General features: G+C 38.2%; 1 protein-coding gene across 2 annotated transcripts; it reads left to right on the top strand.

Annotated features, from left to right (window-relative positions):
• Nucleotides 1-39081: 39081 nt before the first annotated feature.
• On the top strand, nucleotides 39082-70742 carry LOC104117165 (MADS-box protein SOC1-like). Of its 2 annotated transcripts, none has more exons than XM_070191788.1 (7): nucleotides 39082-39808; nucleotides 61795-61876; nucleotides 68220-68281; nucleotides 68429-68528; nucleotides 68694-68735; nucleotides 68852-68917; nucleotides 70323-70742. In XM_070191788.1, the coding sequence occupies exons 1-7, from the start codon at nucleotides 39627-39629 to the stop codon at nucleotides 70443-70445; spliced, it is 657 nt and encodes a 218-aa protein (XP_070047889.1). In that variant the 5' UTR covers nucleotides 39082-39626; the 3' UTR covers nucleotides 70446-70742. The 2 variants fall into 2 exon arrangements, with proteins under 2 accessions (XP_070047889.1, XP_070047890.1); XM_070191789.1 differs by having other exon boundaries at nucleotides 39086-39808; nucleotides 68876-68917.
• The last annotated feature ends 1347 nt before the right edge of the window (nucleotides 70743-72089 follow it).

The following is a 72089-nucleotide window of genomic DNA, read 5'->3' as shown; positions in this document are numbered from 1 at the left end:
ATGTCACAACGTTCTATGATCCACAATATTAACCCTTCCAGCTCCTATAAATCAACCAGATGCCAAGATCCGTTGCACCCCCACATGATTCACTAGGTGATCTCTCAATATGTCTGTATCTTCAGTCGGAACCATACGTTGAGGCAATGCTTTAGTATCTCTAGCTCCCTCGTAGTCCATCTATGATATCACTAACCATCGACACACAACTGATACCAAATACGCAATGTCATACACGTGTGGATGCAAAGGAATATGAGATATACATTTCAAGCTAAATCAATGTCGCACTATAAGGATTGAAAGAAGTGTACATTTTCCTAACAGTTCCATAGCCTCCCGAAGATAAGTACAGACGTATCCGTACCGATCCACAAAACTCTAATAAACCGGCTTGTGACTCACGACACTTATGAACCTAGAGCTCTTATACCAACTTGTCACGACCCAATTTCCCCTCCGTATGACGTCGTGATAGCACCTGGTCTCTACGACTAGGTAAGCCTAATATTTGCAGAATAATGAAATGAAAACATAAATTTAACACTAACTGTAGAAATAGCAACATAATTGGGTACCATGCCGCTTGGCATGTACAATAACCAACTATTCAAAAATACACAGAAAATCCCAAAACCCAGAACATCGTGAATCACAAACTCCAGAAGGAAAAAATCTAGTGTCTCTACACATTAGAGTCTAACAAAAGAAAAATACAGAAGATAATAGACATGGGAAAGAGTAGAAGGGGACTACGAGGTTTGCGGATGCGGAAGATATACCTTGAAGTCTCCAAAGCTGTCCCGGCTCACTGATAGTACGGCTGATAAGGAGCACCTGGATCTGCACACAAAAACATGTGCAGAAGAGTAGCATGAGTACACCACAATCGGTACCAGTAAGTGCCAAGCCTAACCTCGGTCGAGTAGTGACGAGGTTAGGTCAGGACCCTACTGGTAGAAATAATAATAAAGCAAGGCAAGAATGAAATATGGCAGTAAAATAAAGACTGAAATTTAACAAGAAAGAATTCATAGAAGGTAACAGCTCAGTACATAGAAATACAACACGGGATCTCCCGAGATACCGTCTCGTAGTCCCAAACATAAATGTGCAGGGAGATCTCCCGGAATATCGTTCCGTAGTCCCAAAGTAAATATGAAAGACAGGGGGGATCTCCCGGAATACTAGTACCAAAGTAAATATGCAAGACAAGGGGATCTCCCGGAATACCGTTACATAGTCCCAAAGTAAATATGCAAGACAGGGGAATCTCCTGGAATACCATTCCGTAGTCCTAAAGTAAATATGCAAGACAGGGGGATCTCCCGGAATACCGTTCCGTAGTCCCAAAGTAAATATGCAAGGCAGGGAGGATCTCCCGGAATGTCGTTCCATAGTCCCAAAGTAAATATGCAAGACATGGGGATCTCTTCGAATACCGTTCCGTAGTCCCAAAGTAAATATGCAACTCAAACAATAGAACTCGACAACTACAACATGAAATCTTACAAATTAGACCAAGTACAAGTCAAGGAAAAACAGGAAAATCTACTAAACATGCTGCACGGAATTCAGAAAAATAATTAAGGCAAGTAGGCATGTTATTTTAGTCTAGCAGGATACTACACATGTTGATAAGACTCAATTAAGAAGGAAAAACAGGTTATTACTTAGTAGAAATCTGGTTTCTACAAAAATTAGCCAATGTACGTACTCGTCACCTCACGTACACGGCGCTCACATATCAAACAGTACCAAATCCTAAGGGGATTCCCCCCCCCTCCCACAAAGATAGGCAAGCCACTTACCTCGAACAAAATTCAAATCAATCTATAACAATGCTTTTTCCACGAATATCCGACTCTGAATGGCCCAAATCTTGCCAAAATCAATTACATATCATAAATATAACTACAAGAAATTAATCTAATTAATGAAATCAAAGCTAAGGCAAGAAATTAGAAAATCGCCCCAAAAAGTCTCCCCGGGCCCATATCTCGGAATCGGGTAAAAGTCAAAAAATATGAACACCCATTCACTCACGAGTCCAACCATACCAAAATTAGCCAATTCCGATCACAACCGGACCTTTAAATCCTCAATTTGTAGTTTATGAAGTTTCTACAAATTTTACCAAATTTCCATCTCAAAGTACTAATTAAATGATGAAATCAGTGATATATTCATGTATATTAGCCAAATCCGAGTTAGAATCACTTACCCTGATAAATTTCTTGAAAAACAAATGAAATATCGTCTCAACCCGAGCTCCCAAAGTCCAAACAATGAAATAATAACCTAAACCTCGGTTATATAGTACATCTTCTGAACTCCCAATGTGCGGTCCGCATTTCCAAGTGCGGCCGCACATCCCAGCTTCTGCGGCCGCACTCTTGCTGACTGCACTGCCAGACTTTAGTATTTTGGCCATACCATTCTATACATATGTCCAAATGATGACTTCTTTATCTTTCTAGAAACTAGACACAAAGTGCTACAACTTTCATTTTTGAATCATCTCAAAATTCCTTGTAGATCAAAGGATATAAGCTTCCAAAGTCAGACCAGCGAATCTGAGAATTCCTGAAGTGCGGCCTGAAGTGCGGCCGCACACAAAATTGTGCGGTCCGCAAAATTCCCTTGAGGTCCGCACTTCCCATTTGCCTCAGCACTCCCAAAATGTGTGGTCTGCACTTCCAAAGACCCCCAGAATAACATTAGAGTGCCGTAAAGCCAGAACTCACACTTAGAGAATTTGGCATATAGTTTCTCCTCTCTCAGCCTCTGCAATACAATACCCAAGTGTTGTGCATGCTCCTCCTGGCTATGTGAGTACACCAGGATATCATCAATAAATACCACGACAAATAAATCAAGATACAGCTGGAATACACTATTCATCAGGTGCATAAATGTTGCGGGGGCATTGGTTAGCCCAAATGACATCACAAGAAATTCATAGTGATCATAACGAGTTCTGAATACCGTTTTTAGAATATCCAAATCCTGAATTTTTAATTGGTGATACCCCGATCTCAAATCAATTTTGGAGAATACGCTCGCTCCCTAAAGTGGTCAAATAAATCATCGATACACGGCAAAAGATAGTTGTTCTTGATTGTAACTTTGTTCAGCTATCTGTAATCAATTCACATCCGGATAGTACTATCTTTAATTTCACAAACAAAGCCGGTGCACCCCAAGGTGACACACTAGGCCTAATAAACCCCTTATCAAGAAGTTTCTGAAGTTGCTCTTTCAATTCTTTTAACTCAGCTGGTGCCATACGATACAGAGGAATAGAAATATGTTGAATGCCCTGCACCAAGTCAATATATCGAAATCAATATCCCTGTCGGGCGGCATACCTAGCAAGTCTGCAGGAAATACATCCGGAAAGTCTCGCACGACCGGTATTGAATCAAAAGTAGGAGTACCTGCATCAACATCTCTCACAAAAGCCAAATTTGACAAACACCCCTTCCGAACCTTACGTTGGGCTTTCAAATAAGAAATTACCCTGCCGGGAACATGATCTAAAGAACATCTCCATTCGACCTTCGGCAATCCCTGCATTGCTAACATCACGTTTTTGCGTGAAAGTCCAGAATAGCATGACATGGGGACAACCAATCCATACTCAGAATCACATCAATAGTTACCACACAAGACTGATATACACGGTTCACAATAATAGTACCACCCACCGGCGTAGATACACGAACAAGTGAAACTAAGGACTCACGGGGCATATCAAGATAATGAGTTAAGTACGATGATACATACGAATAAGTAGAACCAGGGTCAAATAATATAGAAGCTTCCCTGTGGCACACTGAGACAATACTTGTGATCACTGCATCTGAGGTAACGACATCTGGCATGGCAGGAAAAGCATAGAATCGGGCATGACAGCCACCTGATCGCCCCCCCCCCCTTTTGGGCGACCCCTAGCTGACTGAGCCCCACCCCGAACTGGATGGGTGGGTGGCGTAACTGCTAGTACTGGTGCCGTCAGCAGAGAACTCTGTTGTGGAGCTCCACTCAACAGCATAGGACAATCTCTCTTATAATGACCAAATTCTCTGCACTCGAAACAACCCCTCATTTGACTGAACTGCTGCTCTTGATAACCTGAGGAGTTACCTATAGAAGCCTGAGCGTACGAGGAATGATAAGAACTCTACGTTGGTAGTGCACTAAATGAAGACTAGCCTAAGTGAGCACTGTAAGAACCGTGACTAGCTGATACACCACGATGAGCTCGATGAGTCATCTGAGCGTGCCTATAAGAGCGACCCCTGCTATGGTAGGACTGCCCCCAGAAGGTATCCCACCAAAACTGTCCGAACCTCGAGGCCTCTTAGCCTCCCTGTCACCACGCTCCTGGCTACGGACCACCTCTATCTGTCGAGCAATGTCAACCACCTCGTCAAAAGTGGCACCAAATACCTTCTCCCTAGTCACAAGTAATTATAGCTGATACGTGAGGCCATCAATGAACCTACTAATCCTCTCCCTATCAGTGGGAACCAACCAAACTGTGTGACGAGCCAACTCAGAAAACCTCATCTCGTACTAGGTCACGGACATGCCATCCTACCGAAGTTGCTCAAACTGTCTGCACAGCTCCTCCCTACGAGACTGCAGCACGGACTTCTCCAAAAAGAGAATAAAGAACTCCTTCCATGTAAGTGGCACTGCACTGACTTGCCTACACCTCTCATAAGCCTCCTACCATCTGAAAGAAGCCTCAGAAAACTAAAAAGTAGTGAACGAGACCCCATTGGTCTCCAGAATACCCGCTATCTGAAGCATCCGCTGGCACTTATCCAGAAAACCCTGAGCATCCTTTGATTCAGCACCGCTAAATGATGGAGGTCGAAGACTCCCAAATCTCTCAAGTCTTCTCTGCTCATCATCTGCCATAACAGGAACTATCGGGGCTTGAGCAGCTGCAGCCGGCTGGGTTGGTAGTGCCCCCGATATCTGAAGTCCCTGCACTACCTGCTTTAGAGCACGGGCAACAGCGGTATGAGTACCTCCCCCAGTCTGAGAAGTGGTTGGTGCGGCCTGAGCCAAAACCACCAGAGCAAGGCCAGTGCAAACTGTCAATATATGAGCCAAAGCCTCCTGTAGACCTGAAATCTCAATAGGCACAGCTAGTGCCTGAGCAGGTCCCGCCGGCTCAACTACATTTGGAATTTGCTCCTGAGCTGTAGCAATTGGTGGTGCTACAGGTGTTTCTCCAACTGCTGTACGAATGACACCTCGACCTCTACCGCGAGCCCGGTCTCTACTACGGCCCCGGCTTCTTGTGGCCCTAACTGGTAGCACTGGTGGCTGACCGTCCGATCCGATAGAATGTGTCCTCACCATCTGTGAGAGAATAGAATAATAGAATTTTTAGTTTTCAGGAATCAACAAGTTCGCACGATAGAATACAAGAAAGTAAAGTTTTCCTAAGGGTTCGGCAACCTCTCGAAGATAGGTACAGACGTCTCCATACCGATCCGCAAGACTCTACTAAACCTGCTCATGACTCGTGAGACATATGTAACCTAGGCTCTGATACCAACTTGTCACGACCCAAAATCTCACCTGTCGTGATGGCGCCTGTCTCAATACTAGGCAAGCAAAAAATCTTAATAAAATACTATATCTTTTAAATTTGAAAACATAATACTTAAATTCAGCGGAAGAGATCTCACAAGTACAATTATAAATACTCCCAAAACCCGGTGTCACTGAGTACATGAGCATCTAAATTATATTAAAGTCTGACTGCTAAAAACATTGTCTGAAACTATAGAACAATACAAAAACTGAAAGGAAAAGAAGTCGAGGTCTGCGGACGCCAAGCATCTACCTCGATAATCTCCAACAGATAAAACTCCGAAAAACTAGCAACCGTCGTGTCCGGAGGTACCTGGATCTACACACGAGGTGCAGGGTGTAGTATGAGTACAAACAACTCAGCAAGTAACAATAATAAATAAGAAACTGAAAGTAGTGACGAGCTTCATAGTTGAGTCCAATTACAGTAATTTCCAACATAATAATGTAGGCAAGCTTTCAAGTTCAATATTTAAGCCCAAAACATTAATTTCATGTCAAGTTCAACTGAAACATAAGACAATATCTCTCAGAAATTTCCAAACAATGATATATGACAGCTGAAGTGCAACAATATGAAATCATATGCATCCTCTCATGACCACCGTCACCCAGCCATTTTATTCACTCAGCACTTATCACTCGCACTCAGTAGGTACCGGCGCTCACTGGGAGTGTGTACAGACTCCGGAGGGGCTCCTATAACCCAAGCGCTATAATCTGTACGGATAACTCACGTGCTATAGTATCAATATCTGGATCCGCACGGACAACTCACGTGATGCACGGATAACTCACATGCTATAGTATAATATATGGATCCGCACGGACAACTCACGTGTTGCACGGATAACTCACGTGTTATAATATAATATATGGATCCGCACGGACAACTCATATGCTATAATATAATATCTCACAATCAGGCCTTCGGCCTAACTCAGTCATAAATCTCTCCAGTCTCTCGGGCTCTCAATAATCAAGAAAAATCAGGTAAAATAAATAAGTAAACTGTGACTGAGTACAAAACAACAATTAAGCAGATAGTTCAATAGGTACACGACCTTTGTGTGTTTCTACAGTGCCAACACATAATCTAAACATAATTTGTGGTTCAATTTCTCTACTACATGGAGAATGTACATATAACAACAGATTATTCAACTACACATTTCCATGGAGTTTGACCAAGTCACAATTCCTACGGTGCATGCCCACACGACTGTCACGTAGCATGTGCGTCACCTTAAAACCAATGATATAACACATAATTCGGGGTTTCATACCCTCAAGACCAAATTTAAAACGGTTACTTACCTCAAGCCATGTAATTCTTTAGTCTGCAATGTCTTTGCCTCGTGAATTGGCCTCCAAACGCCTCGAATCTAGTCACAAATAATTTGATTCAGTCAATAAAATTTATTGGAATTAATTCCATAAGAAAATACTAATTTTCCAACAAAATCCAAAATTTAGCTCAAAAATCGCTTGTGGGGGCCACGTCTCGGAACCCGACAAAAGTTACAAAATTCGAAAGCCCATTCAACCACGATTCTAACCGTACATATTTTACCAAAATCCGACATCAACTCGACCCTCAAATCTTCAAATTAAACCAAGAGGATTTTCTAATCTTTCCAACTTAATTCACACATTAAATGTTAAAAACAATCATGGATTCAGGTAATTTGACCAATAATGAGTTAAGAACACTATCCCCGTTATTTTCCTTGAAAATATCCCAAACATCGCCTCTTCCCGAGCTCCAATCCGTCAAAAATGGAACTTAAACTTTCTGTCCAGACCTCTCTTCTTCGCGAACGCGACAGGTCCCTCGCGTTCGCGAAGCACAAAATCGTGATGCCCAGCATTGCTCTTCGCGAATGTGAGACACTACTCGCAAACGCGATGCTTTACCGAGATCTTCTCCGAGAACGCGAGCTCCCCTTCGCGAACACGAAGGCAAAAACCCATGCCCACTATTTTTCCTTTCGCGAATGCGATACCCAACCGCAAACGTGATGCACAACCCAGCTCCTCTTCGCGAATGCGAGACCCCCTCGCGAACGCGAAGGGCAAATCTTGCCTGCCTCAAATTCCCCTTCACGAACGCGATGGCCCACTCGCGAACGCGAAGAAGGAAATCAGAAAAAACACACCAGCAGTCTTCAGCCAACATGCCAAGTCCAAAAATGATCTGTTAACCTCCCGAAACTCACCCGAGCCCCCCAGGACCTCAACCAAACATACCATCAAGTCCCAAAATATCACACGAACTTAGACGAACCCTCAAATCACCTCAAACAACGCTACAACCATGAATCATATCCCAATTCAAATTAACTTTGAAATTTCAAGTTTCCACAAACGACACCGGAACCTATCAATTCAAGTCCGATTAACCTCAAATTTTGTACACAAGTCATAAATGACACAACGGACCTATTAAAAATTTTAGAATCGTATTTCGACCCCGATATCAAAAAGTCAACCCCCGGTCAAACTTTCCAAAAATTCGACTTTCGCCATTTCAAGCATAATTCCACTACGTACATCCAATTAATTTTCGGACACGCTCCTAAGTCCAAAATCACCATACGGAGCTATTGGAATTATCAGAATTAAATTCTAAGGTCGTTTACACATAAGTCAATATCCGGTCAACGTTTCAACTTAAGTTTTCAAATAAGAGACTAAGTGTCTCATTTCACTCCGAAATCCTTCCGAACCCGAACCAACTAACCCGGTAAGTCATAAAATAACTGTAAAGCTTAACTTGAGCAGTAAATGGGGGAACAATATTATAATACTTAAAACAACCGGTCGGGTCGTTACAGTTTTGGCGTTTGATTTTATTTAGTAATAGATTTTTATTTTTAGTGGGTCGGGTTGGGTGTGTGTAAATATTTTATGGTTTTCTTGGGTGTTAATTATTTTATTTTGTACAAAAATATAAAAAGTGTATGTGGACTGCCACGTCATATTTTTCCATTGAAAAGGTTGATAATTCTAGTTGAGTGACAATTTGTGCGCAGTAAGAATAGTTGAGTGACTTTCTTGTTACAAATAAAAGAAGAGTAACTTTAATCCATAATTTTGAATAGTTGGGTGATCATATGAGTAATGGACTCATATATATCTATATCTATCTATCTATCTATCTATCTATCTATTTATCTATATCTATATCTATATCTATCTATATTATTATAAAAGTGGGAACCCTTTAACCTAAAAGTTAAATTACCAAAATGCCTTTCTTAAAAACCTAACAAATCTAAATAATATTCTAAAAATGAACCAAGCCAACGTTTCATGTTCTTTGTTAAAAGTCACAACCGTTCCTTTTTGTATTCCATTTATAAAATGGAGATGAAAAGCTACACACCGTATACAAATGAGATTCATAGTGAAAAAACAATGACAAGTCCATAGCCATACATTAGTTTGTAAGAATTCTTTAATTTTGCGCCGGAAAATGGAAGTTAACAATGATCTTCACACCATCCTCGATAAATAATGTCGTGAGACATTTTACAATGGAGTTTCAACGTGTTTAGGTAAAGGAGATTTAATTAGTTTTCAAGGAAAAAATTTATATGTGTCAATATCATTAGAAGTTTCGACATTTTTCATTATTTACAATGGTATTTTGGTTTTCTCACACATAATGTCCTTGTAGTTTTAATAAACATTCTCTAATTGAAAAGGACATTTCCTATATTTATATTATTTTTTACATATAAAGTATTTGTTGATGAACTTTATGTCTTTCTCTGTACATACTACTGTCACGACCCAATTCTCCCTCCATAAGACGTCGTGGCGGCACCTAGTCTCTACAACTAGGTAAGCCTAACAACTTGCAAAAATAACAAAAATGGAAGTAAAACTTAATAACTAACTGCAACAGATAACAAAATAACCGGTAACAATGCCGCCCTACATGTACAATAACCAACACTCTAGTAATACACAGTATTCCCAAAATCCGAAACATCGTAAGTCACAAACTACAGAAGGAAACTAGTATCTCTATATACCAGAGTCTAACAAAAGAAGTACGGAAGGTAAATGACATAGGAGAGAATAGAGGGGGACTCCGAGGTCTGCGGACGTGGTAGATGTACTAGAAGAGTAGTATGAGTACACCACAACGGTACCCAGTAAGTGCCAAGCCTAACCTCGATCGAGTAGTAATGAGGTCAGGTCAGGCCCACTACTAAATAATAAATAAGGCAGAAGAATATACAGTATAATAAGAGAATAGAATTTAACAAAAAGAAACACAGCAAGGCAACAGTACAACACACAGGGGTAAACAACAGGGGATCTCTCAAGATACCGTCTCGTAGTCTCAAAAGTAAATATACAGGGAGAACTCCCGAGGAACCGCCTCGTAGTCTCAAAAGTAAATATGCAGGAAGAACTCCTGAGGAACCGCCTCGTAGTCTCAAACGTAAATGTGTAGGGAGAACTCCCGAGGAACCGCCTCGTAGTCTTAAAAGTAAACACACAGCTCAACCGATAAATACAATAGTTAACAACAAGATTTTTACAGTTATACTGATAAAGAACAAGGAAAAGCGGGAAACTAACTAGGCATGATTCACAGAGTTCAAATGAGCAGTTAAAGCACGTAGGCATGCGATATTAGATTAAACAAGATAACTACACATATTGGAATAGCTCAATTAAGAATGAAAAACAGACTAATACTCATTTAAACGGTATAACTCAAATTTAAGGAAAAGCAGGTTGTTACTCAGTAAAATAAATCAGGTTTTACAACAAATAGCCCGCTCGTCACCTCACGTACACGACGCTCACATATCACAACAGTACCAAATCCTAAGGGGATTTCCCCACACAAGGTTAGGCAAGCCACTTACCTCGAATCAAGCTCAATCAATCGGTAAGAATGCCTTTTCCACGAATATCTGACTCCGAATGGCCCAAATCTATCCAAAATCAATTACATACCATAAATACAACTATAAGAAATTAATCTAATTAATAAAATCAAAACTAAAGCCAGAATTTAGAAAATCGCCCTAAAAAATCGGCCCGGGCCCACGTCTCGGAATCGGGTAAAAGTCACAAAATATGAACATCCATTCACTCACGAGTTCACTCGTACCAAAATTATCCAAATCCGATATCAAAATACGAATCAAAACTCAAAAACATATTTGAAGAACTTCTCCCATTTATTTCCAAAATTTTCAACCAAATTCCTTAATTAAAGGATGGATATAATGGTAGGATAGTGGAATATAACCATAAATGGGTTAAGAATCGTTACCCAAAACCATCCTCGGAAAATCTTCCAAATTATCGCCCAAATCCGAGCTCTCAAAGTCCCAAAATAAAAATGAGACCAAACCCTCGAAATTCCTTCTTTTCTACCTAGCGATCTCGCACCTGCGGGCTTCCAGTCGCACCTGCGGAAATTCCCTCGCAGGTGCAGAAATGACTTAAGGGGACCGTGTCTACATCCATGAGCAAGGGGCTGCACCTGCGCTCCTACTCCTGCGGATATCTACAGCTTCTGCGATCCACATACTCCAGGCCAAGTCCGCTTCTGCTCTCCATCTTCCGCAGATTCGGCTCCGCTTCTGCGGGCCAATCTCGCACCTGCATCCACAGACCAAGCTTGACCGAACCGCACTTGCGCTCCTCCTTCCGCACGTGCAAGTCTGCACCTGCAGTCTCCCCACCGCAGGTGCGAAAACACCAAAAACAAAAACACTTCAGCAATTTGAAACACACCTGAGGCCCCCGGGACCTCAACCAAATATACCAACAAGTCCTAAAATATCACACGAATTTAATCGAGCCTTTAAATCACATCAAATAACGCTAAAACACGAATTACACATCGATTCAAGCCTAATTAACTTCAAAGTTTCAAACTTCTACAACTGATGCAGAAACCTATCAAATCAAGTCCAATTGACCTCAAGTTTTGCAAACAAGTCATATTCAACATTTCGGACCTACTCCAACTTCCGGAATCAGAAACCGACCCCGATATCAAAAGTCCACTTCCGGTCAAAATTTCCAAAAATTCAACGTTCACCATCTCAAGCCTAAATCAACTACAGACCTCAAATACGCAATCCGGACACACTCCTGAGTTTATAATCACCCAACGGACCTAACAAAACCGACGAAATTTCATTCCGGAGTCGTCTTCACACAGTTCTAACTATGGTCAAAATCCTAGAACTTAAGCTTCCATTTTAGGGACTAAATGTCCCAAAACACTCCGAAACTACAACAATAACCTCCCGGCAAGTCACATAAGTAGAAAAAAGATACGAGGAAAGCAGTAAATAGGGGATTGGGGCTATTACTCTCTAAACGACCGGCCGGGTCGTTACATCCTCCCCCTCTTAAAACAATCGTTCGTCCTTGAACGAGCATAGAGATATATATGCAGTGGTGAAAAGATGAAGATATGCTGCGCATATCATGCTCGGTCTCCCAAGTTGCCTCCTCGACCGGATGACCCCTCCACTGAACCTTCATGGAAACAATGTTCTTTGACCTCAGCTTTCGAACCTGCCTGTCTAAAATATCCACTGGCTCCTCAACATAAGATAGATCCTTGTCTAACTGGACTGAGCTGAAATCCAGCACATGAGACGGATCATCGTGATACTTCCGGAGCATAGAAAAATGGAATACCGGATGAACTCCTACTAGACCGGGAGGCAAGGCAAGCTCATAAGCAACCTCCCCAACACGCCGCAACACCTTGAACGGGCCGATAAACCTTGGGCTCAGCTTGCCCTTCTTTCCGAACCTCATAACACCCTTCATGGGTGACACTCGGAGCAGGACCCTCTCTCCCACCATAAATGCAACATTACGAACCTTACGATCTGTATAACTCTTCTGTCTGGACCGGGCCGTACTAAGTCGATCCTGAATCAATTTAACTTTCTCTAAGGCATCATAAACCAAGTCTGTACCCAATAGCCTAGCCTCACCCAGCTCAAACCAACTTACTGGAGACCGGCACCGCCTCCCATATAAGGCCTCATACAGTGCCATTTGAATGCTCAACTGATAAATGTTATTGTAAGCAAACTTCGCAAGTGGCAAGAATTGGTCCCAAGCACCTCTAAAATCTATCACACAAGCACGGAGCATATCCTCCAATATCTGAATAGTGCGCTCGGACTGTCCGCTCGTATGAGGGTGAAATGATGTGCTCAACTCAACCCGGGTATCTAACTCCTGTTGTGCAACCCTCCAGAACCGTAATGTAAACTGCGTACCCCGGTTAGAGATGATAAATACCGGTATGCCACGAAGCCTGACAATGTCGCGGATATAAATTCGAGCCAACTGCTCGGAAGAATAGGTAGTCATCACAGGAATGAAATGAGATGACTTGGTCAGCCTATCCACAATCACCCAAACTGCATCAAACCTCTGCTAAGTCCGTGCGAGTCCAATAACGAAATCCATAGTAATTCGCTCCCATTTCCACTCTGGAATCTCTAACTTCTGAAGCAACCCACCTGGCCGCTGATGCTCATACTTCACCTGCTGGAAATTTAGACACCGAGCTACATACTCCACTATGTCCTTCTTCATTCTCCTCCACCAGTAATGTTGTCTCAAGTCCTGATACATCTTTGCGACACCTAGATGAATAGAGTACCGCGAACTATGAGCCTCCTGGAGAATCAACTCATGCAACCCATCTACATTGAGCACACATAGCCTGTCATGCATCCTCACTGCACCATCATCCCCAATGGTGACCTCCTTAGCGTCACTGTGCTGAACCGTGTCCTTAAGGACAAGCAGATGTGGGTCATCATACTGACGCTCCCTGATACGATCATAAAGAGAAGAGTGAGAGACCATACAAGCCAATACTCGACTCAGCTCAGAAATATCCAATCTAACAAACAGGTTGGCTAAGGCCTGAACATCCAACACCAATGGACTCTTTGCTGCTCGTAGATATGCTAAACTCCCCAAACTCTTTGCCCGGTGACTCAAAACATCGTCCACCACATTGGCCTTCCCCCGATGGTACAAAATGGTAATATCATAATCCTTAAGCAGTTCCAACCACCTCCGCTAATGCATGTCAAGATCCTTCTGTTTAAACAGATGCTGCAAACTCCGGTGATCGGTGTAAATCTCACAAGGGACACCGTACAAATAGAGCCGCCAAATCTTCAAGGCATGAACAATAGCTGCTAGCTCAAGGTCGTGGAAAGGATAGTTCTTTTCATGCACCTTCAACTGTCTGGACGCATAGGCAATCACCCTACCGTCCTGCATTAACACCGCGCCGAGACCAATCGACGACGCATCAAAGTATACTATATAAGACCCCGAACCTGAAGGCAATATCAATACTGGGGTTGTAGTCAAAGCTATCTTGAGCTTATGAAAGCTCTCCTCACACTCCTCTGTCCACCTGAATGGAGCACCCATCTGGGTCAGCCTGGTCATAGGTGCTGCAATAGATGATAAACCCTCTACATATCGACGGTAATACCCCTCCAAACCAAGAAAACTCCGGATCTCCGTAGCTGAGGATGGTCTAGGCCAACTCTGTACTGCTTCAATCTTCTTTGGATCCACCTGGATCCCATCACTCAATACTACATGTCCCAAGAATTCCTCTGAGTCTAGCCAAAAATCACACTTTGAGAATTTTGCATATAACCTATTTTCTCTCATGGTCTGAAGCACAGTCATCGGGTGCTGCTCATAATCCTCCCGAGTCTAGGAACACACCAGAATGTCGTCAATAAACACAACGACGAAGGAGTCAAGATAGGTTCGGAACACACTGTGCATCAAGTGCATAAATGTCGTTGGGGCATTGGTCAGCCCAAAAGACATCACAAGGAACTCATAGTGACCATACCGAGTCCTGAAAGTAGTCTTCGAGATATCTAGCTCTCGAATCTTCAACTGATGATAGCCAGAACATAAATCAATCTTGGAAAATACCCTGGCACCCTGTAGCTGATCAAATAAATCATCAATACGAGGTAATGGATACCCGTTCTTCACTGTAACGTTGTTCAGCTGGTGATAATCAATGCACATACGCGTAAAACCATCCTTCTTCTTTACAAACAAGACAGGAGCACCCCAAGGTGACACACTAGGCCGAATGAAGCCCTTATCAAGCAACTCCTATAATTGCTCCTTCAACTCCTTCAACTCTGGAGGAGCCATACGATATGGAGGAATAGAGATGGGCTGAGTGCTCGGCAACAAATCAATGCCAAAATCAATTTTTTGTCGGGCGACGTGCCCGGAAGATCAGCTGGAAACACGTCTGGAAAGCTCCTCACTACTTGGATTGACTCAACTGTAGCGGCATCAATACTGACATCTCTCACATAAGTTAGATACGCATCACGCCCCTTCTCAACCATTCGTTGAGCTTTAAGAAATGAAATAACTCTACTGGGAGTATACTCTAAGGTACCCCTCCACTCTAATCGCGGTAAATCTGGGATAGCCAGCGTCACGGTCTTAGCGTGATAATCAAGAATAGCATAATGGGGCGACAACCAGTCCAGCCCAAGATAACATCAAAGTTTAACATTCTGAGCAATAATAAATCGTCTCTGGTCTCAAAACCACTAAGAGCAATCAAACACGACCAGTACGCGCGGTCCACAACAAGAGAATCTCCCACAGGAGTAGACACATAAACAGGGAAACTCAAAGAATCTCGAGATACGCCCAAATCTAGCCAAAATAGATTACATACCATAAATATAACTATAAGAAATTAATCTAATTAATGAATTCAAAGCTAAAGCAAGAATTTAGAAAATCGCCCCAAAACGTCGACCCGCGACAAATCTCGGAATCAGGTAAAAGTAACAAAATATGAATACCCATTCACTCACGAGTTCACTCGTACCAAAATTATCCAAATCTGATATGAAAATCTGAATCAAAAATCAAAAATTTATTTGAAGAACTTCTCCCATTTCTTTCCAAATTTTTCAACCAAATTCCTTAATTAAAGGATGGAATTAATAGTAGATTAGTGGAATATAACCATAAATGGATTAAGAATCGTTACCCAAAAGCTTCCTATGAAAATCTCCCAAATTATCGCCCAAATCTGAGCTCTCAAAGTTCCAAAATGAAAATGAGACCAAACTCTCAAAATTCCTTCTTTTCTGCCCAGTGATCTCGCACCTACGGGCTTCCATTCGTACCTGCGATGCCGCACCTGTGGAAATTCCCTCGAAGGTGCGAAAATAACTTAAGGGGGCTGGGTCCGCATCTGCGAGCAAGGGGCCGCACCTATGCGCCCGCTCCTGCAGATATCTTCCGCTTCTGTGGGCCAATCTCGCACCTGCGCCCACAGACCAAGCTTGACCAAACCGCACTTGCGCTCCTCCTTCCGCACGTGTGAGTCCGCACCTGCGGTCTCCCCACCGTAGGTGCGAAAATACCAGAAAACTTCAGAAATTTGCATAAGTCTAAATTCAATCCGTAAAGCATCCGAAATACACCCGAGGCCCTGGGACCTCAACTAAATATACCATCAAGTCCTAAAACATCACACGAATTTAGTCGAGTCTTTAAATCATATCAAACAACGCTAAAAACATGAATTACACATTAATTCAAGCCTAATGAACTTCAAAATTTCAAAATTCTACAACTGATGCCGAAACCTATCAAATCAAGTCCGATTGACCTCAAATTTTGTATGCAAGTCACATTCAACATTTCGGACCTATTCCAACTTCCGGAATCAGAATTCGACCCCGATATCAAAAGTTCACTTCAAGTCAAAATTTTTAAAAATTCAACGTTCGCCATCTCAAGCCTAAATCAACTACAGACCTCAAATACGCAATCCGGGCACGCTCCTGAGTTTAAAATCACCCAACGGAGCTAACGGAACCGACGAAACTCCATTCCGGAGTCGTCCTTATACAGTTCTAACTATGGTCAAAATCCTAGAACTTAAGCTTTCATTTTAGGGACTAATTGTCCCAAAACACTCCGAAACCACAACAACAACCTCCGAGCAAGTCACATAAGCAGAAAAAAGATACTAGGAAAGCAATAAATAGGGGATCGGGGCTATTACTCTCTAAACGACCGGCCGGGTCGTTACAACTACCCTATTGAGATTCTTTTTAGATTGAGAGAGTTAAGATACTTTCAATTTCCAGTTTCATTGATAAACATAGAATAAAAACTTTTAATATATTTCTTGTTTGATCTATGCTTTAGAGTGATTCGTCTTAAAATTTGTGAAAACTCATGAATTATTTAATATTCTGCCATTACAATAATAAAAATATTATGAATGATAATATTGATATGTATTAAGTTCTAAGTTGTTAAATTAAAAAAGTTAGTATGTGTACTTTGTTATGCTATTACCTTAAAAAATTTCAATAGTGCATAAGTTTGAGATGCATGAATAGGTTGTAATAGATGCATAATTTTTTAACAGACGAATTATTCGAAAATGATTTGGTAATCTTAATATTTGTAATGCCGAGAAACTACTGTAGCAAGAATTCTATCAACCAAAACTTGCAATCATTGAGCGCTTAATTAATTTTGAATTTTGAGATTTGAAATTTATTTAACCATAGATTTAGTTAAAAAATCATATCTATTTAGTTTCTCCAGCATCCAATTAGTGATATAGTTTGTACACCATAAAATGTAAATAAGTAAGTAAAAAAGTTGCATGTATCTAATTAAACTTAGATTGTTTATGTCCATAGATTTAGACATATTTTATCATTTTGATTTTGACAAACAAGTTAGCATTCGATGTTTCATATTGATCAATACTCACATAAACTTGTATTTTATTCTTATTATTAATTTGTATTTTATTTTTTTATTTATAATTATCTATTCAAAGCTTTGTATGGACATATGAATATTAACTAACAAGTGTACTACGTGAATTTGGTATACACGTGGGCCACCCATATCGAGAAACTAATTATTATAAAGGTAGGAAACCAAAAAGTTAAAAGTTAAATTACTAAAATACTCTTTTAAATTAATAGTTTTATTTAGACATTTAATAATATTAAAAATAATATTTAAATAAAAGAAAAAAAAAATTAAAGTGCCTGCTCTAAAGGTTGTGTTATTTCAGAGAATAACTATAAATGCTATTAATTTTTTCAAAAAGCAAAATATATCAAGATGTCGATTTTGTGGTATAATAGAATGTTAAAGGGACACATATTTCTTTACGTTGTCCAACTGCCATTTTCTTGATTTTTAATATGTAGAACAAGTTGCATGCACATTGTTGGAAATTGTCTCAGAAAATAATTATCAGTATTACAAGCATTTTTAGTGCCTGGGGGCTAAGATGTAGCAGTGTAAGAGTCCCAAAGAAAAAAATCTGCTTTGTTAATCTAAAGAAATTTGAATCTCTTTATGTTAAAAGTCGGTAATGCCTTCATCATTGCAACATGGCTAAAACACAAAAGAGAAACTACAGACTCTTTCCTAAGTATGTGAAACGATGCAAAGAAATTTGCAGGGTTGCGTATCCTTGGAAATGACTTTTAACTCGCTTCAATTTCTTTCCTTGAACTATTTTGGAGATTAAAACAAGAGATGAATATGATAAGAGATGTCCAAAAGCCAATAGTATTAATTATGTTTAGGAATAAAAATATACAAATAAAAACTTTGATTAGCAATATATAGTGTATACAAGTAAAATTGTGCTCATGGTGCATCCTAACCTCCGACAAGATGAGCCAGGCTCGAGATATGGCAATAAGGGGTCCAAACCGAGCCTCCTAAGTCCCACCGAGTTAGAACTCGGGGGCATGACGCCTGCCTTTAAGGATATCGAGGTTGTAATCCCGAAATCGATCCTAGCCTTGAACGACTTCGAAGAATATTGTCAGATGATCCGGCATAGCCAACAGAAGGTCGAAATATTCATGACCGAATGAAAGTTACGGCGGGAATCTCGGTAAGTATTGATAAGGAATTGACAATCAACGAATCAGAAGATTTTTTATCTTTTATAGAGTTGTACCTAAAATAGGACTCCCCTACTATATAAAGGGGGTATAACAATTCATTTGACACACTGTAACACGCACTAAAAAGCAATATATTATTATTTTCTTTGTCTTGAAGCTCTTGTTCTTCTGTTTATCAACACTAATCGTGGTGAGCCCGGCTCGAGGACAATTATTCCATCAAGGCTGAAATTATCCAACTCGTGTGGTTTGAATTTATCATATCTTTATTTACCCAAATAGAAATTTAATTTATCGCTTTGTGTCAAGTTAATCCGCGTATCCTTAAAACCACATATAAATTTAATTATTATTCGATTTTGAGGGTTAACAGATTGACGCCCACCGTGGGGCTAAGGATAATAGCGGCGATTTGATACAAATTCTTGTAACACACCCTATTTTACACTTGTTCTTTGAAGTGTCTTTTATTCCAAATTAAGATCGAAACCTCAAACCCACAGTCTGCCCCTCTAAACACGGATACGGAGTCCATCCACCATGGCGAAAATAACAATGTGGCACCCGGTAACGAGATGCTCCTAGTCGATCTCGGCTGAGTCCCGGTGGCAGATCCCATAGACGCCAGTTCGCATGTGGAAATCAACACAAATTTTTCTACCAATCCCGAGAACAGCGTACGCAGGGAAGCCTGACCAATTGCCCAGAATACGCACGACGGTGAAAACGATGGGAGAAACCAAATAGCAACTACTGACACCGAGTATGTCCCAACCAATAAAGCAAGAGATGGGCGAGGACGATGATTACAGGGTTCCTTTGTCTTTTGTGGCTCCCGATGATTCCGACGCTACCAAATCGACGGTCGAGGAACTAGAGCAAGTCGTATTGACCGAACACTTGCCCGATCGAAAGGTATACCTGGGCATGGGGTCAAATCCCGAGCTCAGGAAAAAACTCATTCAATTTCTTATAGCTAACGAAGATTGTTTCGCTTAGTCCCACCTTGATATGACAGGGATCCCGCCATAAATAACCACTCACAGGCTAAGCTTGGAACCGAAGTTCCACACGGTCAAGAAGAAAAAGATACCCCAGTCCGAGATCAAACATGCTTTAATCAAGGACGAGGTATCTAAACTCCTTAAAATAGGGTCCATCCGGGAGGTAAAATATCCGGACTGGTTAGCAAACGTAGTAGTAGTCCCCAAAAATGAGAAAAAATTAAGAATGTGTGTAGATTATAAAGATTTTAATAAAGCATGTCCTAAGGACTCTTTCCCTTTGGCCAACATCGATCGCATGATCGATGCAACGTTCGACCACGAAATCCTCAGTTTTTTTGGCGCTTATTTCGGTACAATCAAATTCGGATGGACCGAGGTTATCAGAAAACACTTCTTCCATCACCAAGTACGGCACCTACTGCTATAACGTGATGTCGTTCGGACAAAAAAATACCGACGACACTTACCAACGCCTAGTAAATCGGATGTTCGAAAAACAAATAAGAAAATCAATGGAGGTTTACATTGACGATATGTTGGTTAAGTCCCTGCGAGCAGAGGACCATTTGAAATATTTGCAGGAAACCTTCATCATATTGAATAAATATAATATGAAGCGGAACCCGGAGAAATATGCATTCAGAGTCGGGTCCGGTAAATTCCTCGGATTCATGGTATCCAACCAGGGAATCGAGATCAACCCCGATAAAATCAAGGCCATCAAAGATATCACTGTTGTGGACAACGTGAAGGTCATACAAAGGTTAACCAGACGCATACCTCCCTTGTGCCGATTTATTTCGAGGTCATCCGACAAGAGTCACCGGTTCTTCTCGTTGTTGAAGAAAAAGAATAACTTCTCATGGACCCCGGAGTGCCAACGAGCCTTGGAGGAGCTCAAGCGATATCTATCGAGCCCACCGCTACTTCACACGCTGAAGACAGATGAACAGTTGTACCTATACTTGGAAATATCGGAGATAGCGGTAAGTAGAGTCTTGGTCTGGGAAGAGAAAGGTACGCAATTTCCAATTTACTAAATTAGAAGGACTCTAGGCGAGGCCGAAACAAGATACCCTCACATAGAAAAGTTGGCGCTCGCTTTGCTAAGTGCCTCTAGGAAGCTAAAACCGTACTTCCAGTGTCACCCCATATGTGTCGTAACAACTTACCCATTAAGGAATGTAATGTACAAACCCAAGCTCTTGGCACTGTTGGCCAAATGGGTCGTAGATATTAGTGGGTATGATATCGAATATCGGCCTCGGATCGCCATTAAGTCTCAAATTTTGGCAGACTTTATGACCGACTTTACGCCAGCCCTAATACCCAAGGTCCAAAGATAGTTGTTGAACTCGGGGACTTCTTCGGGAATCTGGACCCTCTTTATGGACGATGCCTCGAACACAAAAGGGTTCGGACTCGGCATTGTATTAAAGCCACCAACAGGTAATATAATTAGACAATATATTAGGACTGTAAAATTAACTAACAATGAAGTCGAGTATGAGGCCATGATTGCAGGTCTCAAACTCGCCAAACGCTTGGGGGCAGAGGTGATCGAAGCTAAGTTCGACTCCCTCCTTGTGGTGAACCAAGTTAATGGGATTTTAAAAGTCAGAGAGGAACGAATGCAAAGATACCTAGATAAACTATATGTGACGTTACATCGGTTCAAAGAGTGGACTCTACAACATGTGCCTTGGGATCAAAATAGCGAAGCCGATGCCCTTATTAACTTGGGATCATCGATCGACGACGATGAGTTCAACTCGGGGGCGGTCGTACAACTCATGATATCGATAGTGAACGAAGGTCACACCGAGATAAACTCAACAAGCCTAACTTAGGACTAGAGAAACAAATACATAGAGTATCTGAAGACCGGAAAATTACCCTCGGACCCAAAGAAATCGAGAATTTGCGTACAAAGATGGCCTGGTTCAGCCTGTCTGAAGATGGAACACTATTCCGGAAAACGTTCGATGGCCTACTTGCAATATGTCTAGGACCAGGAGACACTGAGTATGTTCTGAGGGAAATCCACGAAGCCACCTACGGAAATCATTCGGGTGCTGAATCATTATTTCGGAAAATAATCAGAGCCAATTACTATTGGATCGGCATGGGAAAGGACGCGAAGGAGTTCGTACGAAAATGCGGCAGATGTCAAAGGCATGCTCCGATGATTAATCAACCCGGGGAGCAACTACATTCGGTCTTGTCACTCTGGTCATTCATGAAATAGGGGATGGACATCGTCGACCCCCTCCAATGGGCACCTGGTAAGGCTCAATTTATATTATTTATGACTGACTATTTTTCTAAATTGGTGGAAGCCTAGGTGTATGAGAAAGTCGGGGAGAAGAAAGTCATTGATTTCATTAGGGACCAAATAATATGCCGGTTCGGGATGTCGGCCGAGATCGTATGAGACAATAGACAATAATTCATCGGCAGCAAAGTAAGCAAGTTCCTCAAAGATCAAAAGGATCCTATCAACACCCTATCACCCTAGTGGGAACGGGCAAACGGAGTCCACCAATAAAACCATACTCCAAAACCTCAAAAATAGGTTGACCGATGCCAAAGGTAGATGGAAAGAAATCTTGCCCGAAGTCCTATGGGAATACCGTACGACCTCGAAGTCCAGTATTGGGGCCACCCCCTTCTCATTGGTTTATGGCGCCGAAGCCTTAATACCGATCAAAGTCAAAAAACTGAGTCCCTGATTCCGATATGCGACCGAAGAATAGAACGATGAGGCCATGAATACGAGCTTCGAGCTGTTAGATGAAAGGCGCGAAGCCGCCCTTGTTCGGTTGGCCGCCCAAAAATAGCGGATCGAGAGGTTTTACAATCGAAGAGCCAACCTTCGACACTTCAATGTCGGGGACTTAACGTTAAAGAAGTTCACACTAAGCACTGGAAATCCAAATGAAGTGAAGATGAGGATGAACTAGGAAGGTCCGTATCAAGTTATCGAGATCACCGGAAAAGGATCATACAAACTCGGAGCAGTGAACGGTGAGAGATTACCGAATAACTGGAACATAACCCACTTGAAGCGATACTACTACTAAGGTATGATCCAATTCATTCCGTTTATTTATTTACACTCTAGACTAACATTTGGAGGTGACCGGCAAAGAACGATACAATTTTTATGCCTGAAAGCACGCGTTGCACTCTTTTTCCCTTGAACCGGTTTTGTCCCAAATGGGTTTTCTGGCAAGGTTTTTAATGAGGCAACAGTAAATCGTGCTAACTTAGAATTGAAGACCAGCTATGAACCGGTGTTGAAGAACATGACAATAGTATTCGAGGCTTCTCTATGATTAGCCTCGAATATCGGGGGGCATCACCCTCGAATAATGATTTTAGCAAGGAAAGAAACTTTGTGCTCGAATAGTCTAGGCTCGATCAATAGGATTCACAGTGAGGGCCAAAGGGTCGAATGAACCGTGCCCACATAGAGCTCGGACACAAAGCTTGAACACATGTATAACTTTGTATATTACGCACAAAAGTGAAAGGGAGTTTCTACCTTGCGGATATATATTTGGCCCCTTGAAATTTTTCTTTCTTAGATTTGATCCCCTGAAGACATCGAGCTCAAGGACCACCTCACTTGGGAACTATCGCCCAAGGCAGATTCGGATAACCCGGGATAATGAATCCCGAGGGCACAAAGCTTATTTGGCAGTGCCCAAACTTAGAAGGCTAAGGCCACTCCCATTCGGAAATGATTATCTCGGTTAAGCCCGAATGACTCGGGGTAATAAGCCCACTAGGTAACACCCGAACTAGAAAGGCTACAACCGTATTAAAATAGCTCGAAGACGTCTGAGACCCATAACAAAAAATAAGGCCTTAAAAATTTCTAAACCGGTTCAAAAGGCTACCCTCGGCAAATTATAATCTAAAAAGTTCTAAGTATTTTGGGAAAGTTTTAGGTCATATCGAGCCCCCACAAATCGTAAACAAAATAATATTGAAAGAAAGGCTTGTTCGAACCTCCGGTCAAGACCTAAATATTACATGCTAAGGCATTTCGATATCTTTGCAATCATAAAGAACAAAACAAAAGGAAACAAGCTTAAAAGTTGTTGAAGGGAAAAAAGAGTCTTATATATATGAAAAGATCATTAAAAAGGTCAAACGACCTTGACAAAAAAGTACAAAATTACAAAAATACAAAAACCAAAGAAAAATATACAAGGCACTTAAATGGCCTGGTCTCCACCGGAGCCTGCCTCGTCACCGGCACCATCAGAGTCTTCTCCGCCCCAGGATCCATCGGAACCCTCAGAGTCCTCTTCAACCTCGGGATACGCCAGTTTTTTAGCCTCGGCTTCGAACCCCTTATCACTTTTGACCTCGACCGATAAATCAAAACACCGAGCATGAATTTCTTCGAGTGCCTCCCTTCAGGACTGCCACTTCACGTATTCGGTGATATCTTTTAGCCGGTCTAGGGCTGCCTCGGCATCGGCGTTATACTACGCCACCATCTCGTCGGCATCGGCTTTGGTTACTTCAACCATCGACTTGGCCTCCTCAAGCTCCTTGGCAAGTGTCTCTCGATCAGAAACAACCGAGCTTAGATGAGACTGGATCTCCTCAATCTTTTTTTACCATGCCTTAGCCTTCTCCCTTGTCGCTCGAAGATGGACCTCCGCCGAGGTCAACTGCGCCATGGCAGTCTCCTTTTCTGAGGACAGGTGGTCCATCCTGCCTCTCCACTCTTCGGCCTCGACCTTGACTGCATCTATCTCGGCTCGGAGCTGGTCGACCCGATCAATCTTCTGCTGGACCTGCTGGTTCCGACCATTAGTCACCGAGTCTAGCTCACCGTCACTTACTTCAATGATTTTTACCTTTTCAACCAGGTCGGTGTGTTCTTTTCGAGCCACTTCTAATTCATCTCGAAGGCTCTTAGCCTTTCTTTCACGCTGCTCGCTGAGAAGTTTGTAGGTGTCTCTCTTCTCAATAAGCCCTCTGACTTCGGTTTTGAGCTGGTTCAACTCGTCCCGATATCGGAGGAAAGTTTCATGGTGAAGCACCGAGTTCTACAAATACAAAAAAGAATATTAGGATTATCAATAAATTGGTTCAAGTATAAAAGGAGGATTTGAAATCATCAAGAGTTGTCTAAAATTACCCGATTCAGCGCCTGTTGTGCTTCGTTGAACAGGTAGGGCACGTCTACCTCATTTATTTTGGCTTGGTATTCCTCGTTCACCAGGCACCGAAGGTAACTGGCCACCCCTATGGGGCGGAAAGGACCCGGGCATCCTCTGGAACGGAGATTATGATAGATCGCTTCCGGTCAGGATCCACGCTCGGGGCAGAGAACCGGTTGATCAGTTTCGGGCTCGAGGTAAGACCACTTTCCCCTGAAGATGGACTCTTCTTCGGTATCTCTAAGTCACCAAATCCGGTGACATCCTCTGCGGCAGTGGAATCCACGCCATCAAAAAACTCGAGAAAAGGGTCCTCCGCCCCATGGGCCCCCTCGTTAGGGCGTTCTTTCACCGTTTGGGTCTCGTTGTACATAGATTCAATAAACGAGGGTGACTCAGTGGTGTCTATCACACCGAGTGCCTCCTTCGGGGAACTACCCGCATCCCGGGAAGCCTCGATCCGAGCCTCCTCATCGACCTCTTTAGTTTGAGGTAGATCAGCATCGCGGTTCTCTGGTTCCAAGGCCCCCTTCCCTTCGAGATATGACGGCTCGCGGATCACCATAACAAAAGGTTCTTATTCTTCTTCTTATTATTATTCGTCTCTCAGCCGATAGAGCGAATCCGAAGATGGTGCTCGGGCACTGGTGCTTTCTTTTGACTTCACACCACCCTTCTTCTTGTTTTCTTTTTCTCCGAGCTCGGGGAACTCGGAGCCCTTTTTCTTTTCTTATATTCGGTATGTCTCGGAGCAGGGGACTCGATAGGTAAGTCCTCACCACCGGTTGGAGGCCTCAGCTTGACGTCCTCAGATAAGCCTGCAAAAATAAGTAAAGAGAGTAGGGGTTTAATATTAAAAGAGGAATCCTAATACTACCTACTCAGGAAAGAAGTCTCACCATGGGAACGGGCCTCCCAACGGCCCTTCAAGAGCTTGCGCCATGAGCGCTCGGAATATGGCATCTGTGATACGATACCTTCGACCCACTCCTTGAGTTGAGGGACAGTGTTCGGGACCCGAGCAACGGCTGCACCACCATAGAACATCGGTAAGAAAAAGAGAAGTAAATGTAAAATTGACATTCGAAAGTAAGTCATACTTACATGAGGTATTCCACTTCTCGGGAATGGCCTGCACTCGGCTGGGATTAAGTCTGAAGTCCTCACTCATACAAAACGGCCTTGCCAACCCGATCCCGATCCTCATCAATACTTGAGAACGGGGCTTTACTAGCCTGTCGCACAAGCTTTATCAGTCCCCCCGGAAGATTCGGGGATTGTATAAGAGTAAAAGATGGTCGATGATGAACAAGAACCCATCGATTTTGTTCACAAAGAACCGGAGGAGGATCACGATCCTCTAGAGTGATGGGTGAATCTGGCCTAGGTACACGTTGTACCTTCTGCAGAAATCCAAAATGACCGTATCAATCGGTCCCAATGTAAAGAGATAAGTGTAAACACTTAGGTATCCCTCGACAAGGGTGGTAATGTCTTCATCGGGGTCGGGGATCACTATGTCCTTATCGGCCTAGTTGTAGTCTTTTCGCATGGTAGGGAGGACTTCTTCATTGATCGAGCAGATGTATCTCGAGACCTCCTCACATCGGCCTTGTACGGAGGAAGGTTTTTCAACCTTGAAATCGACGTTGACCGAGCATCCCCCGGGGATGAACATTTTCAAAGGGGGTTTAGGTACTGGTTCGTCGATGGCAGCGCACGAAACGGTCTCCTCGGCCTCAGTAGCCGACCGCGAAGTAGAAGGGGTTTCTTTCTAGGGAACGGTTTTTGAAGTCTTTGCCATTTCTTTAAAAAAATAGAGGAAAATTTGAGAAAGGTGGAAAAAGAAAGGAAGTTAAAAGATTGGACTTCATGGCTTAAGATGAAGTCGGATAAAAATTCTTGCAAATGATCTCGAAAAACTAGAGTAAAAGTGCCGGAAAGTGTTGAGATCTTAAAGATACGAGGGCAGAAGGTTTGGATGTAATGTTAAAATGAACGAAGGAGAGGCTATTTTTAGTAGTTCAGCGGTGTTTGGCATCCAGGGACGATCGACCGTCGGTTGAAATGAATTAATGCCATTAAGACTTGACTGACGAGACGTTTCGGTTGTTTAGTCGTTTCTGTCACGGTGTATCGAAGTAAGAATTGGAAGCTCATGTCCTTTCTTGTTGTTTACTCTCCGAAAAATGAGGGGACTATTTGTATATGGGTAAAATTGAGCTCATGGTGCATCCTAGCCTCCGACAAGATGAGCCAGGCTCGAGATATGGCAATAAGGGATCCAAACCGAGCCTAAGTCCCACCGGGTTAGAACTCGGAGGCATGATGCCTGCCTTCGAGGATATCGAGGTCGTAATCCAGGAATCGATCCTAGCCTCGAACGACTTCGAAGAATATTGTCAGACGATCCGGCATAGCCAACAAAATGCCGAAATATCTGTGACCGACCGAATGTTACGGAGGGAATCTCGGCACGTATCGATAAGGAACCGACAATCAGCGAATCGGAAGATTATGTTACCTTTTATAGAGTTATACCTAAAATAGGACTCTCCTACTATATAAAGGAGGTCTAACAATTCATTTGACGCACTGTAACACGCACTAAAAAGCAATACATTATTATTTTCTCTATCTTGAAGCTCTTGTTCTTGTGTTTATCGACATCGGTCTTGGTGAGCCCGGCTCGAGAGCAATTATTCCATCAACGCTGAAATTATCCAACTCGTGTGGTTTGAATTTATCTTATCTTTATTTACCCAATAGCAATTTAATTTATCGCTTTGTGTCAAGTTAATCCGCATATCTTTAAAACCACTTAAGAATTTAATTGTTATCCGATTTTGAGGGTAAACATATAGTAGTATATCTTTATCAATTGTCTGATAGTTCCTAGTTTCCTACTTCTGTAATTTTAAAGCTCAAGAAGGTGTTTATAGGTGAAGTGAAATATATGGATTAGAATTTTTTTCTTTATTGAGTTAAGTAATATAATACGTATATTTTTTCTAAAAAATTTTGCATTCATTGAGTTACAATACGCGCGTTGCCAAAAAATTATATATGGGCATATGGCCTATGTTTTGCGTAATTAAGTGGCTTTAGTACCATCCTTTTGATGAAAAAGATAGTGTTCATGTTTTTTCGAAGTCATGAATATTTTAGTAAACTTATCAGTTACAATACAGTACGATACAGTCAAATTGAACAACGAAAATATTATTTAACAGTAGCAAATGCTACAATCTATCCAACGTTGTATCCATAAAAAAATACAATACAGTACACTACAATACAGTATAGTACAATATATTATAAGACGATAGGTAACAATAATCCAAACAAAGTATAGTGCATATTAATTTTCAATAGAAATACTATTATACTCAAGAATGTTCTCACTCTGTGTTATATTGGATTCTATGGGACTTCCATGACTCATTGCGTAATTAGGAAATACAACTAATCAATATTGCTTCGTACTCATGCTTTTCAAATTGTATATTGAGAAACTTGTCAACTCGACAAACTATATTGCGATAGTTTTGTATAATGGTTAGAAGTTAGCGGAGTCTAAGCAACGACATATCCGAAAATTCAGAACAAAAATGCGTTGATTTTCTTTTTACTATGAGATGGATCTATGTTTGTAACAAATTTTTTAGATATGAAAAATTAACTGCAATTACAAAAATAAAAGAAAAATAATTTTATTGATGAATCTCGATAGATACAATTTGTTCCCTTGATTGGATTTTTCGTCGTGATTCAAGGGCTTAAGCAATATATTTCTCGAAAGTAGGATGATGCGAATTTCCTTGAAATATATTTATTTTCCATAAAAAGGAAGAATTTTTATAAATCAAAGACAATATTTAATATCTTCGATTTTTTTGTGAATATTTCATAAATTTATGAAATTTCGAGATATCTTTTCAAAGTAATATGTACCGTTTTTACAATTAACTTAAGGTTAAAGTAGTGTAACCTCCACGAAGCGTACGCTTAGAGTTTCAAGAGCAAAGATAATGAGCTCGTTTTATAGTATCTTAAATTTAGAATTTGACACAAATTTTATATGAGTTTGATCCATTAAAAAAAAATTTCTACAATCTCTTGCCGTCATTAGCTAACTTGTCCATTTATTTCTCTATGCCGAGTGCTTAATTTGAATTTTGAAGTATGTAGGAGTAACTTTTATGAGTAAGACTAGTTTGTTGTGTTGCTAAAAGGAGGAACACTGGTTCATGGGCTAAGACTAGTTTGAGTTGTATCTGTCGGATATGACATAGGTCCCTATGCCAACTACTCAAAACTATGGTTGTCGTTGGTTTCAATTTTTACAAAATCTGAATTTGGGTAAAAATTCTTTCTTTCTTTTTTGCAAAAATAAATACTTTCCCTTTATTTTATACACCTATAGTCGTATTTGACTGGATATAAAATTTTAAAAAAAAAATAAAAAAAAATTGCCATATATTAGAAGTACCTTTAAAATTTGTAATTTTAAACATATCATAATATTTCTAGACATCTTAACGAGCTTTCAAATATAGAAACACATTTTTTTTAACAAACCAAAAGAAAAAGTGAACATATAATTTGGACCAGAGAGAGAGAGTATAACTATTTTGAAAGTTTTTAAGCTTAAATCTTGCAAAAAAACTCAAAAAATATCCAAACGAACGCTTTTGCGAAAGCTGAAAAAAGGAATTTTAAATTTAATTTTACAAAATCAACATTTTTAACTTGACTACTTGAGTCTCATCTATTTTCTAATTTTCGAGTTCACACAACTTGGAAGGCAGCTTGGCATCATAAATAGATACCTCAAATAATATCAGAAAGTGTCCCTTTCCACTTTACATATACAGCTAATTGCATAAGGTGTTTTACATATATATTTCATTGTACATTTCGGCAGCACCCATTAAGCTTTATAAAGCTATTTAATTGGCAATAAAATCATCAACTTTGCCAGTTGGTTTAGGTGTTGTGCATTTGAGTGGATCAATATCTTTTCAGATGATTTAAAAAAGATTTAAGTTTTATGTACGAACAATATAAAAGAATTTCGTAGAGTAAAGATCTAAGTTACAGTATATAACAACAATATAAAAGAACTTAAATCTCTTTGAAAAACTTATTTTACAAACAAACATCATTAATTCTCTTTTTGAAAATATCACAAAAACGAAGTCAACGTAGGTAATGCTATTTTAGCCACTCTATGCTACTTGTGTACTTAGGTCCGATTCTTTTCTGATTTTTGTCTTTAATGTTGCGCCTTTAGAAAATTTTCAAATGGAACATCATTTGTTGCAAAAAGATCAAAGGTATTAGACATGCCCGACAGAGGCGGATCCAGGATTTTAAGAGGATGAATGCACTTTTATGAAAAAGTGTATCTAGAATTTATATTTGACGGGTTTAACTTTAATCTGTTATTGCGAACCTACTACACTTTTGAATTATAGGTTCAAAATCATATTCTTTTTGAAATTTTAATAATTTTCACATATATATCGATCTGTGCCGAAAAGACCGTTCATAGTGGATTTGAACCGTCATTTCACTGGTAAAGGTGCACCCAATAATTATTGCACCATAGAAGTCTTTGAACATGGGTTCACGCACATATATTTAAGTAATTTTAAAGAAATATAATATTATTATACATGATTTACAGAGAGGAGTATGAGTTCACGTGAACTCATACCCCTCAACCTGAATACGCCTCTGGTCGTAGTGGCGACAATTAGAGGGCAAAGTGCAGCAATAGCCATTTTAAGCCCGCTATTTAAAATATATCCATAATTTTTAATATATTTAAAGATTAGCCAAATCATCCAGACTTAAAGACTAAGTATCCTAAATTTGGAAATTCAGGACTTAGTGTCCTGAATTTTGAGCTGCTAATTTGAAATTCATGACTAAGTGTCCTAAATTTTTGAACTACTAATTTAAAATTCAGGAAATAAAATTCGAATTTCTTGACACAATTTTCGAACTTTAGGTCACGATATTCTGAAGTTTGAACTTTGAGGTTTAAACTCTAGGATGCATGTAACGACCAGGCAGGTCGTTTGGTCGTTTTGAGAGTTGTAGTCTCGTTCCCCATTTACTGCTCATTCTGTATTTTATAGCTGTATTGTGACTTGTCCGGGTAGTCAGTTCGGGTCCAGTGAGGTTTCAGAATGAATTGAGACACATAGTCTCAAGGTTGAAAGCTTAAATTGAAATGATTGATCGGATATTGACTTATGCATAAACGACCCCGAAATAGAGTTTTGATGTTTCCAATAGCTCCGTATGATGATTTTGGACTTAGGAGTGTATCCGAAAAATTATTTGGAAGTCCGTAGTTAAATTAGTCTTGAAATGGCTAAAATAGAAATTTAAGTTTGGAAGTTTGACCGGGGAGTTGACTTTTTAATATCGGGGTCGGAATCCGATTCTAAAAATTTGAATAGGTCCGTTATGTCATTTATGACTTGTGTGCGAAATTTGAGGTCAATCGTACTTGATTTGATAGGTTTCAGCATCAAATATAGAAGTCAGAATTTTTTAATTTCATTAGGCTTGAATTGAGGTATGATTCGTATTTTTAGCGTTGTTTGATGTGATTTGAGGCTTCGACTAAGTCCGTATGATATTTTAGGACTTGTTGGTGTATTTTGGACTTAGAAGAAAGCTGGAAACACTTTGTCTTCTGATGCAATCGCACATGCGGAATTTGGCTCGCAAAAGCGAGCGTGGGGGCGCAGAAGCAGAAAAGGGAGAGTGGAATAGTTGCCACAGGTGCGGAGAAAAATTCCGCATCTGCGCGACTGCAAATGCGGACGAGGGATCGCAGATGTGCTTGGGACCGCAGAAGCGGACGCTTCATCGCAGAAGCAAGTCCGTAGAAGCGGACTCCTTGTCCACAGATGCGAAGGCAGTCACAGAAGCGGGAGCTTTACCGCAAAAGCGGAACCGCAGATGCGTTTAAAAAATCCGCAGAAGCAGAACCTCTAGGCAGTGTACAAAAACAGAGAGTTCCGAGTTTTTGTCATTTTTGGACATTTCCAACACGATTTTGGGGCGAGTTTTAGAGAGAATTCACGGGAAAACTTGAGGTAAGTCACTATGATCATTGTTAGTCAATAAATATTGAAGTATCATTGAGTATTTCGACTAGATTTACGTATTTTTGAGGTGAAATTAGAGGATTTGGGCTTAGGGATTCGAAAATAAGATTTGAAGATTTGAGCGCTGAATTGTTATTGCAATTTACTAATTTTGGTAGCTTGGACTTGTGGTTGAATGGATGTTCATATTTTATAACTTTTGTCGGGTTCCGAGACGTGGGCCCCATTGGCGATTTTTAAGTAAAATTTTTTGATTTTGTTGAAAAATTAGTTATTTCATATGGAATTAATTCCAATAATTTGTATTGATTAGATTAATTAATTGTGACTAGATACGAGACTTTCGGAGACCAATTCACGAGGCAAAGGCATAGCAGAGTAAAGAATTACGTAAGTTAAGGTAAGTAACTTGTCTAATCTTGTGTGGGGGAAATTTCCCTTAGGTTTTGTAATGCCATAAAAATTATGATGTGTTGAAGTCGTGTACGCGAGGTGACGAGTGTGTATACGGGCTAAATGTAAAAAACTCTAGTTTTAAATTGTGTAGATCTCTGTTATATATTAATTAAATTATTTTATCCGGTTATATTCATTATCATTGGTCTATTTTTACATTTTAAATTGTCTTACCTTTTCCTGCTAATTGTTTTACTTGTTTAGTTGAAAATTTGTTTCTTTTATTCTGTGCTCATGATTTGAAGGTTGAATTTCTTAATTGAATTATTATTAATATGAAGTATTTGATATTAAAAATTTGGTATTGAGGCAAGGTATTAAATTTGTAAAATATTATTTTTGTGGAGTTATTCACTTCTGAATATTTTGTGAGATTTTGTATTCATTGTGATTGAGACGCGAGCTCCTTATTGTGGAAAATAATGTTGTTGTTGATTTATTTTGGAAAGTTGAAATATTTGAGCACTTGAGGTGCAAATTTTGATATATTGTGATATTGATACACACGCGGTGGTATAAGGTCTAGGTGTTGAAACGCATGCGGTGAGATAAGGGTGGCTTGATACGCATGGCTAGTAGGAGAACTACTAGAAGTTATGCGATGTGATAAGGATGGCTAAAAATGCGGGATGATATTTCAGAAAAAATATTTTCTTTAAAATTAAATGAGAAGCCTCCCGTGGTGATATAAGAAAATGAGATATTGTGAATTTACTTATGATTTGGGACTACAAGGCGGTACTTCGGGAGTGCCCTTGTTGATATTTCTTTATGGCTGCATTTGCCTTGGTTATTTTTCTATGTTTCCTTAAGGTTATAAATTTCTGTTTTCATTCCGCGAGGTATTATTTGCCCTTATTCTGTGTAGTTAAATTGTGACTTACCCTCCCCTCCCCTCCCTCCCCCCTTACATGGTTCATTTCCATTGTCATTATTATTAGTATATTGTTAAACTTTTTACCCTGTCTTTTATTTTTCCAGTAGGGCATGACATGACCTCGTCACTACTCTACCGAGGTTAGGCTTGGCATTTACTAGGTACCGCTGTGGTGTACTCATACTATGCTTCTGCGCATCTTTTTGTGCAGATCCAGGCACTTCCTATCAGGCCAAGCATAAGTGAACTAGCCGTACGCGGAAACTTCAAGGTATATATGCTGCGTCCGCAGACCTCGGAGTCCCCTTCTATCCTTATTATATTATTTTTCCTTATTCTCTTTAGACTCTGATGTATAGAGACACTTAGAATAAATTCTTAGAAACTTGTGACTTATCTCTACCGAATTTTGGGAGTTGTAATTATTTGAATTGCAGTTTCATTTATTTCAGATTTCTATTATGTTATTCCGCTTTGATAGGCTTACCTAGTCTTAGAGACTAGGTGCTATCACGACATCTTACGGAGGGAATTTGGGATCGTGACAATGCCATGTCCTAAAGTTTGGGCGAAATTTGCTAATGTATAAATACATTATAATTTTTATATATATTTTAAACATCATGCTTAAAAGTGGCTATCTTGTGTCATTTTCACGCAATTTGAGCCCAAATCCTTAATCCGCTCAATGTAAGGTTGGTTGCCGCCCAAACCCATAACCTGCCTAACCCGCTCAAGGTTGGGTCAGTCAATGACAAGCTTATTTATTAAACTCAATCCATCTTGGCCTAGCCCACCTCAGCCCACCTAAAGTTGGACTAATTTTTAGCCAAATTGATCAATGACTAACAGTACTAAAATATCTTTGAAATAATTCTTTTTTGTTTGATATATTATATATGACCGTAGCAAAAGAAAAAAAGTCTTATTTGATAATTAAATATTAATTCGTAAGAAAACAATACATATCAATTAAAGTTTGGTAAGAGTTGGGAGGGTCGGGCTATACCCAAATTTTAGTCCATTTTGACACAACCCATTTCAGCCCAAGTAAGACCCGCCCATTTATTGATGTAGACAATAAAATTTTAGCAGATCAAGATAAATCCTAAATTTAAGACGACTCTTGAAATATTAGGAGTCTATTAGGGTTACTTGGTGGTTACTCCACCCAAACCCTAATTCATGCCTATAAAAAAGGCTATATATGTCCTTCAAAGACGATCTCGGCAGTTCCATAAACTCTCAGAATATGCACAAAGAGATCAAATATACGATCTCCAAAATTCTATAAAACTAATGGAATATTCATTAAGAGATCAAAGACGTGTCAAATATATCTTACTCAAATTTCTAGCAATATTCAAGATCCAAACCGAGTGTTGCAACATGCTTCTTGATCATCAAATACATCAATGAGATGCATATCATTCTACGTTCGAAAAATACGCCGCTAAAGCCCTCGAATTATGGATAATAAATTAAAGGGAAGAATTACGGAAACAAACAGAATTGCACCCGCATTGTTTATTAATAATATTATATTTCTTCATAGTCATATTATGATTGCAGTTTATTTTTTGTATCACAAAAAATTTATTGCAAATAATTGACTCAATCCATTTTGACCCGTTCAAAATTAGCACAACTTGTTCATTTGACAGCCTAGACGTGGTAGCCTCATGGTTTCCTAAACTGAACTATTAAATTGAGTGTTTTTTTATGGATTTTTTTTATTGCAAGTGTTGATATGAAGTCCGAACCCATATTTTTTAGAGTATAGTGAGTTCAATGATAAGAATCTTATTAGTGAAATTTATTATATTTAAATTATAAATTCGCCGCTAGTTCTATTATCAGATATCTACATACTCACACGGAACTTGTTCTCCAATCTAAATTATGGTTGTTACTTGGCTTAATCTTTTTATCGTAAAAACCTTGGCCTGAGTTAACCTGTTCGGTCAAATTTCTACGAAGCCAAAAGCTTTTCTTGGGTGATTAATTATTCGAAAAAAACAAAAAGTACTTTGGAGTAGCAGAAGAAGTAATATGCAAAAAATTAAAATTTTAAAGATAAAAATACTTATAAATTTTTTATATTTATCAAACTTGCTCTCATTAATCTAACCTTTGTAGTATCTCTCAAATACAAATACAAATTCTCTTCTCTTTTTGGATTTAACTATATTTATATTAATTTAAAACCTTCACTTATTTTTTTATTTTATGTTTTATTTTTAATAAATAAAAATAAAAAGTTAATTATTCCCATTCATAAAAAAAAATTAAATTTATTTCTCTAGTCAAATAATATAATTGTAAAGTGAACTTTAATACTGTTCTTTTATTAAATTGGTGATCAAAAGATTAGGAATGATAAACACATTTTTTTTATCAAATACTAAAAAGACACCTTTTTAATGAATTCGTCCAACATAAACAATTTTTCTCCACAAGTACATATATGAAAAGCTATTATAATAAAACAATTCTCAAAATTATTGGTTTTTAAAAATTTGGCCAAATTGGCTCGATCTTGGTCAATTACAATATTCTTTCACTTATTTTATACACAATTAGTACTTACTCGCTTCGTCCCAAGTTATGTGACGTTATTTGATTTGATATGTTGTTTAAGAATTTTTTAAATTTTTTTTTATGATCTTAAATAAACTATAGATCTTTATGTGGTTGTTAATTATTTTTATTAAAGTTTATTTTTAAAAAAGAAATTATGATATTCTTTTTTAGATAAATTAAATAGAAACGTGCGACATATAATTGTGATAGAGGGAATATTAAAGATAGTAGGCTGGATCCTCCGATTGGTCTACTGAACTTGGCAGGTGAAAAAACCAGCACATTGCAGTATATTTGGCCTGGGTAAAATAAGATGTCTTTTCCAAAAGCAGTAATATTAGAGTAGATGTTCGAAATATTATGTGGTAAGTTCTGAAAAGGGAACTACGAAAAGAGCCAAAAAGAGTTAATGGCGTTGGGTAAAACGCGCCACAGAGTGATCCACGTGAAGCGAACGTGATCGCTGTGACCTGGCAAATTATTATTGGCTGGAGAATTGCCAATCTTGTACGGAAACGAGCTAAAAGAATCGTACGGACAATCTATTTTAAACTCTGCCGCACCCAGGAAAGGAAAGGGCAAGGGCTTGTCCAATCAAGTGTGCTAACCTATAATTGACGTCCTTTCTAATTTTTGTTGTAGTTTCCATCACAATTTACGCCTAATATTTTAAAGGGAGAATAGATATTAAGTAGTGGTCCCTTCCAATTTAGATGATATAAGCCATGATATTTATGTAACTAACAAAGAAAGTGTGTTACTTAAATTAAAATAGAAAAAATATTAAACTAGACCCTCTTTTTCAAAAAATGTTATTTACGTAAAGAATTTTTATGCCATGAAGTTAAATGTAAAAGTTAAAATTTTGGGGTCTTATTCTTCCTTGAACTTGTCGGAAGTAAAATAAATATCTGGTTGATGCCATGCGACACAAAAAGTGTGATGAATAAATGTTAAAAGATACGTAATTTTTTTATAGCTTTCTTTCATTGAATTTTTTTAAAACTAATACTATACAACTAGGCATAGTGTGTCTAGCAGCTAATTTAATTAATAAAATCAAACTTATCCCTGACGTCGTACAAAGTAAGACCTTGCAAAAATAATAAAAGCAAGTACCAATTTAGAGCTTATTAGATGCTCTAGATTGAAATTATCTTCTTACTCTACTTATTTTATTTTACATTTTTCTTTAAATATTTATTCTCTAACCATCTTTCTTTCTTTTTCTTTCTCTCTTTTGGTCATGAGTGCTCCCTGGTGGTTTTTCAGGTAAAGGAAATGGTTAAGAGTGTAAAGTATTTACCGTAAAATAGGGGTGTGTCAAAGGGATTTCGAAACAAGTCAAGGGGGCAAATTATATATTAAGCCTATTCAAAAGTCAAAACGATAATGTGCATTTGTTCAGGGGTTGAAACATAAAATTTAGAGTTTTGAAAATTAAGAAAGAAGGACGAGAATATCAATTAATGAAAAATGACGCAAATATCACAAACTAATTATCATGTGCAATTTTAAAAAGAGCAGCATAATAACTTATGACACTTACGGGTTGTTTGGTAGTCGGTTAGAGAGGAGTTATCCATGTATTAAAATTAGGATAACTTTATACATTATTTGGTTAAAAGCAGAGGCGGAGCTAAGATTCGAAGTGTGTGAGTTCTAAATTTTAAAATGAAACTGATTCCAACGGGAATCAAACCCTCATCTTTCCTAGCGAACCCACATCCCTTACCGTTGAACCAAGACCCCTTTTGTTACTAGGCTTGGCAGTATATATTTATATAGATTTAGTAAATATTTCAATACAAATACAGGGTTTCGAAAAAAGTCACTGGGTTCGCCCGAACGCGCACCCACTATTGTAGCTCCGCCCCTGGTTAAAAGAAGGGAAAAAAATAATCTCCACATAAAAGTTAGCATAAGTTATACAATGTTTGGTTATTTTTTTCTCTTTTCCATATAAACTGTAGCATTGCTAATACAATGTTTGATTTATGTTTTTCTTTTCCGCATAACTAATACATGTATAAGTTATGAGAAAATTTATGTATTATTTATGCAGGGTAGAAGGTGGAATAACTTATACATGTATTAGTAATACTTGTATAAAACACAAAATGACAAGAATACCATTTATTCGAACTTGTATTTTTTTTGTTTAAAAATATATATTTAAACTATACTAATAATTTTAATAAAATTAAGTAAGTTAATAATAAATAACACTCACACTACATTTATGTTACTAATCCTTATATAACTACCGCATAACTAATCCTCGCATAACTAATCTCAATATAACTCAATTTTGCATAACTTATCCCTGTATAACTAGTACATGCATAACTAATCCCTGTATTACTTATTCATGCATAACTAATACATACATAACTAATACCTGCATAACTAATACATGTATAACTAATACCTGCATAACTCTAACCGGCAATCAAATGATCCCTTAATTTATTGGGAGAATTATACTAGTTTGTCATACAGAATAAACGAATATCAACTACAGTTAAACCTTTCTCTATAACAACATCCCTATATAACAAACTTCACTATAAAAATCAAGTTTTTGCGGAACCAAATTTCATGTTATGTTATAATATATATTCTCTATAACAATATTTCGCTATAACATTCAAAAATATTCGGAACAAACGAGTCTGTTATAGAAAGATTTGGCTGTAATTAATATACATGACTACTACAAAATAAAAAAAAGTAGGAGTATAGTATATAACTTCAATCGTCAAATCGAAAATTCAAAATCTTGATTTCTTTTAAAGATTTTCCCGGCAGAGAAAGGACATACTATATGAAGAAAGAGTAAACAAAAAAAGAAAATGAAATTCAAAATTTCCTTTAGCTTATCGATATTAGTCGGAATCAGGAATTAATCGAGAGATGAGGTGGGGTAAGTGAGATCTTTCACCCTTAACTAAATGTATTGGATTCGGCTTTAAAACTAGATAAATTTCTGATAGAGAGCTCTTTTTTCTAAATGAACCCTATGCAAATACGAATTTTAATTAGTCTAGTCAATGTATTTCGAATATGAAATATATAGTTAAATAAAAAAATAGGAATCTGGAATAAAAATATTTTGTGTGCCTTTAGTGGTCCCCGAGAGCGTCTCGACGAATTAAATAGTCATGATTCTCTCTTGTTGCCAACCATATGCTTATTTTATTCTTATCTCTTTCTTTGGAAGTGTTTTTAGTACCTCTCTCTAGTAAGTTTACCAAAAGTAGAAAAGACATAAGAGGGGTTCTTTCCTTAATCATTTTATGTCTTTTTACTATATATAGATCCACTGGCTGGAACTCAAAAGGGAAAGATAATACAGTAGCACAAAAGTCTTAAGAAATCAATGCTTTTCATTTCCTTTGCCTGGTCGGCAAATTGTGTTATAGCTAGCTAGGGTTTCTGATTCAACTCTTGAGCATTAAGTCTTTACTCTTTAGTCTTGACCTACCAAATTTCTTCCTTTCTTGTTCATCTATCAGATCTGAGAAACCCCCAAAAAAGGGTTTTGTGTCCATCAATTTTATCGACTTCTTGATTTAGAACCTTTCTATTTTTGGAAACTTCTCATGAATTGCTAAGATTTCAAGAATTTTTGGATTTATTTTGTTTTAGCCGGGAGTTTTGACTTGAAAGTTGACCCTTAATTGAACAGATTATTCATACCCACGATTAAATTTCCTTGTCTCAAATCTCGATCTTAAGTTGTTGATTTCTCAAGAATGGTGAGGGGAAAAACTCAAATAAAAAGGATTGAAAATGCAACAAGCAGGCAAGTGACTTTCTCTAAAAGGAGAAGTGGGCTTCTTAAGAAGGCATTTGAGCTCTCAGTTTTGTGTGATGCAGAAGTTAGTCTTATGGTTTTTTCTCAAAAAGGAAAGCTTTATGAGTTCTCAAGTTCCAGGTACATCTATTCTATTCACCTCTTTGCTACAAAATACTTAAAGAAGAATCTTATTCAACTTTTTGTTTTTAAATCATAAGTATACTGTATATACAGCATCTTTGAATTAGGAGCCTTACGAATTAACTAACTGGCCTTTACAATTTAATGCAACAAGTACCAAGTACAATGATCACAACCTCACTGCGCAAAAGGGACCCTTCTTGTAATTCTTATAATACTATTATATTTTCTTTTGAGTCCAATAACCTTTTCTTCCAGTTTCTTTTGTGGATTTCTTTCATTCTCAAACTATATCTTTTTCGTGAAAATAGTTTCTAGCAGAAAAACGGATAAGACTGCGTACAATATACACTTGTACTCTTGTATATTCTTGTATAAATACGGTGTAATACTGCGTAACCCTTGTGGCCGGCCCTAATCGGACCCGCCCACAGCGGGAGGGTGCTGCCCTCGTACTATATCTCTTTCAATTTCCTCTTTCTTCTTTGGTCCTCAAGGACCTATGATCGTGGTACATGAATTATTAATATATTGAATAATCTGTACACTACTTCTTGATTAAGCTGTATCTTGTACAAATTCTAGACGATTTTCTGTAAAATATGAAGCATACTACTCTTCAAACAAGAAAGCCAATTTTGAAGTATGTGACAAGATGCTATTTGTGCCTTTGTTATTGGAATATAATATGATTATACCTGAAGGGAAATTGTACTTGCTACCCAATCGTTATTTCCAATACCCACCCACTTTTTGCCTGTTTATATCACAACTTAGTGCTAAACCCCAGTGGAAATCAACTTCTGCTATATCTTTCCTTTCTCCAACAAAGCACTGATGTCTTCTATTGATGGAAAAAAGAGGCTGGAGTTTAGCTTCTATAAACTTACTTACAGGTCACCTAAATAGTAACATATATATAACCACTCATAAAAGTCGGATTAGTATTCTTGTTTTTGGTTAAAAGGTAATTTTTATTCATTACTAAGTAGAAGCATTACATAATCTAGATGCCCCATTGGGATGATCATTACTAAGACTATTGATCTAACTAACCGGATAGTAATCTGAATAATAAGATAAGTTACCATTTATTGATAGTCTAAAAATTCCTTGTACTATCAGTATTTCACAATATAGTACTCCTCTTATACTTAACAACTTTGTATTTCGTTTAGTCTTATTGGTAGATATAACTGGTACATTTTGTCATAAAATATCAAGTTTTTATCTTAATTACCAGCCTTCAGGTAACTTTTGCATCATGTGTACGGAAATGCAATGCATTTAAATTTGCTTCTGTTCGTACACACCAAGTTTATCAGTCGCCATAATAATTTAACCCTTGATCTTTCTTACCTTTGAAGTTCCTTTTAGCAAAGAGCTTTCTTCACTCAGCGATGTAGAACTGCCCACCATTTTCTCATTATGCTAAAATTCTTAATCCAAGAGACTGAAATATATTTTGTCTTTTGTTTTGGAAAGATAAGATTTGTTTTACTAGTGTGAATACATTGTTGTTTAGGAGGATGTGAATACATTGTTGTTTTTGAGCAAAGACTTGATAAGAGCATAATTTCATTTAGGAGGATTTCCTCCACTAAATACAATTCTCAGTTACACACAAAGGAGATAACTCCTTGAGGGTTCAAACTCTATCTAGGAGATACACTTTGTTGAAGTATTTGATCATTTCATTCAAAAGTTTAAATATATATTTTTATTTATTTAATTATATCTGCCGTACGCCATTTCACATGCATGCTTAATTCTTTTTTTTTTAATTCTTTTTCATGAGTCAAGCATGTGAAAGTTCTTTTATTGAATAATAAATGATGGCGAGACTCAAAGTCATGACCTCTTGCTCTAATAGCAAATTAAAGTATGTGGCCACTGTGAAAGAAAGAATAGGATTAGAATAGTTTTTTTCTTATACAGAATGCTCAAGTTGTATTTGGCTACTTAAAGTCACTTAATATGATTACAACCACTAAAAATCTCTCTATTTATAACATTCAAAAAATAATTCAAGACTCTTGTACAACTAACAAGATACATACATCACAAATTCCTGCAAAACTTCTTAAAAAACTAATAGATAATATTGAAGAACTAAATGTGACACTTAGAAAATACAAAGTCAAGCACAATATCCAAGAAATGCATAACTTTCAACACTCCCCATTAGTTCATTTGTTTGGCAACTACAATACGTTCAGGAAGGTAGCAAAACTTTTCTCTAGAAAGTGCTTCGGTAAAGATGTTAGCAAGTTGTTCTTTAGTCTTGCAATGATGAAGCCGAATTTCACATTTCTCTTGTGCTTCTCCGATAAAATGATACTTGACAGAAATATGTTTAGATATTTCATGATTGACCGGGTTCTTGGCAATAGCAATGGCTAATTTGTTATCGCAAAACAAAACAGTCTCTCCTTTTTATTTTTCACCAATATCTTCAAGAATACTTCTAAGCCAAATAGCTTAAGAAGTAGCCTTAGTTACTAAGACGTATTCTGCTTCGGCAGCGGATTGAGAAATAATATTTCTTTTTTGACAACAAAAAATAAATTCTTGAACCAAATAAGTGTCACGATCCAAAATCACGCATGTCGTGATGACGCATATCTCAATACTAGGCAAGCCGACAACCTCAATAGACCACAATTTCCTTTAAGATTTAAAACATAATATCTAAAGTTAATAGAAAACCCCACACATACTAATATAAATACACTCTTAAAACCCGGTGTCACTGAGTACATGCCTACCTTCCAACAAAATCTGAAATTGTACTCAAAAATCGCCTGTGGGGCCCACATTTCGGAACCCGACAAAAGTTACAAAATATGAACGTTCATTCGACCACGAGTCCAACCGTATAAATTTTACCAAATTCCGACATCATCTCGACCCTCAAATCTTCAAATTAAATTAAGAGTGTTTTCACAATTTTTCCAACTTAAATCACCAATTAAATATTAAAAACAACCATGGATTCGGGTAATTTGACCAATATTGAGTTAATAACACTTACCCCATTGTTTTCCTTGAAAATCTCCCGAAAATCGCCTCTTTCCGAGCTCCAATTCGTCAAAAATGAAAAATGGGAACCTAAACTCTCCGCCCACACATTTCTTCTATGCGATCGGCGGACCCAGTCCTGCGATCATGAATCACAAATTTTTCACTGCCCAAAAATAACCCTACGCGATCGCAAAGCACAATCTCCGCAAGCCTACGTGATTGCGAACACCTTCACGCGATCGCAAAGAACAAAACGCGTGCCTCAGCTCGTACCCCATTTCCTCTTCGCGAAAGCGACACGCCTCATACGTTCGCGATGCACTAGCATCCAAAGCTACGCGATCACAGCCCCATTCTCGCGATCGTGTAGAACAAAATTCCCCTCTCCCCAGCTAAACCTAGGAGATCGCGAGCCCTCTCACGCGATCGCGTAGAAGAAAACCAGACAGTGCATCAGAAAAATTTTAGCAGAGTTCAAAGTACAAAATTTGATCCGTTAACCATTTGAAAATCACCTGAGGCCTCCGAAACCTCAACCAAATACACAAACAAGTCCTAAAATATTATACGAACTTAGTCGAAATCTCAAATCACATCAAACAATGCTAAAATCAAGAATCATACCCAATTCAAGCTCAATGAAACTAAGAGTTTTCAACTTCTTTATTCGATGCCGAAACCTATCTAATCAAGTACGATTGACCTCAAATTTTGCACACAAGTCATAAATGACATAATGGACCTATTCTAATTTTTAGAATCGGATTCCGACCCCGATATCAAAAAGTCAACTCCCGGATCAAACTTCCAAACTTAAATTTTTATTTTCGCCATTTCAAGCCTAATTTAGATACGGGTTTCCAAATAATTTTTCGTACACACTCCTAAGTCTAAAATTACCATACAGAGCTATTGGAATCACCAAAATTCTATTTCGGGGTCATTTACACATAAATCAATATCCAGTCAACCTTTTTACCATAAGGTTTTCATCTTGGAGACTAAGTATCTCAATTTATTTCAAAACCTCATCTGGCCCGAACCAATTGCCCCCGGCAAGTCATATAACAATTGTAAAGCATAAATTGAGCAGTAAATTGAGGAACATGGTTGTAATACTCAAAACGACCGACCGGGTCGTTACATTCTTCCACTCTTAAACAAACATTCGTTCTCGAATGGGTTTAGAATCATACCTGGAGCCTCAAATAGGTGTGGATATTTGCTCCGCATCTCCCTCTCAATATCCCAGGTAGCTTCTCCGACTGACTGGCCTCTCCACTGCACTTTCACTGAAGTTATATTCTTTGATCTCAACTTTCGAACCTAACGGTCTAAAATGGCCACCAGCTCCACATCATAAGTCAAATTACCATCCAACTGCAGTATGCTGAAATCCAAAATATGAAATGGATCCCCGACATACTTTCGGAGCATAAATACATAAAACACTGGATGAACACCCGATAGACTAGGCGGCAATGCAACTTCATAAGCTACCTCCATCTTCTTAAGTATTTCAAAAGGCCCAATATACCGAGGGCTCAACTTGCCCTTCGTCCCGAACCTCAACACACCCTTCGTGGGTGAAACCTTGAGCAAAACCTTCTCCCCAACCATGTAAGCAACATCACGGACCTTCCTGTCGGCATAACTCTTCTGTCTACACTTTGCCGTGCGAAACCGCTCCTAAATCAATTCAACTTTCTCCAAAGCATCCTGAACCGCCTAGCCTTACCCGGCTCAAACCAACCCACCAGAGATCGACACCGTCTCTCATATAAAGCCTCATATTGAGCCATCTGAATGCTCTATTGGTAGCTGTTATTGTAAGCAAACTCTGCCAGTGGCATAAATTGATCCCAAGAACCTCCAAAATCTATAACACAAGCGCGTAGCATATCTTCCAATATCTGAATAGTGTGCTCGGACTGTCTGTCCGTCTGAGGGTGAAATGTTGTACTCAACTGAACTTGTGTACCCAAACCTCGCTGCACTGCTCTCCAAAACTATGATGTAAAATGCGTGCCCCGATCTGAAATGATGGACACTGGCACACCGTGTAAGCGAACAATCTCGCGGATATAAATCTCAGCCCACCGCTCCGAAGAATAAGTAGTACCGACTGGAATAAAATATGCGAACTTGGTCAACCGATCTACAATCACCCAAACAACATCAAACTTCTTCAAAGTCTGTAGGAGTCCAACTACGAAGTCCATAGTAATACACTCCCACTTTCACTCCGAAATTTTAAGTCTCTGAAGTAATCTGCCCAGTATCTGATGCTCGTATTTCATCTACTCACAATTTAAACACCGAGCTACAAACCCAACTATATATTTCTTCATTCTTCTCCACCAATACTGCTGCCTTAAGTCCTGGTACATCTTAGCAGCACCCGGATGAATGGAATACCGCGAACTGTGGGCTTCTTCAAGAATCAATTCACGCAGCCCATCTACATCTGGCACACAAATACGACCTTGCATCCTTAATACCCCATCATCTCCAATAGTAACATCTTTGGCATCACCGTGCTGCACTGTGTCCTTCAGGACAAGTAAATAGGGATCATCATACTGGCATTCTCTGATGCGGTCATATAAGGAAGACCGAGAAACCACACAAGCTAGAATCCGACTAGGCTCCGAAATATCTAATCTCACAAACTGATTGGCCAAGGTCTGAACATCAACTGCAAGAGGCCTTTCACCAATAGGAATGAATGCAAGACTACCCATACTGACCGCTTTTCTACTCAAGGCATCGGCCACCACATTAGCCTTCCCGGGATGATATAGAATAGTAATATCATAGTCCTTTAGCAGCTCCAACCATCTTCGCTGCCTCAAATTTAGATCCTTCTGTTTGAATAAGTGTTGAAGACTCCGATGATCTGTAAATACCTCACAAGACACACCGTAAAGATAGTGCCTCCAAATCTTCAATGTATGAACAATGGCTGCCAATTCTAAATCTTGGACAAGGTAGTTCTTTTCATATGGCCTCAACTGGCGCGAAGCACAAGCAATCACTCTACCCTCCTACATTAAGACACACCCAATACCAATCTGAGAAGCATCACAATACACTGTATAAGAGCCTGAAGCTGAAGGCAAAACTAGATCTGGAGTTGTGGTCAAGGCAGTCTTGAGCTTCTGAAAGCTCTCTTCACACTCATCCGATCACCCGAATAGGGAACCTTTCTGGGTCAATTTAGTCAAAGGCGATGCAATAGACAAAACACCCTTCACGAAGCGACGATAATAACCAACCAAACCAAGAAAACTCTGAATCTCAGTAGCTGAAGATGGCTTGTGCCAACTCTGAACTGCCTCTATCTTCTTCGGATCCACCTTAATTCCCTCACCTGACACTATGTGTCCCAAAAATGCCACCGAACTAAGCCAGAACTCACACTTAGAGAATTTGGCATACAATCTCTCATCTCTCAGTCTCTGTAGTACAATACTCAAATGTTGTGCATGTTCCTCCTAGCTACGTGAGTACACCAGGATATCATCAATAAATACTACGATAAATAAATCAAGATACGGTTGGAATACACTATTCATCAAGTACATAAATGTTGTTGGGGCATTGGTTAGCCCAAAAGACATCACGAGAAATTCATAGTGACCATAACGGGTCCTGAATGTTGTCTTTAGAATATCCGAATCTCGAATTTTCAACTGGTGATACCCGGATCTCAAATCAATTTTGGAGAATACCCTCGCTCCCTGAAGCTGATCAAATAAATCATCAATACGTGGCAAAGGATACTTGTTCTCGATTGTAACTTTGTTTAACTGCCTGTAGTTAATGCACATCTGCATAGTACCATCTTTCTTCTTCACAAACAGAACCGGTGCACCCCAAAGCGACACACTAGGCCCGATGAACCCCTTATCAAGGAGTTCATGAAGTTGCTCTTTCAATTCTTTTAATTCTTTCAATTCAGCTAGAGCCATACAATACGGAGGAATAGGAATGGGCTGAGTGCCTAGCACCAAGTCAATACCGAAATCAATATCCCTGTCGGGTGGCATACCCGGCAGGTATGCAGAAAATACATCCGAAAAGTCTTGCACTATCGGTACAAAATCAATAGTAGGAGTGTCTACATCAACATCTCTCACAAAGGCCAAATAGGACAAACACCCCTTCCTAACCATACGTTGGGCCTTCAAATAAGAGATTACCCTGCTGGGAACATAATTTAGAGAACCTCTCCATTCGACCTTCGATAATCCCGGCATCGCCAACGTAACAGTTTTTGCATAACAGTCCAGAATAGCATGACATGGAGACAACCAATACATACCCAAGATAACATCGAAATCAACCATACTAAGCAATAAGAGATCAACTCTAGTCTCCAGTCCCCCAATAGTTACACACGACTGATACACACGGTCCACAATAATAGTATCGCCCACTGGCGTAGATACACAAACATGTAAAACTGAGGACTCACGGGGCATATCCAGATAATGTGTAAAGTACGATGATACATATGAATAAGTGGAACCAAGGTCAAATAATATAGAAGCTTCCCTGTGGCACACTGAGACAATACCTGTGATCACTGCATTTGAAGCAACGACATCTGGCCTGGCAGGAAAAGCATAGAATCGGGCCCGATCGCCACTTGAACGGCCTCCCCCTCTTGGGCGACCCCTAACTGACTGATCCCCATCTCGAGCTGGCTGGGCGGGTGGCGAAGTAACTGGTGCTGAAGTCGTAGTCTGATTCCTCTGATGAACTGGACCTCCCGGGCAACGAGGACACTGCTTCCACATATTCCCAAACTCCCCGCACTCGAAGCAACTCCCCGATGCTGGTGGTGGTGAGGACTGAATCGGGCCTCGAAAACCAGAATAACCGCTTAAAGCACCCGGTGCACTGAAGGAGCACGGGACAAACTCTGACTGGAAGGGCATTGAGAGATGACTGACCCTGATGAGAGCTGTATGAATCATGGCTGGATGATGCACCGCAGTGAACTGGGCGACCCGTCTGAGCATGTCTGTAAGGACGACCCCTGCCGGGGTAGAACTGACCCCCCTGAAGGAACACCGCTGAAACCACTCGATCCACGAGGCCTCTTGGCCTCCCTCTCTCCTCGCTCCTAAATATGGACCGTCCCTATCTGCCGAGCGATGTCAACTACCTCATCAAAAGTAGCACCAGATACTTTCTCCTGAGTCATAAGTAACCGCAGTTGATATGTGAGGCCATCAATGAACCTCCTAATCCTCTCCCTATTAGTGGGAACTAACCAAACTGCGTGACGAGCCAACTCAAAAAACCTCATCTCGTAGACTCGTACTGTGTCACAGACATGCTCTCCTAACGTAACTGCTCAAACTGTCTGCATAACTCCTCTCTGCAAGACTCCAAGAAGAGAACGGAGAACTCCTGCCATATAAGTGGTGCTGCATCGACCAACCTGTGTCTCTCATGAGCCTCCCACCATCTGAAGGCAGCCCTAGAAAACTAAAAAGTAGTGAACAAGACCCAACTAGTCTCCAGAATACCCGCTGTCCGAAGCATCCACTGGCACTTATCCAGAAAACCCTGAGCATCCTCTGACTCAGCATCGCTAAATGATGGAGGTCGAAGCCTCCCAAATCTCTCAAGTTTTCTCTTCTCATCATATGCCATAACGGGGACTACCGACTGCGGGGGGGGGGGGGGAATTGTGGACTATTAAAACTTAGTTGACGTCGACTAGTTTTCGTACAGTACATAGATAAGATAGAGATGCATGCAATGAATTTGAAGGCAACACAAGGCATAACAGTTTTTATACGGGCTCAGTACCGGTGTGGTACTTGCGTCCAGTTTCGCTTGGGTCACAAGGGTTCTTTTAGATCTTGATAAAGAATTACAACAGTGATGGTTTTGGCTCGTTCACTACCAACGATGTTTAGCAACAATGATTTCTGGATACTGACACAACTCTCTTTTGTGTTCTAACTTTTTCTATCTTTTATGACACTTGTAGACTCAATAATACAATGTTTGTATTAAGATTTAGAGAGATTTAGAAGATAGTGTTTGTAGTTGTGCACTTCACCCCTTGAGTTCACTAGTGTTCTTATAGGCTAGTATTATTGTGTGTTTGTATTTGATTCCAGCAAGGTGTCTCTGATTCTTTCAAGGGAGATGAGTGTTGGATTCGAGCAGGGTGTCTCTGATTTCTTCAAGAGAGATGGGTCGGAATGTTTTAAACCATGGAGTGCTCTGTACCATGCCGAGATGCTTCATACTTTCTTGAAGAAATGAGCGCATTAAATGGTCTTCATTTGGTGGGGGTGGATTAATTAATCCAAGGAGTGCTTCATGATTTATTAAAGAAAGAAGCACCACTTCCAATTGTCTCCCACTATGATGTGTTTCCCACCCAAATTTTCTCCCATTTCTTTCGTCCTTTCTTCTTGATCTTTTTGGTTTGAGTTTCTGTTAAATCTTCTAAGATTTGGTTTCCTTTTTGATAGCTTCTTGTCCTAGCATCAACTCCTTCTTCCTCTTCTTCTTCATTTTCTGGTTGAGCCGTAGTTGCTTTAAAGGCTACTTCTTTCTTCTTTTCTTGTTGAATTTGCCTATCCAAGTGAGTTTTCTCAAAGGCAATTAAATCACCTCTAAGTTCATCATAGGATATTTTGTCAAGGTCTTGACATTCCAGAGCAATAACTTTGGGCTGCTAGATTATGGGTAGACTTCTAAGGATTTTTCTGACCTGTTCTCCGTTTTTTATTGGTCTACCAAAGGATTTTAGATCTCCAAGGATTTTGCTGAACCTGGAGAACATTTCTTCCACTGATTCTCCATTCTTCATTTGAAATAGCTCATAGTCACGAACTAGACGATTGATCCTTGTTTCTTTTACCTTGTTGGTTCATTCATATGTGATTTCCAATTTATCCCATATTTTCTTGGCAGTTTCACAGCTTGAAATCTTTTCATACTCTTCTCCACTGATAGTATTATACAGTAGATTTTTTGCTTTAGCATTCACAGTTATAACAATAACTTGTTCATCAGTGTAATCATCTAAGTCAAGTGGATCAGTTGATACAATGATTTGATCATTTGCATCTTTCTTTGGTGGAATTGGAAGATTTCCCTTTTTGATAACACGCCAAACTTTGATGTCATATAACATAGTGTATGTTTCCATGCCAACTTTCCAATGAGAAAAATATTGTCCGTTGAAATATGAAGGTCGTACCTGAGAGGTTCCTTCTTGAAATAATGCACCAACGACTGTGTTTGATCCCATGATCTTTTTCTCACTAGTTGTTAAGCAAAGTTTGTGAGCCTGACTCTGATACCAATTGAAAGTACAAGAGGGATAGGTGAATTGTGGACTATTAAAACTTAGCTCACTAAGATTTAGTTTAGTCGACTGGTTTTCATACAGTACACAGATAAGATAAAGATGAATGCAATGAATTTGAAGGCAACACAAAGCATAACAGTTTTTATACTGGTTCAGTACCGGTGTGGTACTTATGTCCAGTTTCCCTTGGGTCACAAGGGTTCTTTTAGATCTTGATAAAGAATTACAACAGTGATGGTTTTGGCTTGTTCACCACCAACGATGTTTAGCAACAATGATTTCTGGATGTTGGCACAACTCTCTTTTGTGTTCTAACTCCTTCTATCTTTTATGACACTTATAGACTCAAGAATATAGTGTCTGTATTAAGATTTAGAGAGACTTAGAAGACAGTGTTTGTAATTGCGCACTTCACTCCTTGAGTTCGCTAGTGTTCTTATAGGCAAGTATTATTGTGTGTTTGTGTTTGATTCCAGCAAGGTGTCTTTGATTCTTTCGAGGGAGATAAGTGTTGGATTCGAGCAGGGTGTCTCTGATTTCTTCATGAGAGATGGGCTGGAATTTTTTAAACCATGGAATGCTCTGTTCCATGCCGAGATGCTTCATACTTTCTTGAAGAGATGAACGCATTAAATGGTCTTCATTTGGTGGGGTGGATTAATTAATCCAAGGAGTGCTTCATGATTTATTAAAGAAAGAAGCACCACTTCTAATTGTCTCCCACTATGATGTGTTTCCCATCCAAATTTTCTCCTATTTTGTTCGTCCTTTCTTCTTGATCTTTTTGGTTTGAGTTTCTGCTGAATCTTCTAAGATTTGGTTTTCTTTTTGATAGCTTCTTGTCCTAGCATCAGCTTCTTGTCCTAGCATCTCTACAGTCAAAAGTAGATAGGTATTAGTTTTGCACACTTGTAATCATTAAAACTTAGATTTAACAGGGACTACCTGGGCCGGAGCAGCTGCAACCGGCTGGGCTTGTAGTGTCCCCGGTATCTGAAGTCACTGCACTACCTGCTCTGGAGTATGGGAAATAGGGGTATGAGTACCTCCCCCAGCCTGAGAAGTGGCTGGCCTGCGCCGAAACCTAAGTTGCTCAGACTCTTCACTTTCAGTGCCGCACCCGTGTCGACACGACGTGGGTGTGGGATCCGTGCTGGATCTGGTCAACCGATTTTGGGTACTTTGACCAAAATCAATGTAAAAATTTGGGACAGATACAATGATTTTTGAAAACAAATCAAAAGTTTGGGTGATATGGAAGAAAATGGAATACCTTATATATATAAATTTCTATGTTAGTCCTTTTCCTTTTATCTCCTAAAATTCTACTCTTGTTCAATATTTTCTCCTTCTCAGAATACCTTTTAAGTTTTTTATATAATATCTCATAATTTAGACATATTTTTATAATACTATTTTTTAAATAATTAAATTATTTTTAGCTGAATCCTCGCACCCATATCCGCACCTGGATCCGTACCCCCCGAATCTTTAAATTTAGATCATGAAGGATCTGACCTCTAGATCCGCACCCGTATCGGACACCCGCACCCTAGTACGAGCAACTTAGGCCGAAACCATCTAAGCAAGGCCTGTGCAATATTTGTGCTAGAGCCTCGTGAAGGACTGGAATCACAATAGGCACAGCTGGTGCCTGAGATGGTCCCGCCGGCTCAAATATATCTGGAATCTGCTCCTGAGTTGGAGCAATTAGTGGTGCTACAAGTGCTGCTCCAACTGCTGTATGAGCTACATCTCGACCTCTACCTCGGCCTCTACCACGGCCCCGGCCTCTCGCGGCCCTAACAGGTGGCACTGGTGGCTGACCGTCCGATCCGGTAGTACGTGTCCTCACCATCTATGAGAGAATAGAATAACAGAAATTTAGTTTCCAGAATCAACAAATTCGCACGACAAAATACAAGAAAGTGAAATTTTCCTAAGGGTTTTGGAGCCTCTCGAAGATAAGTACAGACGTCTCCGTACCGATCCACAAGACTCTACTAAACCTGCTCATGACTCGTGAGACCTATGTAACCTAGGCTCTGATACCAACTTGTCACAACCTAAAATCACGCCTGTCGTGATCGCGCCTATCTCAATACTAGGCAAGCTGACAACCTCAATAAACCACAATTTCCTTTATGATTTAAAATATATATCTAAACTTAATAGAAAACCCCATACATACTGATATAATACACTCCTAAAATCCGGTGTCACCGAGTACATGAGCATCTAAATGATAACAAAGTCTGACTGCTAAAAATACTGTCTAAAAATATAGAACAATACAAAAACTGAAAGGAAAGAGAGTCAAGGTCTGCGGACGTCAAGCAGCTACCTCGATAATCCCCAACAGATAAAACTCCGAGAACTAGCAACCGCCGTGTCCGGAAGTACTTGGATCTGCATACGAGGTGCATGGTGTAGTATGAGTACAACCAACTCAGCAAGTAACAATACTAAATAAAGAACTGAAAGTAGTGACGAGCTTCACAACTAAGTCCAATTACAGTAATTTCCAACATAAGAAGGAAGGCATGCTTTCAAGCTCAACATTAAGACCCAAACAGTAATTTCATATCAAGTTCAAATGAAACAGAAAATAATATCTCTCAGAAATTTCTAAAACAGTGATATATGACAGTCAGGGGCGAAGCTACGTGCAACCAAGGGCGGTCAACTGACCACCCTTCGCCGAAAAATTATACTCCGTAAAAGGTAAAATATTACTTGTTATTGATTAAAAATAGACTTTGAACACCCTTACATAGCCCACTGGCAAAGGTTTGAATACCCTTGTTGAATTTCCTGGCTTCACCACTGATGACAGTTGAAGTGCAAAAATAATGAAATCAATGCATCCTCTCAAAGCAACAGTCACTCAGTCATCTTATTCACTCTAACCTCACAAACATTCTTTCCTCACAGTCACTCATTACTCTCAAACACTCAGCACTCGGTAGTCGCACTCAGTAGGTACCTGCGCTCACTGGGGATGTGTACAGACTCCGGAGGGGCTCCTTTAGCCCAAGCGCTACCGGAGGACACGTACTACCGGAGCCAATCATGGCATATAACAATGAAACATGTTGTTGCATGCAGCCCGATCCTATAAATATCTTCACAATCAGGCCCTCGGCCTTACTCAGTCATCAACCTCTCCAGTCTCTCGAGCTCTCAGAAATCATGATAAACAACCCAAACAGCAATGATACGATGCATCAATAATGAACAATAGAGACTGAGATGAAATATGACCCAAACAGCAATGATACGATGCATCAATAATGAACAATAGAGACTGAGATGAAATGTGTAAGTAAAACTGTGACTGACTGCAAAATAATAATTTAGCAGATAATACACGACCTCTGTGGGTCCCTACAGTGTAAACACATATTTTAAACATGATTTATAGATTGATTTCTCTAATACGGGAAAAATGTACGGATATCAACGTATTATTCAACCACACAGTTCTATGGATTTATCAAGTCACAATTCCTACGATGCATGCCCACACGTCCGTCATCTATCATGTGCGTCACCTCAAAACCAATCACATATCACAGAATCCGGGGTTTCATACCCTGAAGACAATTTAGAAATGTTACTTATCTCAAGTCGTGAAATTCTTTATTCTGCTATGCTCTTGCCTCGTGAATCGGCCTTCGAACGCCTCGAGTCTAGTCATAATTAATTTGATTCAGTCAATACAAATTATAGGAATTAATTCCATATGAAAATATAAATTTTCCAACAAAATCCGAAATTGCACTCAAAAATTACTTGTGGGGCCCATGTCTCAGAACCCGACATAAGTTACAAAATATGAATGCTCATTCGACCACGAGTCCAACCATACAAAGTTTATCAAATTCTGACATCATCTGGACCCTCAAATTTTTAAAATAAACTAAGAGGGTTTAAAGAATATTTCCAATTTAAATCACCAATTAAATGTTAAAAATAATTATGGATTCGGGAAATTTGACCAATATTGAGTTAAGAACACTTACCTCGTTGTTTTTCTTGAAAATCTCCCGAAAATCGCCTCTTTGCGAGCTCCAATTCGTCAAAAATGAAAAAGAACTTAAATTCTCTGCCCATACATTTCTTCTATGCGATCGCGGACCCAGTCCCGCGATCCCGAAGCACAAATTTTTCATTGCCCAAAAATAACCCTACGCGATCGCGAAAAATCCCACCCGATCGCAAAATACAGTCTCTGCAAGCCTACGCAATCGCGAACACCTTCATGCGATCACGAAGAACAAAATGCGTGCCTTAGCTCCTACCCCTTTCCTCTTCGCGAACGCGACACGCCTCACGCGTTCGCGATGCACTGGCGTCCAAAGCTATGCGATCGTAACCCCATTCTCGCGATCGCGTAGAACAAAATTCTCCTCTGCCCAGCTAAGCCTACGCGATCGCGAACCCTCTCACGCGATCACGTAAAAGGAAACGAGACAGTGCATTAGAAAAATTCCAGCATAGTTCGAAGTACAAAATTCGATCCGTTAACCATCCGAAACTCATCCGAGGCTTCCGGAACCTCAACCAAATATACCAACAAGTCCTAAAATATCATACGAATTTAGTCGAAACCTCAAATCACATCAAACAATGCTAAAATCATAAATCATACCCCAATTCAAGCTTAATGAAACTAAGAATTTTCATCTTCTATATTCGATGCCGAAACCTATCTAATCAAGTCCGATTGACCTCAAATTTTGCACACAAGTCATAAATGACATAACAGACCCATTCCAATTTCTAGAATCAGATTACGACCCCGATATCAAAAAGTCAACTTCCCGGTCAAACTTCCAAACTTAAATTTCTATTTTCGCCATTTCAAGCCTAATTTAGCTACTGGCTTCCAAATAATTTTTCGGGCATGCTTTCTAAGTTCAAAATTACCATACGGAACTATTGGAATCACCAAAATTCTATTCTGGGGTCATTTACACATAAATCAATATTCAGTCAACCTTTCCAACTTAAGTTTTCATCTTGGAGAATAATTGGGCGTTTGGACATACGAATTGTAAAATTTTTAAAAAAAGTGAAAATATTTTTCAAGTGAAAATGGTATTTGAAAATTAGAGTTGTGTTTGGACATTAATATAATTTTGGGTTGTTTTTGAAGTTTTGTGAGTGAAAATTTTGAAAAATAGCTTTTTGGAGTTTTTCAAATTTTCGAAAAATTTCAAAATGCATCTTCAAGCGAAAATTGGAAATTTTATGAACAAAAGCTGATTTCGGAAAAAAGTGAAAATGTTTTGAAAAAAAGAAAAAAATTTCTTATGTCCAAACGGGCTCTAAGTATCTCAATTCATTTCAAAACCTCATCGGGTCCGAACCAATTGTCCCCGGCAAGTCATATAACAACTGTAAAGCATAAATTGAGCAGTAGATGGGGGAACAGGGCTGTAATACTTAAAACGACCGGCTGGGTCGTTACAATAAGAAAGCATAACCAGAAGTATGCTTCATGTCATCTACACATTCAATCCAGTCACTATTAGAGTAGCCAATTAATTTCAAATCTTTATCAGTTTTGTACATTATCACATAATCCATTGTTCCTTGCATGTAGCGTGACACTCTCTTTGCATCTCCAAAATGCACTTGGCTTGGTTGTTGCAAGAATCTGAACAATAAATTAACAACAAACATAGTGGCAGGTCTTGTTGAAATGTGAAATAGCATGCTTCCAGTTAAGCTCCTATAAAGTGAGATATTAGCTTTCTTTACTCCGTCATCTTTCCTTACCTCTCATTTGCTAATGATATGGCTACATACCTGCAATTCATTATTTTAAATATTTGACGAATACTTTTAGTATAGTTCTTCTAAGAGATAAAAATTTCTTCTTTCACTTGAGAAACTTCAATGCTCGAGACATAATGTAGCTACCCAAGATTACTCATTTCATAGGTTTGCATCATTTCATGCTTGAATTTCTGTATCATTTTCAGACCATTTTCTATAAAAATCATATCATCCACATAAAAGCAAACAATGAGAATGTTGTCATTTTCGATTTTTATTTTTCTGGAAAAAACGATTATGTGTCAATTTTATTGTACCAGGCTTTTGATATTTGTTAAAGAGCTTTTTTTTGAATGCATGCCTTCTCTTCTACCCTTTGAATAAAAAATCCTTGAGGTTGCTCAACATAGTTTCTTCTTTAAGTTTTTCATTTAACGTCTCTGCTAACAACAAGTTTGTTAGTTTTCATACTGAGAAGTCTATAGTTATTCGTCACACATCACTATAACCAAAAAATATGTATTTTTGGCTCTTTTCATCCAGTTTTGTTCTTTTTAGCAGGTATATGAGCATAATAAATATAGTCACATCCAGAATTTTTAAAATGACTTTAATAAAGTTTTATTCCATTCCAAGCTCCAACTGGTATATCTTCTCTTCCATGTACACTGATGTATGTACTGCTCCTACCCAAAAAAAAAAAAAAAACAATTAGCAGCCCTTTCTCATTCATCATTGTTCTATCCATTTCAATAATGATTTTGTTCTTCCTATTAAATACACCATTTTGTAAGTTGCTTTCCAATGCCTTTATTTTTGTATATTTTTTAAATTCTCGACTTGTGTATTCACCTTCAAACTATCATTACGAATAGTTTTTATGTTGTAATCCTTTTGCTTCTCAACAAAAGTTTTAAATCTCTTGAAAGTAGAAAATATTTTTAATTTTCTTTCAAAACATAAACTCATGTCATTCTTGAAAAATCATCACAAAAATAATTAGAACGTACTTTTTGCTTCCCAAATATGGAATATTTATTGGCCCGTAAATGTCTGTGTGGATTAGTTCCAAAGGTGCACCTTCTCTTCAAGACTTACTTTTTGGAAAAGGCTTTCTATGTTGTTTTCACATAATACAATTTTTACATGGATCCATTTGTGTGTATTTCAGGAAGGCTTTGCACCATGTCTTTTGGTTTGAGAAGTTCCAAGCCATGAAAATTTAAATGACAAAATCTTTTGTGCCAAAGCCATGAGTCATCTACAACTTTATTTTTGAATGCATCGTAATAAATTTGTAAAGGAAACTTTATTTTTGAATGCATTGTGATGTTTGAATTACTTGACAGGAAAGCCTTTTCATCTCCTCACACATGATTGCAACATTCGCTGTCAATATACAATTCATTATAAAATTGTAAAGCATCATTGCATCATATTGACAAGTGTAGAAAAGATTCCCTTTCTTTTTCCTGTCTTTTTCTTCACAAAAGTTGGCTTGCTCCCTTTGCTTGTGTCTGCAAACATTCTCAATGTGACCAAATTTTTTACAATAACTACATTGGAAATTGTCGTTGTGCCAATATTTTTCTGCATTATGGTTAGTCTTTTTGCAAATTTACAAAAAGAACTAGTGTTCTCACTCTTTTCTTTGTCCTTGGTGGAGTTATCAAGATCCTGATTTTTTTTTTCGGATCATAATTCTTTTTTTGATTGTTGAAATATCTTTGAGAATTCTCTATGGTTCTAGACTACAAAATGGTCTCCTCAAGTTGGTTCTCACAAAAATCTATGCTTCGCTTCTCATGTGCGGGAAAAGATGCAACTAGTCCTTTGATGGAAAACTTAGAAAGATCTTTCATCTCCTCAGTGGTAGCAACAATATACTCATATTTTTCTATAACACTAATTTAAAAAAAATTCACAACGTGTTGGTCAGAAATTTCATCATCATGATATCTCAATTCGTTAACAATATTTACGACTCTTGTGCAATATTTATCTATTTGTTCATATCTATCATCTTGAAATTCTGAAACTTATCTCTTCTAAGAATTTGAAGATTGATAGTGCGTACTTTTTAATCACCATATACCTCAGCTTCCATAGACTTCCAAGCTTGCTTTGTAGTATCACATGTAGCAAGTTACAAAAATTGCTCTTGAGACTCTCATTTGAATTTTGCTAAAGGCTTTTGCATATTTGCGACACATCGCCTCATGATTTTTCACCTTTGCTCCTAAAAGGGTACCTTTTTCTTTTGGCTTTTCATAGCCATTTGCAATAATATTCCACAAGCCTTCAGCTTTCGGATAAGTTCTCATTCTAATGTTTCAGATCGGAAATAAGAACAACCGAAGAATCAACACCTTCTTTTGTGTTTGACGTCATGATTTTTCTTTACCTAACCCCAATTAAGATCGGAAACTGCTCTTGATACCAATTTGAAAGAAAAAAAGGAAGAAAATATTTTTTCTTATAGTGAATGCTTAAGTTGTGTTTAGCTACTTAAGGCTAGGGCTGTTCAAAACCGAATCACAATTATTAACCAAATCGAACCGATGACTTATTGGCTTATTGGTATTGAATTATCGGGATAATGGATGGTGAACGGATTGAGATTTTATAATTAACGGCTTAACAGTTTGGCGGCAGATTACTCAATTTTCTTATCGGATAAACCGTTTTTAACTTTTCCACCATAATTTTCAATTCTATCCAGCTCATCAGATCTGTTAGGATGCGAGTCAGTCAACAAAACCACCCACAAAAAAGAATCCATTTCAATATTATATCAAAAAATTTCTATTTGGTTTAGCTGATAAACCGCCGATAACCGTCCGATAATTGTTAATCCAATACCAATCCGCCCGTTATCTTATTGGATGGCTAGTGGATTACTACATTTATAATCCGATAACCGATAAGCCGAACCGTTAAGCATAATTATCCACCCGATCTGCCTGATAAGCACCCCTACTTAAGGCCACTTGATATAATTATAACCATTAAATACAACCAACACAAATTGTGGTGAAGTGGTAAGTACTCATTTATCCTTAACCAGAGATCTTGGGTTCGAGCCCCTGGGTATGGAGTCACCTTTGTTAGGGAGCGTTTTACCCCCTAATGCGGGATTTCCAAGGGCGAATCCGGATTTAGTCGGATCTCAATGTGGGTACCGGACACTAGGTGAAAGACTTGTAGCTCGTTTGGCCAAACTTCGAAAATTAGCTTATTTTAAGATGTGCCTTTTCTCAAAAGTACTTTTGGTAAGATGCAGTTTGTGTTTGGTTAATTAATTTGAAAAGCACTTCTAAGCAACAATTAATGTTTTGCCAAGATTTTAAAAAGTGCTTCTAGGTGTATTTTTTTCAAAAATATTTTTCAAAAAAGTGCTTTTGGAGAGAAACTGTTTTTTTCTGTTTCTCTAAAACTGTTTCTACTTCTACTCAAAAATACTTTTTTTCTTTTAAAAGATTGGCCAAATACTTCAATTTTGAAAAAAAAGTATTTTTGGCCTTGGAGAAGCTTGGTCAAATAGGCTATTAGACTCTATCCTAACACTCATCCACAAGTGAAGTTGTGGATGCAACATTGCAAGCTTGATACGTAGAAATTGACAACGCGTCCTAGTAGATAGGATTGTCGATTTGTCAGCCAGTTAAAGCCGACTGAAGGGTAAGGTAGCCTAAGCAATGGATTTGGGCTCCCTAATTTTTGGGGGCCCCATTTTCTATTGATAGTAATTTTATATATATTTATTTTAATAAAAATTAAGTATCTTAGCGTTAAAAAGTAAAAAATTTAATACAAAAAGGAAAAAAAAATTGTTATTGTCATTGATCGTTGAGATTTGAATAGTCTAAAGGGTATGAAAATATCTTTATTTTTTATTTACTGGGTAACATTTGAGATCACTAGATGATAAGAATCTAAAAAAAATATTGCCTTAGCCTTGATAAAAATATAATAGTCTGATATGCTAGTTTAGACTTATTTTTAAATTATATAACGTTAAAGAAAATACTACAAGTAGAAGATAATACTCTGATCGGTATACTCAATAAGATAACAAGATTTTTTTTTTCTTTTTCAAATACCCATATATATTCCTCATAAAATAGTATTCCTATAACAATTTTGCATAGGATCAACAATGTTTTAGGAGAAGCTAAATGAATTCGATTAGCTATATTATCAGTTAAAAAAGACTTATTAGAATAACTCATTATAAAAAAATTATTAATAACTTTACATCTTAAAAAGTTTTAAAAAAAAATAGACTTTAAACAAAAATATACAAATTTATTTTGTTAACAAATTAGGGCTTCTCATCGAGATTTTGCTTTAGGCCACCAACAATGTTGGGCCGCCCCTGAAGCCAGTTGGTCAATTGAGCTAACGTAACTCACCTCAAGATCATTGGAGGCCAAACATCTTCCTTAACGTGTTTAGTTCTAGCAAAGAATATAGGATTTGTAGTAACGTAGGTGGATAATAGCAGTGTTTTAAAAGGCGTTTTTGGGGCGAGCCCTGGAGGGAGGCTCACCAAAAATGTTCTGAGGCGATGGTGTAGGGCAGAAATCTCAAGAGGCATACGTCCAGTAATTCGGGGCATACGCCCGGGCGTTCGGGGTGTATGGCCAAGCGTTCGAGGCGTATGGCCGGGCGTTCGAAGCGCATTTTTGTAGTGATTCGTAAGCCCCAAAGACCTTTTCAAATTAAAACAAAAATTGTATAAGTCTTTCATATAATACCCAAATTCTCAAAAGTTAGCTTCTAATTACTCAAAAGTTTTAAAAAGCAACTGAAATGTATTAAATTTAAAAGTCAAGACCTTTTTTATTGATTGATGCCCTAATTTATGATCTTTTTTAATTCTTTATCTTATCCGCTAGTCTGCTAATATCTCCCAACAGAAACGAATATTTTTTTATTTTTTTTTACAAATACAAAGAGAACTCTATTCTCTTTCATAGCAGTAAGTTCAAAGTTCAAATTGGAGGTTAGTCATCCTTTCTGTTACTCCATCTAGAAAACTTTATTCTTTTTGACTCAAGTTAGTTGTGCTTGTAAGTAGCGTATAATAGATTGTTTTGACTAGTTTTTGTGAGGATGGAGCACAAATATATATATATATATATATATATATATATATATATATATATATATATATATTTCTTCCATTTTTATGTAATTTTACCTGTTTATAAATATTTACTATAATTATATTATTTTATAAAATATTAAAATTAAATATCCATGGGGCTTACGCCCCGTGCCTCGAGGCTTATGTCTCGCTGAGGCATATGTAAAATGCCTCGCCTTACGCCCACACATTTTAAAACACTGGCTGATAGATTGTCACCACAACCTAGGAGCAACAGGAAGGTGTACGCCAAGATCAGTGGTGATGTTACTCAGATCAGTGGCTCCCTCAGTCTGGAAACAATGACGAGTCCATAATAGTTGAAGGTTGAGGAACAATACTGTCATTTGTTATTTAGAGTTAGACTGGAAAAGCATGATTATATCTGTTTAGCGTGACAATATTGTAGAATGGTCATCTTATTACACACTTGACATCGAATTGGTAGATTGGATGAATGTGAGGCTATAATAATCTTCTGTTTTCCATTCAAAGCATTCAGATCTTATCAAAGGATTTGAGCTAGTACAAACACTTCAAAAAGTTTATCACAGTTAGGTTAATGATTTAACTACATATATACCACCTCATTGTGTGTTCCATTATTTTTCAGTAACATGTTGGAGAACTAACAGTCTGAGTTTCTTTCATTTTTTTTCCTTTTAACAGTACTAACAAGACAATAGAACGTTATCAGAAGAATGACAAGAATTTGAGACATGACAAAATATTACTTGAACAGACTACCGAGGTTAGCATTCTTTTAGTTTATACCTTGTTTATATGCTGCATATGTATTTTATAAGAGTTTAAGTTCTATGTATCAATAAAGAAAAATTTATACAATCAAGTTACTTATAAAGTAATTATATGTTAAAGATCAGGTTGTTGAACTTGAAAGGGGTGAGTTGTAAGACTTGTCTTAGGCAAATCCCACATTTGATGGGAAAGTTAGAGGCCATATAAGGGGGAATTATGATTCATCTATTGAGATGCCTTGTGTATTAAAGCGAAAGGGACCGTGAAGGCCAAAAGCCTTTTAGGTGGCGTAAAGGGATCGGCCAAAGCGGACAATACTTTGCCAATTAGTCCTGGATCGTGACATTAGAAGTATGTTAACATCCTTGAATATTACACAAGTATTTTCACTGGTTGTCCTTCTAATTAAAGGATTGGTGTACTTTTGACCATTTTAAGAAAAGTTGTGCAAATATTGATTTCCGCCACAACTTGTCCTCCTTCTCCTTTCTTCTTCTTCACATCATTCTTCCTTCTTATCTGTCTTTTTCATCTCCTTTTTCTCCTTCTTCTTCTTATCAATCATGAGCACACACTTAAAATTGAAAAGAAAGAGATACGTGTTGTAGAAAATTAAAAACTCATTGTTTTATTTATGAGTCGAATTGAGTGAGTAATGTTTTATTTAGCTTATATTGTCTATCCTTATGATTTGGATTAGTTTGAAGAAAATTGAAGAACACATTGCTTGATTTTGTTGAGGTCGAAAAAGACAAAGTGAGTCTATTAATTTTGGAGGTTTGAGTTGAATTTAGCGATTGAAAATAGTTGGAATTAGTATTAGAATGTTGGATATTTATTTTGGAGAAATTTTTAGCTAATTTGGACCAATTTTGAAATGCTGGTGAAACTTTCAAGCAATTTGGACAAGAAGACAATGTTTAGCTCTCATAGCAAATGAATTTCTAACATGGTTACTCCTTAATATAAGAATCTGGGATTGAGTTTATTCGGTCAAGTTTCAACATTGTTTGGATTTGATCAACATTGTTGAACACTAAAGATTGAAGATGAAGACACAACCAAAATTTGTTATTGAGAGAAAATTGAAGATGTGGAATTTTGCCAAGGTGGAGATTTGTTGAAATTGGCAAAAGTACCACATCGGTGGATGACAATTTTGAATGAGAATTTCACCCTATAAAAGGAGGCCTAATGTTTAGGATTTAAATACACCTCTCATTTGCCTTTTATCTTCTTAAGGCATTTGTATCTTCTCTCTTTAGTATTATTTCACTTGTAATTTTGGAGTGGAATAAAATATTGATTGTGTCCGAGGAAGTAGGCAAAATTGGCCGAACCTCGTAAATTCTGGTGTTCTTTTATTGTTGTCTTATTGTCTTGTTTATTATTTAGTGGTTGTCATAATTTTTGGTATAGTAGTTGTGACTCATTCACACTATATACATTTGGCTTCCGCAACAATTGGTATCAGAGCCAAGGTACTGTCTAAGTATGCTCTGTGGTTGCAGCATAGTCTGATCTTCCACATCAGAAAAGATCTATCTTGGTAACTGAGTCAAGGTTCTGTCTGAGTATGCTCTGTGGTTGCAGCTTAGTCTGATCTTCCACACCAGAAATGAAATAATCTTGATTTGTGTCGTCAGCTACTAAATAATATTTGTGTCAAAATGGTAGACAATAAACAAGAAGAATCTACATCAAGTGTCAATAATACGTCATCGTTGGCATCTTCGCTTATGACAAGAATTGTGTCAAATGCGAAATTTGCGGTAGAAATTTTTAACGGGTCAGGACATTTTGGGATGTGGCAAGGCGAGGTTCTAGATGTTCTTTTTTAACAAGGGCTAGATCTTGCCATTGAAGAAAAGAAGCCAGATGTTATTGGAGAAGAAGATTGGAAAATTATCAATCGTGTTGCTTGCGGTACCATTCGATCCTACCTTGCTAGAGAGCAGAAATATCCATACACAAAGGAAACTTCTGCAAGTAAATTATGGAAAGCACTGGAGGATAAATTTTTGAAGAAAAACAGTCAAAATAAATTGTACATGAAGAAGAGACTGTTTCGCTTTACCTATGTTCCTGGTACCACAATGAATGAACATATCACCAGTTTCAATAAGTTGGTCACAGATTTGCAAAATATGGATGCAACTTTTGATGATGGTGACTTGGCATTGATGTTGTTGGGGTCACTTCCTAATGAGTACGAGCACCTTGAAACTACTCTACTCCATGGAAATGACGAAATTTCTCTCAGAGAATTTTGTTCGGCTTTGTACAGCTATGAACAAAGAAAGGGAGAAAAACAGAAGGGCGGAGAAGGAGAAGCACTAATTGTGAGGGGTCGTCCTCAAAATCAAACGAGGACTAAGAAGAAAAGATCCAAGTCGAGATCTAGACCCAGCAAAGATGAATATGCCTTTTTGTCGAGAAAAGGGGCACTGGAAGAAAGACTGTCCGAAATTGAAGAATAAGGTCAGACATAACAATGGAAAGGCCATTATGGATTCAAATGTAGCTGATTCTGATGATTCAGATTTCTCATTAGTTACAACAGAGTTATCAACATCATCAGACATATGGTTGATGGACTCGGCTTGTAGCTATCGTATGTGTCCCAACAAGAAGGAGAATATGGAGTCATCCACACAGCGGATAACAGCCTCTTACCTTATATGGCATTAGTTCAATAAGATTAAGAAGCCATGATGGAATGATCAGAACATTAACAGATGTTCGATATGTACCGGGTTTGAAAAAGAATCTCATCTCTGTGGGAGCACTAGAATCAAAAGGGTTCAAAATCATTGCAGAAAATGGAGTGATGAGAATATGCTCCGGTGCACTAGTGGTAATGAAGGCTAATCGGAAGAACAATAACATGTACCGCTATCATGGTAGTACAGTTATTGGGACAGCGACAGTGACATCCAATGATGACAAAGAGGCAGAAGCAACCAGGTTATGGCACTGCTTGGGACATGCTGGAGGGAAATTCTTGAAAGCTCTATCTGATCAAGGATTGTTAAAAGGCGTAAAGACTTGCAACTTGGAGTTTTGCGAGCATTGTGTTAAAGGGAAACAGACAAGGGTTAAATTTGGTATAGCGATCCATAATACTAAAGTCATTTTGGATTATGTACACTCTGATGTTGGGGTTCTTCCAAAACACCTTCATTGGGTGGGAAGCACTATTTTGTAACCTTTGTTGATGATTTTTCCGAAGAGTGTGGGTGTATACAATGAAGAGGAAAGATGAAGTGTTGGGAATTTTTCTCAAATGGAAGACGATGGTGGAGAATCAAACAGGCAGGAGGATCAAGTGTATTCGCACAGACAATGGAGGTGAATACAAAAATGATCATTTCAATAAGGTCTGTGAAAATGATGGCATCGTCCGACACTTCACTGTCAGACATACACCACAACAGAATGGAGTGGCAGAACGTATGAACCGGACTTTACTGGAGAAGGTACGGTGTATGTTGTCCAATGCTGGCTTGGGCAAAGAATTTTGGGTTGAGGCAATTACATATGCATGCCACCTCATTAATCGTCTACCATCTGCTGCTATTGATGGCAAGACACCATTTGAAAAATGGTATGGAAAACCTGCTGTAGATTATGACTCTTTGCACGTGTTTGGCTCAATTGCATACTATCATGTGAAAGAGTCAAAATTGGATCCGAGAGCAAAGAAGGCTATATTTATGGGGATTACTTCTGGAGTCAAAGGATACCGCTTATGGTGTCCAGAGACAGAATATTATATTCAGCAGAGATGTTACCTTTGATGAATTTGCCATAACAGATAAGGTGACAGTTGAAGATGTCAAACAAACTGGTGGTGCATCAAAGCAGGTGGAGTTTGAGGGAAATTTTATTTTTCCTACACAAGAAGCAGAGGAGGAAACTCATGAAGATTACCCTCTGGAAGAAGAGCCAGTAGAGAGGGAGATTCCAACGCAGGAACCTTGACAACAACTTGAATCAAAAGCAACCAGCAGGCCAAAAAGGACAATAACGAAACCTGTTCGTCTCATAGAGACGGTTGCTTGCGCAACCTCAATTGTAGGTGATGGTGTTCCTACCATTTATAAAGACGCAATCCAAAGTTCAGAAGAAGATAAGTGGAGGATTGCCATGAATGAAGAAATACAGTCCCTTCATCAGAATCATACATGGAAATTGGCCAATCTCCCGAAGGGAAAGAAAATAATTGGGTGCAAATGGGTATTTGCAAAGAAATAAGGATTTCCTAACCAAGAAAATGTTCGCTACAAAGCAAGATTGGTGGCCAAAGGATATGCTCAGAAGGAGGGAATTGATTACAATGAAGTATTTTCTCCAGTTGTAAAATATTCCTCCATTAGAATTATGTTGGCTTTGGTAGCACAGTTAGATTTGGAACTAGTTCAGATGGATGTAAAAATTGCGTTTTTACATGAAAACTTGGAGGAGGAAATCTACATGAATCAGCCAGAAGGATTCAAAGTTGCTGGAAAAGAAAATATGGTATGCAAACTTGAAAAATCGTTGTACGGATTAAAACAATCTTCTAGACAATGGTACAAGCGATTTGACAAGTTTATGTTGCGGCAAGGGTACAAGAGAAGCAAATACGATCATTGTATGTATTTGCACAAACTTAATGATGGTTCCTTTGTATATCTTCTCCTATATGTTGATGATATGTTGATAACTTCCAAGAATTCGGAAGAAATTAATAAGTTAACGATTCAACTAAAGGAGGAGTTCGAGATGAAGGATCTGGGTGAGGCAAAGAAAATTCTTGGCATGGAGATAATAAGAGATAGACGTTCAAAGAAACTCTATTTATCTCAGAAAGAATATTTGAAGAGAGTACTACAGCGTTTTGGCATAGATAAGAAGACTAAGCCAATTAGTACGCCACTTGCTCCCCATTTTAAGCTAAGTACTACTATGTCGCCAAAGGATGAAACTGAACAGGAGTATATGTCAAGGGTACCATACGCAAATGTTGTTGGTAGCTTGATGTATGCAATGGTTTGTACGAGACCTGACATTTCACAAGCCGTTGGAGTTATTAGCAGATATATGCATAATCCAGGAAAGGAGCATTGGCAAGCTGTGAAATGGATTCTACGGTATATTCATAGTACTGTAGATGTTGGGTTAGTTTTTGAGCAGGAAGGCAATCGGTCTGTAGTTGGATATTGTGACTCAGATTTTGCGGGTGATCTGGACAAACGAAGGTCAACTACTGGTTATGTGTTTACTTTTGCAAAGGCACCAGTTAGTTGGAAGTCTACTTTGCAGTCAACAGTTGCTTTGTCTACAACAGAGGCAGAGTACATGGCTATTACAGAGGTTGTGAAGGAGGCAATTTGGCTTCAGGGGTTGCTAAAGGAGCTTGGTATTGAACAAAAAAATATTACAATTTTTTGTGATAGACAAAGTGCTATTCAATTAGCGAAGAACCAAGTTTATCATGCAAGGACGAAACACATTGATGTTCGGTATCATTTCGTACGAGAAATCATAGAAGAAGGTGGAGTCACGGTGAAGAAAATTCATACTACGGAGAACCCTGCTGATATGCTGACAAAAGTGGTGACTGCGGTCAAGTTTCAACATTGTTTGGATTTGATCAACATTGTTGAACACTAAAGATTGAAGATGAAGACACAACCAAAATTTGTTATTGAGAGAAAATTGAAGATGTGGAATTTTGCCAAGGTGGAGATTTGTTGAAATTGTCAAAAGTCCCACATCGGTGGATGACAATTTTGAATGGGAATTTCACCCTATAAAAGGGGGCCTAATGTTTAGGATTTAAACACACCTCTCATTTGCCCTTTTATCTTCTTAAGGCATTTGTATCTTCTCTCTTTAGTATTATTTCACTTGTAATTTTGGAGTGGAATAAAATATTGATTGTATCCGAGGAAGTAGGCAAAATTGACCGAACCTCGTAAATTCTGGTGTTCTTTTATTGTTGTCTTATTGTCTTGTTTATTATTTAGTGGTTGTCATAATTTTTGATATAGTAGTTGTGACTCATTCACACTATATACATTTGGCTTCCGCAACAAATTCAGGACCCTTGTCTGCTCTGTTAGTATGTTGAAGTGTATGAGCATCTCATCTAAAAGCTTAAGCTTTAGAAAGAGCACACTGTTATTTACTTAATTACGTCTTCGACACGCACATGAAACTTTGTAATACAACTTCTTGTTAGATGCATTTTCTTTTTCATTATTGTCTCTTGCTGAAGAAAACTCAAAAGTAAACAAAATTAGGTATAGAAATGTTACTGAATGCTACTTCTTTAAATATCTTTGTAGCATTTGAAAGAGGAGGTTGCTACTATGAGTAGGAAGCTGGAGCTTCTTGAAAACTCTAAAAGGTTTCTTTTCTACTACTTCCCAATGCTGCATTATTATAATTTTAAGCTAAGCAATAATATAACCTCATCCTTGTATTACAAGTTGCGTAATAAATTGGCATATGATTCTGAAATATTAGTTTGCTGTGTTTTTCTTGTTTCTTGCAGAAGGATTTTAGGAGAAGATTTAGATACTTGTTCCATTGATGAACTTGAAAAGGTAGAAGAACAGTTAGACCGAAGTTTAAGAAACATTAGGGCAAGAAAGGTACAATATTATATATTGTCGTATTTATTTTTGTTGCTTTTGTAGTTATTATTATTTATATTGCTCGGTACCACACGCATATCTTATCCTTTAAAAATGCGTTACTTTTGAACGATCCCGACACTTTTGAATAATGTTTTGCCATCTTCTTCTGTTTTGCTCCAGAACCAGCTATTGAGGGAACAGATTGCTCTTCTAAATGACGAGGTAAATGCATTAAAACATACTTTATTATATCTATAAAATCTGTTTTTATTTATTCTGTTTACATATCAATTCAGTTCAAAATAACTGTGAGATCATTCACGTAATAATTGCTTCAGAATTTCCTTATTCTCTTGTCCCAGGAAAAAGTCCTAATGGAGAAAAATGCAGAATTGCGGAAAAAGGTGAGTTACTACTTGAATTTCAACGCCCTTAACATACATACGTGTTATTTCATTGGTTCAATTTGTTTAACATAGTTTGACTCGACACGAAGTTTAAAAAATATTTTTTTTTAAATTTGTGATTTTTAACATGGCATAATCAACAGTTATATGGCTACAAGACTTAACAGAACTACTTGTGATCTTAAACATCCTATGTCATTTATCCGACTATAAAAGTTTCTCATTGAGAAAATATGGAGATGTATTAGTTTTTTAGATGGACTAATAAGAAATTTGGTACACAAATAAAATGAAACGGAACATGTGTTTTTTAAAATGTATGTTAATGTATTTATGGTCTAGCTCAGATTAGCAACCCATGAAGTTAACAAGTCCGATATTTGGTCCAAAATGCGACCATATATACAGAGAAATGCACAAGTAAGGTGATTCTGGTTTTGATTCTCGAACGCTGGCTTAGCTATGAAACCAACAGAACCTTAACGGAAGTTAACCTTTAATTTGTTGCCTCCATTATGCTTACCAAATAGATTTTACTTGTATACACTCGCCGTCTAAAAATTTTTATACCGTCAGTATAATTTATCTTATTGCAATAGGTTACATTCAAACTCTTTATCAAACACATTCAAACTCGGCACGAGTTAGCACTGTTAGAAATTTGGGGAGACTTTCAATCACTCATTTTCTTTTGAAGACAAGTGGAAGAAAGTTTTCAACTTGACTTACAAAAAAACACTATATATTTATAGTGTCAAAGTATTTATAGGACTTTCTTTTAGCATGCATGTGCCTAGTCTAGCACATATACCTTAATTTTATTTTAAACTTTTCTTCTTCCCCACTTCATGATTAAAACCAAACATATATCTTAGTATTAGTTTCCTAATACATGAAACTAAGAAAATTCATGTACTACTTGGAATGAACCTAGTTCATTTTTCCATCAAGAAAAGCTCAATGCCTTGAATCATTTTCGAAAATAGTTAGGACTTTGATAGAACTGTTACAACTTACAACTTGTGAAGTATTGCACCTTCTTTTGTTGGTGGAACCAACACAATTTGTGCAAGTATCTTCACGGATTTTTTTTTTTTTTTTTTGGTTTCCCACTTGGAGTCTGATGCCCTCATAGCTAGAGGTCCAGATTTATTTGGATTCGCTCCATGGTAAGTTCCTAAAAGGGGATAGCGCCCCTGCCAGAATTTTGTTCATTTCCAGAGTTTAAACCCGAGACATTTGGTCAGGTGGTGAAATCCTATACATCTCACACTCGTGTCTTCATGGAGTTTGCAGTTTGTATTGTAAAATGTTCTATTTAGTAGTGTTCACTTGTCTCCATTTTTTCATGAGTACTATTTCAATGCTATTTAACAAAAGCTAAATATTCTCTATTTTTCAGTATGAGGTCCGACCGCTGCCTTTATTTATTGATCGACAAGAAGAGGAACATCTTCAGAGACAGACAATGGATGTCGAGACACATCTATTTATTGGACCTCCAGAAAGACGAAGTTCCCACTAATTTAATTACCAATTCTCTGCTAAGAAAGTTCCATAGCTTCGACCATTTGCAACTGTAATTTTATTGAGTTGATGAATAAAGCAAAAAAAGAAAAAAGAAGAAACAAAGAACCAAATTGGCATAGGTTTTTTCCCCTATTTTTCAGGAGTACTTATAATCTAAATGGAGTGTTAAAAACAATTTCGTGTGTTACATTGTAAGGTGTTGGATGTATATTGGTTGTTGCACTTGTATAGTATCATTTTCTGTGTTAAAATACTCCATATATCAATATTCAATATGTGGTCATTTTGAAAACTGATTTTGTCCTTTTCATTTCATTTCCCACTTTCTCGAGTTAAGTCTATTCCACACGACATTTTTGGGGGAAGTGCACAGGATTAGATATGTCTTTACTTTTTAGCCATTGTTTGAAATGTATTTACTCTTTAGTCAGTGCTTAATAAATTTTTATTCATCGGACAAAAATACTCCTGTGCTAGACATAGGTGTTGTGTAAATATTAAGGACATGGTGTCCTTAACTTCATGAATGTTGTGTAAATATGTAGGATAAAGTGTCCTGTATTTGCACCTTCTGCTGCTAAACTTTAGGATATCATGTCCTTAACTTCATATGTGCAGTGTAAATATTAAGGACATGGTGTCCTTAACTTTATGTATGCAATGTAAATGTTAAGGACATAATATCATTAACTTGTATTTGCAACTTCTGTTGTTAAACTTTAGGACATCATGTCCTTAACTTCATATGTATAGTGTAAATATTAAGGATATGGTGTTCTTAACTTCATGTATGCAATGTAAATGTTAAAGACATAATGTCCTTAACTTGTATTTGCACCTCCTGTTGTTAAACTTTAGGACATCATGTCCTTAACTTCATATGTGCAGTGTAAATGTTAAGGACGTGGTGTTCTTAACTTCATGTGTTCATTGTAAATGTTAAGGACATAATGTCCTTAACTTCATGAGTGATGTGTAAATATTAAGGACAAAGTGTCCTATATTTGCACCTTCTGCTGATAAACTTTAGGACATCATGTCATTAACTTTATATGTGCAGTGTAAATGTGTGTAATGTAAATGTTAAAGACATAATATCATTAACTTGTATTTGCAACTTCTGTTGTTAAACTTTAGGACATCATGTCCTTAACTTCATATGTATAGTGTAAATGTTAAAGACATGGTGTCCTTAACTTCATGAGTGATGTATAAATATTAAGGGCATGATGTCCTTAACTTCATATGTACAGTGTAAATATTAAGGACATGGTGTCCTTAACTTCATGTGTGCAATATAAATGTTAAGGACATAGTGTCCTTAACTTCATGAGTGATGTGTAAATATTAAGGACATGGTGTCCTTAACTTCATATGTGTTGTGTAAATGTTAAGGACATGGTGTCCTTAACTTCATGTGTGCAATGTAAATGTTAAGGACATAATATCATTAACTTGTATTTGCAACTTATGTTGTTAAACTTTAGGACATTATATCCTTAACTTCATATGTGCAATGTAAATATTAAGGACATGATGTCCTTAACTTCATGTGTGCAATGTAATTGTTAAGGACATAATATCATTAACTTGTATTTGCAACTTCTGTTGTTAAACTTTAGGACATCATGTCCTTAAC

Source organism: Nicotiana tomentosiformis, chromosome 12, assembly GCF_000390325.3.
Source record: "Nicotiana tomentosiformis chromosome 12, ASM39032v3, whole genome shotgun sequence".
NCBI lineage: Eukaryota > Viridiplantae > Streptophyta > Magnoliopsida > Solanales > Solanaceae > Nicotiana > Nicotiana tomentosiformis.
This window is presented reverse-complemented; position numbering and strand designations above follow the sequence as displayed.

What these genes read in the sequence shown, in the direction of transcription:
- LOC104117165 (XM_070191788.1), top strand. Translation starts at nt 39,627, where the DNA reads ATGGTGAGGGGAAAAACTCAAATAAAAAGGATTGAAAATGCAACAAGC. An exon ending in CTTCTTGAAAACTCTAAAAG is followed by an intron (nt 68,282 to 68,428) that starts GTTTCTTTTCTA and finishes TGTTTCTTGCAG; the next exon opens with AAGGATTTTAGGAGAAGATT. An exon ending in ATGCAGAATTGCGGAAAAAG is followed by an intron (nt 68,918 to 70,322) that starts GTGAGTTACTAC and finishes TCTATTTTTCAG; the next exon opens with TATGAGGTCCGACCGCTGCC.